Source organism: Chenopodium album, chromosome 25 (assembly GCF_948465745.1).
Source record: "Chenopodium album chromosome 25, dcCheAlbu1.1, whole genome shotgun sequence".
Lineage (NCBI taxonomy): Eukaryota > Viridiplantae > Streptophyta > Magnoliopsida > Caryophyllales > Amaranthaceae > Chenopodium > Chenopodium album.
Genome location: NC_137858.1, coordinates 36,259,359 through 36,320,306, shown reverse-complemented (window position 1 = coordinate 36,320,306; position 60,948 = coordinate 36,259,359). Strand labels below are relative to the sequence as shown.

General features: G+C 33.8%; 6 protein-coding genes and 2 pseudogenes across 7 annotated transcripts; 3 read left to right on the top strand and 5 right to left on the bottom strand.

The window, feature by feature from the left end:
* Positions 1–2,186: 2,186 nt before the first annotated feature.
* LOC145615220 (uncharacterized) lies at positions 2,187–6,136 on the bottom strand. The gene is made up of 2 exons (XM_081670287.1): positions 4,079–6,136; positions 2,187–2,604 (listed from the first exon to the last, which is right to left on the bottom strand). Exon 1 carries the CDS (start codon positions 5,796–5,798, stop codon positions 4,266–4,268), a length of 1,533 nt encoding a protein of 510 aa, XP_081526413.1. The 5' UTR covers positions 5,799–6,136; the 3' UTR covers positions 2,187–2,604; positions 4,079–4,265.
* Positions 6,137–7,448: 1,312 nt separating this feature from the next.
* Positions 7,449–10,360, top strand: LOC145613453 (protein PLASTID MOVEMENT IMPAIRED 1 pseudogene; annotated as a pseudogene).
* A 3,674-nt stretch (positions 10,361–14,034) lies between these two features.
* LOC145614074 (uncharacterized) lies at positions 14,035–14,847 on the bottom strand. The gene is made up of 2 exons (XM_081669075.1): positions 14,530–14,847; positions 14,035–14,463 (listed from the first exon to the last, which is right to left on the bottom strand). Exons 1-2 carry the CDS (start codon positions 14,845–14,847, stop codon positions 14,035–14,037), a joined length of 747 nt encoding a protein of 248 aa, XP_081525201.1.
* Positions 14,848–24,664: 9,817 nt separating this feature from the next.
* On the top strand, positions 24,665–33,050 carry LOC145613034 (monosaccharide-sensing protein 2-like). Its single transcript, XM_081668102.1, has 6 exons — positions 24,665–25,037; positions 26,254–26,370; positions 26,643–27,203; positions 29,876–30,804; positions 31,817–32,004; positions 32,399–33,050. The coding sequence occupies exons 2-6, from the start codon at positions 26,292–26,294 to the stop codon at positions 32,832–32,834; spliced, it is 2,193 nt and encodes a 730-aa protein (XP_081524228.1). The 5' UTR covers positions 24,665–25,037; positions 26,254–26,291; the 3' UTR covers positions 32,835–33,050.
* Positions 33,051–34,026: 976 nt separating this feature from the next.
* Positions 34,027–38,148, top strand: LOC145614073 (monosaccharide-sensing protein 2-like). Its single transcript, XM_081669074.1, has 6 exons — positions 34,027–34,105; positions 34,310–34,870; positions 35,925–36,370; positions 36,558–36,745; positions 36,986–37,392; positions 37,973–38,148. The coding sequence occupies exons 1-6, from the start codon at positions 34,027–34,029 to the stop codon at positions 38,146–38,148; spliced, it is 1,857 nt and encodes a 618-aa protein (XP_081525200.1).
* Positions 38,149–38,220: 72 nt separating this feature from the next.
* On the bottom strand, positions 38,221–41,874 carry LOC145614515 (protein MULTIPLE CHLOROPLAST DIVISION SITE 1-like). The gene is made up of 5 exons (XM_081669570.1): positions 41,764–41,874; positions 41,427–41,672; positions 40,126–40,292; positions 39,355–39,742; positions 38,221–38,573 (listed from the first exon to the last, which is right to left on the bottom strand). Exons 1-5 carry the CDS (start codon positions 41,851–41,853, stop codon positions 38,373–38,375), a joined length of 1,092 nt encoding a protein of 363 aa, XP_081525696.1. The 5' UTR covers positions 41,854–41,874; the 3' UTR covers positions 38,221–38,372.
* A 1,283-nt stretch (positions 41,875–43,157) lies between these two features.
* Positions 43,158–46,478, bottom strand: LOC145615199 (peptidyl-prolyl cis-trans isomerase FKBP18, chloroplastic-like). 2 transcript variants are annotated; one of them, XM_081670269.1, is made up of 6 exons: positions 46,153–46,478; positions 44,769–44,842; positions 44,606–44,692; positions 44,167–44,316; positions 43,939–43,998; positions 43,158–43,558 (listed from the first exon to the last, which is right to left on the bottom strand). In XM_081670269.1, exons 1-6 carry the CDS (start codon positions 46,403–46,405, stop codon positions 43,493–43,495), a joined length of 690 nt encoding a protein of 229 aa, XP_081526395.1. In that variant the 5' UTR covers positions 46,406–46,478; the 3' UTR covers positions 43,158–43,492. The 2 variants fall into 2 exon arrangements, with proteins under 2 accessions (XP_081526395.1, XP_081526396.1); XM_081670270.1 differs by having other exon boundaries at positions 44,769–44,839.
* A 9,739-nt stretch (positions 46,479–56,217) lies between these two features.
* LOC145614839 (RING-H2 finger protein ATL80 pseudogene) lies at positions 56,218–57,067 on the bottom strand (annotated as a pseudogene).
* Positions 57,068–60,948: the final 3,881 nt, after the last annotated feature.

The window sequence follows — 60,948 nt, the reverse complement described above, 5'->3', positions numbered from 1 at the left end:
CATTGTTTGGCTAGTATTTGTAGAGGCCAGGGAAGGGTTGGAGAGGGAATAATACTGAAGAAAAAGGAGTTAATGGGAAGCAGGAGGGAAGGAGTGAACTACCAAATTCTATTGTAGAGAAATCTGGTTCAGTACAAGAAGAATAATCTCCTACAAATCTACAATTTTCTTCCTTCCCGTTTTCTCATATTGTATCGGAGGAAAAATAGATCCCTCACTCCGCTTCCCTACAAATTTTAGCTTATGCAAACAGCGTAAATGGTCAAATCATCAACATTCTCAATATTTAGCACCGCATTGGCTCAGCCCCAAACAACGATGTATTTGTTAGGAAAATGACTCCGTATATTTAATTTAACAAATGATGTAATTACTAGGCAAACATGATCCTAGTGCACCAAAAACACAGCAGTATGTTAACTGTCAAGCATATCCTTAACCTAAAATGTACTCCTAAAACATGCTGAAAATACATGTTACCATTTACTAATAACTATCATTCACACTGCCAATAATCAAATGCAATTACAGAACAAGTCCTTCAATAATCTACTGATAGGCTATTATGACTACGTACAGCTGCTGCTGATGGATAGATCACGTACCAAACATTAATGAATAATCACTCCAAATCTCCTAACCAACCAATGTTATCAAAAGGGTTCATTACACCTTTCCATTCCTCTCCTAATTGACCTACATTGCCATTAATTATTATAGAAGGTTAATGAGTTCTCATAAAGCTTAATTAATTAATCAACACTGGTACTTATCAATCAACGAAGAAAACTAAAATCTTTTATTGAAGCCGCATCTAATGATGGTCAAAGAAACCATGGAGGGGGCTATGAAGAGGAATAAAGAAAGTTTCAGGGTATAAGAACACAAACAAAATCAAGAAAATCTTTCTCTTAGACTGAAAATCAATACAAGGAGTTGTTCAACTCATAAAACTATAATGCCATGTTCGATATATGTGTACATTAGCAGTAAATAACATATAAAGTTTTAAACTAATAAGAACGTTGCACACCTAAAGCTGTAGCATCAGAGTATTCGCCGAGAAACAAAGATATGCTTGCACCAAGAAGAAAAGGGAATCAAATCATGCCCCAGATAAGATTCAGGAATAAGAATGGACACAGTATGAGAAAAACAGCAACACACTAACAAAACACATGGTTCAAAGCATGATTTTGCCCACTAATTGCTATATGAGCCATATTCACACTTACTAATGTTAATTTGAAATAGTACATGCAAGGCTGCAATCTCTCACTAGGTAAAACAACAATGTAAGCTGTTTCCCACTTTCTAATCTCAATCCTAAGGAAACCATCAAATGTTCGGTTAAACATCCTAATTGCAAGCAAAGCCATGTTTTTATGCTGAGAAGAATTGATACAAAAGACGGCCTAGCATAAACTATCATCTTCTTCTTCTTTTATCTTCAAGAGGATTTTCTCACAGTCAGAAAATGTTAGGATAGCTAGATTGTTTGGAAAACACCCTCTAATATCTCTAAACTTAACTAACAAAATTCTTAAAAGCCTCATAAAAACAGAACATAGCACACTTCTCTTTCTTATTGTTCTTTCATAGAATAGCACAAAATACACAAAAATTAAGGCAATAACACACCAAGAACTGCTGGGATTGGTGTACCGCCATTTTTCTTGTTTCTTCTTTCTTGTTCTACACACTTGGTAGTTGGTACGGTGGCTTCCTTTCACTCAGACTCAGTTGATGTTGGTGTTCTGTTTTTGAATGAATATTTTATGCTACACACTTCAACACTTCGTCCACCTCATTGTTTACTCCACTCAATACGTGTTGCCATGCTAAAATTTACAAAAGGTTGCTCATTGCCTTTTCGAGACAAGTCTTGGTCAAAGGATCATAGCATTATTTGAAATTTGATAATTAAAAGAAAAGGTGGACGGTTCAAACCATCCGGTTAGCCTGTTAAGGTCTCGTAAGATCCATGGAAAGTATCTTACTCCCTTCCTTTCAGGATCCAAAATAGTCTAAAATTCTCCAAAAGTGAAGAATATAGTACATGAAATCAATCATTTTAAAAGAGTTTAGGACCTAGTACCAAAACCTCAAATGATGGTGGAAGATGTATCCCAAGGAGCAAGGTCATGTAATGCTTTTTGGAATAATATATGCCTATTAATTGGTCATGACACGAAAATAGATAAACTCATGATTGCATAATTTATGTAAATATATGTATTATATATTTAGTATATAATATATACAAAGTATATGTTTAAAAAAGATTAGCTCACTAAAATGTATGTTAAGTAAAGATTAGCACATGAATGCATTATTTATCTACTATTTTACAGCCCTAAAACTCTAATGCCCCAAAAGTTTGTATAGTCATCAATAAGCAGTGGTTGTACGCTTTCAGAAACTTATCAATGCACAGCCTAAGCCCCATCACACTGGAATACCATACAGGCCCTAGAATAAAGAGTGATTTTCTGAAATTCTCCAAGCAACTTTCAAAGTCTAATCATACAATAGCTTTATCATACCATCGTCATTCAAGCTTGTCCGAAAGGCTGATAGTGGTGATAATGCTCTTCTAAGAGCCTGCAGACACACATACAAGAAACAAATCAGTACCAAACACCAAAAGGCTAGTTTGACAGTATTTGACACAAAAAAACAGAGCATAAACAAGTCACTAAAGGGGGAAGAAACTACAATTAAAAAGCAAAAGCCACATGAGAAAATACAAGTTTATCTTCATGATAAACAAAAAGCCGCATATAACATGCACAGGCTGATGATATATATCAGACGGTCAGACCTAGAGGCTAGAGCTTAGTGTATCCTGAGGGAAAGTACACATTAGAACTAATCACAAAATAGCAAATTAGCCAACATCCGCACCCCGCAGGTAATTTCTCTCAAGTACAGAGATTAAATATCAATCAAGAATAGAAAGCATATATACAGAAGGCCACCTAAATCACTTCATATTTTGTTTAAACACACTACACAGAAAAGATGCGTAGAACACCAACTAATAAAATGAGTAGGCAAACATATGAATCCTCTACTAGCCATGAACACACATAGCTGAAATAAGTACATCACTAAGCACTCGAGTTAAATAATGGAAATAAGGCCACGCATGCAAGTTCATGAAGATCCACCTCAAGCATCAAAATCACACAATCACTCATCTATTTAGTAGGGGTCTTGTTTCACTCATGTTACTTCAATGACAATACACTACCAGGCTTTCTACCAAACTCAATTTCCACCAGTATAATCATCCCCAAGAACTTTTTGTTCACTAACAACAAGCAAATTTTGATGTTACCAGACTTATCACTTTATATATTCATTATTTTCAGGTTTTTTTTTTCTTATTATTTTAACAGAGGATTGACTAAAAATTGAGGAAGAATACACCTAATGCCACCAGCAGATAAATATATATATATATATATATATATATATATTGAAATTTTGAGTAAACAAGGGGGTAGGTATTTTATTGCCCATGCTTTATGGAAAGTTCAACCTCCTAAGGAATTCAAATTCACCCATTTTCACCTGTTGTTAATCAAAGCAATAGCACATTTGCAATAATAGCTTGTTTGTTTGCAATCAATTAATGCGGGCAGCGAAATTTCAAAGAAATGCTTGGCTCACTTGCTTGGTTAACATAATATTGGCCAAATGAAGGAAGACAGCTTCCTTAAAAGTTTGGGAATCAGGAATTCCCACATAACATGTAAAGTTATTTAACCAACCCCCTTGGTCATTCACAATTCCCATGGATATTCTAATGTAGACCAAACAAAGTAATTCCCATGAAACAATTCTTGATGCAACCAAGCTATCAAAGTATTAAACACTACCAAAAATCCAAATAATCACAGAACAACAAGCAATTTAAATGTGGGATGCCTCAATTTTAGCTAACACAATTCATACAAGGATTAAAATTTGAATTAATGAAAATCATCATATGACATTCATACATTACTTCCTAAATATCCTAAAGCATTAAGAAGAAGAAAGAAGTAATATAAAGCACAAACTGACAAACCTGAAAGCAAAAGTATACAGAGATTGTCATCCAAGATGAAAGTTAATGCAGGATTGAAGTACACCAAGGACAGAGCACCGTACTTCTTCCAGCACTTCAGCAGAAGACACCATACAGCAATTGCCAAAGTAATTACATGCTGTGATAAGCACTATCCTCAGTGCAGAATATAGAGAGAGTGAGATAGCTATTTCTTGGGAGGAGCGGGTGGTTGTAGATGGGGTTGTGGATAGTGTGGGTCGGGGTAGGGAAGAGTGTTGGGATTGATATGACCCTGCTGGATATGCCATCTGTATATGGGGTAAAGCATTTGATCAAACTGGTCTAGGCGTTGGTTCATGTACTGCTGAGAGGTGTGAATTTCTCGAATTCCAGAACGAATAGACTCCAAAGAAGCTTGCAGGGCAGCAAAGTCACAAGGCTGATTTGGAATGGACTGGGAGGAAGAACCACCTACATGTTCCTCATGCACGAAAACAGGAGAGGGGTTAGTTTGGTACTCCCTTTCACTCTTTTCCTCATCCTCCTCTTCCTCTCCATCACTTGCAAAGATTTCAGGAAATACCCAATTAGCTTGGTTCCTAATCGTTGTACGCTCAGGATTAGGCAAAAAGAATGCGGGTTTCTTATTAACTACCCACCGATACCTATCACCATCCTCCTGCAACCATCCCATATTTACAAGCTTAGGAATATCAAGGGTGGCAATATGGCCAACCGGTTGTATATGATCAAAGTCAAACCCTAAGGAAACCGCAATAGGAGTAACAAGTCCACCAATGACAATCGGGCTCTTCTTCTTAGACTTGCCTACAGCATGAAAATGCCGGGCAATGAAAGAGGCAGTATTCAAACGAACATCCGGGTACAACATGCTTTGTATCATTTCCATTTCCCACTCCCTAACAGTTCCTTGACTATCATGTCTCCCAAAAATAGTACTTGCCATTAACCTCTGCAAATATCGAAACACAGGGTTATGAATCCGAGAGGCTTTAGACGACTGAGGATTATATCCATTCGAGCCCGTAATTTGTCCCCAAACCAAACTCGGATCACTGTTATAATTCAATACATTACCACCTTTGGGTAACCCGTAAAATGCACCAAATTCATCTAAAGTTTTAAAGTATTCCCTGTTAAACATTCTAAACCAAACACCAGGAACATGGCCTTTAGGAACTTTAACAGTATTTTGTTGAAATGAACTCAAGAATTCTAAAGTAAGCTGTTGATAAGTATGGTATTGGTTCATCATCAAACTAGTCCACCCAACTCTATCAAATAACCATTCTAAATCAGATTTAATACCCAAAGCAGTAATACATTCATCACTAACAAACCTAGTTGCTACAATCCGACGAACTTTCAAACATTGAAAGCGATTAAAATGCTCATCATCGCGAAATTCAATAAGAGGAAAATCAGCATCTTTTAAGTTAAATTTAAAAGGGTTACCATCCATTTCAGGTTCCGAAGACGGGTAATGGTGATGATGGGATGAAGTTGGTTGTGCACGGCCCCTCTTGCTCCCCCGTGCACCGGACAATTTGTACTCAATTTCAAGATCAGAGTTAGAAGTATGGTTTTGATCGGAAATAGTGGTGGAATTTGGATGGGATGCAAGAATTACGGGTTCTTCAGGAGAAGGGTGGCCGTGCCATTGATGGGTTGAATTGGGTTGTGCACGGGCCCTCTTGTTTCTTCGTCGACCTGACATTTCTGTAGATCAGGCGATGAAAATGAGGAATTTGAAGCTTATATGGAATCTTGAGAAGGGAGAAATGGTGGAAATAGGAAGAAATTGAAGGGAGTAATAATGGCGGAAGAGGGGTTTTGAGGAGAGAGAAAGAGAGGTGTGACGGCCGTGCAATTTTAGTGGGAAAAGTGGGTTTAAGGGTCAGATACAATTACCGGTATAATTGCGGGGCCCGCGTTTTTGTTAACAGTCAGGCTACACATGCTTTAGCCCGTGCATCATGCACGGGTGTGCCGTGTCGTATACGGCCAAACGGCTTTGTTGAGTGCCATTTATGGTGTGCAAGGATAGTTCAAATTGCCAAATTGGTCTCACTCAAAGAATTACTCTTGTACATTTTGTGGCACAAACTAATAAGTATACTCCATTTTGTGGCAAAACAAGTATTTGTATCTATTTAAATGGAACCGAGGTATTCAATCTCTAACCTAAGTAAATCGTTAAATTCTAGGTTACCAAAGTGGAATTGTTGCAAAAATATAAGCAATCTGTTTAATGTTTCTTGAAAAATGCTAAACCCTATAGGTCAAGTGAATACTTGTTTTCATATAGAAAATCGAAATCTACGAGAAAAAGCATCATTGGAAACAAAATCTGTGGTATTTCCTTACTTTGAGGAGAATCCTGAGGTTACGGTAAACTCGGGAGAGCATAAATCCTAGTACGACGGTCCGACCAAGGTGTTTTTTTTGAAACCTCTTGTCTCCAAGAGTAATAAGCCGGCGTCTTCTCAGATAGTTCACCCGTTGTCCAAGTTGAGAAATATTATTCTGAAACTTTGAGGATATGTAACTTTGTCTCCGGGTGTCCGATCGAGGTGAATGTTTTTTTCAAATTGGGTGTCTCAACGAGATTTACATTTCCGAAACACTGGCTAAGTAAAATTTGAAAAACACCTCTAAAAGAGAAATTGGAACGTTGCCTTTAAATGGGTATATTTGGTAAATTCATTCATGATACCAAATGCTACTTATGTAATTTATCACAACATCTCCCTAGTATCCACTATACTAGTCCATATATAATATTTATGATTCATACAACACCACACAGGTGACACAGCCACAACCTAAGTACTACTTATATAACTAGATAAATATAAAGCCTCTATGGTGTATGTAATACAACTAATAGATTTTTCCCTAGATATCATCATAAACCAAGGTTTGCCATGGTGGTACAGCACCGTTTGCCATTTTCTGAAGTTGCAGATCAAATCTAGGTCCTTGCATTTTTATTGTTATTATTTTTTTTCCTAAGAATGTATTGCATCTTTCTGTTTCAAAATGGCAAGGTAGTTAAGAGCAGTAGAGCACAATCAGTAATGCAAAGGTATATAAGATGCAGAGCATCTTCTTTGATAAGCACCCTCCAGATTTCAGTAGAAAGAACATGCCAAAAAGCACATTCAGCAATAATCACCAAACCGAACAATAAATTTCAAATGGGACAATTAATTCAATCAACATCCTAGTCCTTTTCAGAGTATACAAGTGCACAAAAACACAAAATGTGATGACTTTCCTCCCTTATCCTTCACATAATTCCCTCTTTATCACCCACACAATTCATTGGTTTTCGACGCACCAGCTAAGATGCATCCGCATTCAAAATTCATGGCAGTTTCTCCACCTCATAATACCATCTTACCACATAATCTAACATTGTCTTATCTTGATCTTCCTGCAGGCTGCAGCATGCACCTTTCTGGAAAACCATCACCTTTCTTTCTTTAATCAAATCACTTTTAACTTTACTTTTTGGAACTACAAATTAGCCAAAAGTAATGGCAGCATCTGAGTCAAACACTAAACTCTTAGAGGAGCTAGAAGAACTCAGTCAAACCCTTTACCAGTCTCACATTACTGCAACCAGAAGAACTGCATCACTTGTCCTCCCTCGGTCTTCAGCCCCCTCGATACCTACTGCTGATGAAGCTGACACTGCTACAAATGAAGACAGCAAGCCCATTTCCAGGCCCAGGTCCAGGAGAATGTCCTTATCTCCCTGGCGTTCTCGAGCCAAGGAGGATCTTGCTCATGAAAATGAGCAACAGAAGAAAGAAAAAGAAAGTGATGTTAAGCTATTTGATCATGAGGATACATCATCAACAGACAAGAAGGGTATTTGGAAATGGAAGCCAATGCGAGCTCTGTCACATATTGGAATGCAGAAACTAAGCTGCTTGTTTTCTGTGGAAGTTGTTACAGCTCAGGGTCTTCCAGCATCCATGAATGGGCTAAGGCTCTCAGTTTGTGTGAGGAAGAAGGAGACAAAAGATGGGGCAGTGAATACTATGCCTTCAAGAGTTTCCCAAGGAGCAGCTGATTTTGAGGAGACCTTGTTTGTTAAATGCCATGTTTACTGGGCACAAGTTGGTGACAAACAACAGCTGAAATTCGAACCAAGACCCTTTCTAATTTATCTTTTTGCAATTGATGCAGCAGAGCTCGATTTTGGAAGAAGCTCGGTGGATTTGAGCCGCCTTATCCAGGATTCTCTAGAGAAAAATGCTGAAGGTTCCAGGATACGACAGTGGGACACGAGTTTTGACCTTTCAGGAAAGGCAAAAGGTGGACAACTGTTACTGAAATTAGCATTCCAGATCATGGAAAAAGATGGAGGAACTGGATTGTTCAGTCAGCTCGAGGGGGGATTGAAGCCAGGAAAAGCAAAAGCCTCTTCAACATTTGGACGGAAGCAGTCAAAATCATCATTCAGCATACCAAGTCCCAAGTTGTCGAGCCGCTCTGAAGTCTGGACTCCATCTCGCACAGGAACAACTGCTGATTTTCAAGGTATTGATGATCTTAATCTTGATGAGCCTGCTCCTGTACCTGAACCTGAACCTCAGAAGCCAAAAGAAGAAGAAGAGTCAGGTATTGAGGAAGTTGATCTTCCAGATTTTGAAGTGGTGGATAAAGGAGTGGAAATTCAGAACACTGGTGAAACCAATGAAGATGAAGAGCTTACTGAAAAAGCAGAAAATGGGTCTTCAACAAGTGAGGTTGTAAAGGAAGTGGTACATGATCACGTTCACCTGACAAGATTAACAGAGCTGGATTCAATAGCCCAGCAGATTAAAGCTCTTGAATCAATGATGGGTGAAGAAAATGCAGAACAATATAATGAAAATGAAGAAGAAATATATGATGCAGAAAAGCTTGATGCTGATGAAGAGAATGTAACAATGGAATTCCTGCAGATGCTTGAGGATGAGGAAGCAGTTAATGATTATAAACAGTTGCAGAATAAAATGCCTATGGCTTCTAAAACTAAGAAAACTGCTGATGATGCCGAGTCTATAAGTGTTTTTCTACCAGACCTTGGAAAGGGTTTGGGATGTGTAGTTCAGACTAGAAATGGAGGGTTCTTAACTGCGACAAATCCTTTTAACATCGAGGTATCAAAGACAGACCCTCCAAAGCTTGCAATGCAGATATCTAGACCTTTTGTTATAACTTCAGACAAATCAATCAATGGGTTTGAGATATTTCAGAGGATGGCTGCTAGTGGGGTTGAACAGCTTAGCTCAGAAGTGCTATCCCTGATGCCCATAGAAGAGCTGATAGGGAAAACAGCAGAACAGGTAGCTTTTGAAGGCATTGCATCCACAATTATCAGTGGTAGAAAGAAAGAGGGTGCCAGTTCAAGTGCTGCTCGTACCCTTGCTACCATTAAACAGATTGCAAGCGCTTTGGGCACTGGCAGGAAAGAACGCATCACAACAGGGCTTTGGCATGTCAATGAAGATCCACTAACAGCTGATGAAATCCTGGCGTTCTCAATGCAGAAGATTGAGGCTATGGCAATTGATGCTCTAAAAATACAGGCAGAGATAGCTGAAGAAGAGGCTCCTTTTGAGGTTTCTCCACTTGGTGGGAAGGCACTAATCAGCGGACAAAAAGACAAAAACCATCCTCTTGCTTCGGCAGTTCCACTTGATGATTGGATGAAAGATAACAAGCTAGAAGAGTCAGAGAGCATCACACTGTTGATGGTAGTTCAGCTGCGTGATCCCCTTAGGAGATATGAGGCTGTTGGTGGGCCTGCCATAGTATTAATTCATGCTACTCCTGAGGAAAAACAAGAGAAAAATGAACAGATTAAATTTAGAGTGGCTAGTTTGCATGTTGGGGGCATGAAAGTTCAAACAGGACAAAAGAAGAGTGCTTGGGATACTGAAAAGCAGAGACTCACTGCTATACAGTGGCTGATAGCATATAACATGGGAAAGGCAGCAAAAAAAGGAAAATCTCCAAGCTCAAAGGGCCAGGATCTATTATGGAGCATTTCATCAAGAATAGTTGCAGATATGTGGCTCAAGTCGATAAGAAATCCAGATGTAAAATTCACAAAGTAATAGTGGCATTTTTCCTCTTTCATGTACTTAAACCCTTGTCAAACATATTAATTTATTTTTTTTATTTAAAGTTGCATCCTACTCCACCCACAGAAACAAAAAAATGTAAGCAAGCACAACAAAATGGTGACTCTATATATAATAATGAATTAAATGTTTACTAGTCTCCAAAAGAAAATGTATCAGGTAGGTAGCCTTATTCACATTGGAGCAGGACATTCTGTGAATACATGTTCATTTTATTTTTCAAAGTAAATTACAAATAACATATGTTCATCAACATTCCACTGATTTTACCAATAACTAGTTAAATGAAGCAAAAAAAATTTGGGAAAATAAATCTTATTTGGAATAATACAATATAGCACAACAAATTTATATTCAACTCGATAAGTGTTATTCATCATTATTCAACTGATTTTACCAATACTAAGTTCAATAAAGCAAAATGTTTTTAAGATAATATATCTTATTTTGAACAATATAGCACAAAAAATTTATATTACACTCAATAAGTTTCAATTTACTTTGACTAAAGTTAAGCTCAGCATTCAATACCGAAAAGAAAATTCTGGGGTTTGAGAGGGTAATGGATTAAAGACATAATTCCACTGTTCTTTTTTACTTGACCCACTTTTACACTATTCACATCTCCTCCTTTGGTCATCTTTTGTGAGCTATATGGAAATATATATATATATATATATATATATATATATATATTCAATTAGGATCTTATTAAAATTGACTTAATTAAGAATGTACTATCATTTTATCTAGTTTTATAAAATTTACTTACTGAGAATTTCAGTTACTGAGGTTAAAGTTGTGCATTGGCAAGCATGAAATGAATTAGGTCAAGTAACAAAGAACGGAGAGAGTATTTAATTGCAGAAATTTCTTCTAGAAGCAAATCAAAGTCTCCGGCATATGATTTTCATTGGTTATTTCAGGGTTATCATACTGATGATCCTGCTCTTACAGTTGCACCCCAAAAATTGGCAACAATTCCAGGTTCAATACTCAAAATATACCATGATGGATCCAGTCCTAAGAAACTATTTAGCCTTTCATATAAAGTTCAACCCATAAGATTAATGTACGAAGTTAGAACCCTACAACATTCTCACGACATACATCCTTGCACAAAGCTAAATCAAGCTCACTGCCTTTTGGAACAGCATGCCTATACTTTTTTATACTGATCTGCAAAATGGGATACATCTATGATCTAGACCTCCCAAGAAGCAAAAATATAAACAATGGAGCCACAATTACATATTCAAGACACTATTTGAGTCCACCAAGTTATAATAAAGTGATTAGGAACTAGGGACACAACCCATGGGCCATGGCTGTGTAAGATAACAAACTTTGACAATATTGAACTCTAATCTCCGAACATATAATTCACATTGAAAGAGCCCCCATAAACTAAACTGATTCATATCCACCGAGATCGAGGTTATAACTAACCATTATCTATCATAGATTTCCCACTTCTACAAAGGCGTGCACCATTGATGTAACAGTGATTTAGAGATTGGGCATATAAGGTGAGAGGCATTCTTTGACCAAAAGAATTGATGGGTTTTACAGGTTACAATCTTACAGATAGAGGCATTCTTTGAACAATCAAATCATCAACTCCATACTACATTTAAATTAAGATTCTTTCTAAGTTAGTAAGACTTCAAATACAGCTTTTTGTTTTGTTTTGTTTGTAAGTATCTAACACATGACTTGATCAACATACCCACTTAATTGTCAAGAATGGATGCATTAATTGAAATACCATTTGAAAATCCATGCTAAAATCATGCAATTGAAAGTGCTAAACTAAGGCAGCCAAGACTAAAACAAACCTTCAATGCTAGCACAGAGGAAAAAGGACAAACTCACTCTCTCTCAAGCATTTCGTCGAACAATTAAGCTGCATCATGATTCATGAATCCAGCCTTCATCTACAATCCCACTTTAAAATGTTAGGGAAATCGAAAACCCAGCAATCATCATTTATGGGATTTGTCGAAATAAGTACAGTAGTTGCATGTCTCATGAAATGGTGGAATTGAACGATTAATAAGCAAAAGTAAGGAGAGAGAATTCACTGGAATTCATAAACATCCAAAGATGAATTCCTATAAACAACTCATCTTTACTTGAACTAGGAAATTGGGTCTTGGAGTATTGGGGTAATTCATAGGTTATCTTTTGATTAGGCTTAACAACCGCCCCTCATGTGGCGCCATAATTTGCCACCATAACTATTTTCTTTTTTTTTTTTTTTTTTTTTTTTGAGAAACCATAACTATTTTCTAGTACCTCTTAATTTTTGACATATATCCGTCGGTCCGTTCTATTATGAAAATACAAAAAAATTAAAAATAAATTTTAAAAATAAAAAAAAAAACTAAATTAAATAATAATAATAATAATACTAGAATGGTAGTCATTTCTGACAGAATTTTTCAAAAATTGAAAATTACAATTGTACATATGATAGACATAAGCCCATAACTATCATATGTACAATTGTACATATGATAGACATAAGCCCATAAGAGAAAAATTAGACGCAATTTTTAAGATGCACCATGGTGCACCTAGAAATAGGTGCACCACGCCTACATTTTTGAACATTTAGTATAAAAATCTGAACTATTGCAAATTTTGAACATGTAGTAATATAAAAACATCTGAACATCGCAAATTTTGAACATTTAGTTAAATATTTTGAACAATTGCAATAAATCACGCCTAGACTTTTGAACATTTAGTATAAAAATCTGAACAATTGCAAAATTTGAACATGTAGTAAAAACATCTGAACATCGCAAATTTTGAACATTTAGCTAAAAATTTTGAACAATTGCAATAAATCACGCCTAGACTTTTGAACATTTAGTAAAAAAATCTGAACAATCGTGAATTTTGAACATTTAGTAAAAAAATCTGAACATCGCAACTTTTGAACATTTAGAACAAAAATCTGAACAATCGCAATGCACCACGCCTATATTTTTGAACATTTAATTATAAAATATGAACAATAACAAAATTTGAACATTTAGTAAAAGCATCTGAACAATCGCAAATTTTGAATTATTACGAGTCAAACAAATTATGAAAGAAGTTTGTCTGACTCGTAATAATTTAATAATTTTGTAATATAATCTGAACATTAACTATATACAAAATGAACATTTCTTTATAAAATATGAACATAAAAATTGCATGTTTATGTTCAGTTTTTGTGACGTGTTCATATTTTTTTACTAAATGTTCATTTTTTGTAAAATGTTCAATTTTTTTTATTAAATGTTCAAAAGTATAGACATGGTGCACCTAGAACTAGGTGCACCATGGTGCACATAATACTAATTGAAAATTAGATGACTTGTTTCAAAAAAAAAAAGATTAGATGACTAAGGGCCTGTTCACATTTACTTAATTTCAGTTCAGTTCAGTTCAGTTCAGCTCTTAATTTCCCTCTCACATAAAATATTTATTTCAGTTCAGTTCAGCTCTTAATTTCCCTCTCACATAAAATATTCATTTCAGTTCAGTTCCGTTCTAATCAGTTCAGTTCAGTTCAGCTTCAATTAGTTCAATTCAGCTCAGTTAAGTAAATATGAATAGACCCTAAGTTTAAAAGTGCGTTCTTTTTACGTTTAAAAAAACAAAATAATAATAAGTTTCAATGTTAATTAATCCCTGTCATACTTCATATTAGTGAAGGGGTACGGGTACTATAAAGTTGAAGTTATATTGTAAATGACCTAAGTTTTTTTTTTTTTTTTTTTTTTGACAACCACCAAGCTTAGCATTTTATTAACTCAATAAGTTTGAAAGATCATTACAAATCGCCGCATGTAAATCCGGGGGATACTCTTCAAGCCATACACAAAACTCATTGAAACTACTACTAAGCAAAGCAAGTTCATGGGCAACACCATTCCCTAGCCTTTTAACAAAGGAGAAAGTGCAAGTTAAGCACTCCTTACTTAAATGAATAATGTCCTTAACAACACTCCCAAAAGCATTCGGTGGCGAAATGCCTTTTTCCATATGATGAAACAACTTAATGTTGTCGGTCTCCAACACAAAGTTTCCGAACCCAGCCTCAAGAGCAATCAATAAGCTTTGCCGCATAGCGATAGCTTCCCCTACGTCTACCTCAAAACTGCCTTTGAAAGACGAGCAATAAGCGAGGAGAACATCACCATCTGCGTCCCTTAAGATACCCCCAACACCGAGGCTCTACTGTACGTGAAAGGAGGCATCAGTATTCAGTTTCAACACGCCCAAATGCGGAGCTTTCCACACCGAACCCAAGTGCTGAACAGGAGACTCGAGCTTGCCCCTTTCTGCCGCTTCTGCATACTCACCCACTAAGCCAACTGCCTTGTGTATAACATCACTCTCTAGCTTACGTTTTTTCTCAAACACCCAAGCGTTACGCTTCAGCCACACACCCCATGCCAAGCTCCAGAAAATGTCCCACCATCTCGAATCTTTAATCTTTCCATAGACCTTAGCACTCCAATCACGCAAAGAATCAGCTTGGTCGCTCCTTATGTCCAGCCTCAAAACAGGATGTTCCCAAATAGGCCTCACAATAGAACAATAAAGCAGCATATGCATAGTAGACTCCTCAAACTCGCCACACATTGGACAGAGATGATCCACCATCATTCCCCAGGCCACCAAGCCGCACTCTAACAGGCAAAGCTTCCTTGATAGCTCTCCACGCAAACAGCTTGATCTTGGGAGGTATCTTAGCATGCCATATGTTCTTCCATTTAAAAGGAGTAATCTCCATGGAGGATAATGCCCTGCTTAATTCTTCATCTTCAATTAAAAAATTGTAGGCGCTTGATAGGTTGTCGTACACCTGTCAAAAATAAATTCCTAACAAAACCAACTAACAATGTAGTAGGGTAAGTAGGGTCGAATCCACAGGGAGATGGTATTAATCTAACCTCTAAGAAATTGGAGAAACTAACCTATGTCATGAAATTCAGATAGAAAAGTAGTCTAAATTAAAAAAAAGAAATAAAACAATTAATAAAAAGACCTAGGGTTATGGTTCACCATGTTTATAATTCTAAATCTATCAGAAATCAATAACAATTCAATAAACCAATTATCTAGAGTAATTGTTAAGCCTACGGTCGGGTCTTAACGCTCTCAATTCAACATATGTAGTTCGGTCGCTAACATAATCAGAATTGCTAATTGTAGGGAAGCCTCTAACAGTAAGATCTTTCGATTCAAACTCTTATTAACATGAATTAATCATACAATTGATCAGATTGCAAGATTAACAATAAAACACTATCAATTAGAGAAATCAATAATCAAAATATTAAAATTATCAATCAAGATTCATAATATAAACATGGATTCCCAAACCCTAGAAATAAAACTACTCTAGCATGAAATAAATAAATAAAACTAGATCTAAGGAATAAAACATAATAAAAAGCAAGAAAATAGAAATAAAATACCTCAATGAATTAAAATAGTAAACCCAAGAATCATCCATGGAAGAATCCATGGAGATGCCATGAGAAACTAGGGTTCAAGAGAAAACTCAAAAGAACGTAAAATAAAAAAGATGTAAAAGGCATAAGGGAAAAATAATATCCCTTGAGTATTTATATTATCCTAAAACTAATCTAAAAATAAATAAATACATAAGTATAATGCTATTGGATGACAATTGATGACATGGCACGAGGGAAGCAAGGATGCGAGTGGTTCATCATCACCACCCGACCAGACCCGCGGCCGCAGGTGGTTCCCGCGCCCTGGCAGTGGCGGCAGCAGCCTCAAGGGGGCGCGGGACAGGGGCGCAGCCACCCCTGCGGTTGGCTGGTTGCATCGACTAGATTGAAATGCTCATAACTTCTGTTCTAGGAATCTTCTCGGGGCGTGTGACCTATCATTGGAAATCTCTTTAAGTCTAGTTTTCAACGCAACTTGAATCGCATCAATCTGATCTGTATAACTCAAGATATGATCAAAAGAGTGAGCAAAGGTCATTTTTAATACCTTGCAAACCTTTGTTTTTCCTCGTTTCTAACTCAAATTCATTTCCGTAAAGTGCATAACGACCCTTGTGGATGCTATATTCATTCTTCACGCATATTTATCTCATACTAAGCTTCCACAATCACATATACTTCATTGAGCGACCTCGATTCATCGACGTTACATCCTTTTATTGTCTTATTCTTCCATAACTACTCCGAAAGCGTCCAAATAGTTATAGAAACTACCTGAAACATTAAGAAAACACAAATGAAGCGTAATAGAGCACAAAATGAACAACTTATGCATTTGCAACCTAAAAAGAAACAAAAGACTCAAAAAGCAACTAAAAAACTAGCATAAACGTGCCTATAAACTCTATATAAATATGACTCATCAGCGCTTTTAACACTGTATTGCCCATCCTTTGATAAGTGCCAACTCCATTCATCACAATCTTCAAACAAAGGGATAGGAATGCTGCTTATGTCATCCACTTCTCTCTGAGTAAAAAGTTCGGCCAGCAAGTTCAAATCTCATTTCTTATCTTCAAACAAATCCTTCACTAAAATTGGAACATTTTCCCCATCAGCTTTAGGCGATAAAATGCGATAGTTGGGTAGATTTGGGACCCATGGGTCCTCCCAAATATTTATGTTGCTTCCCCCTCCTATTATCTTCCTTGCCCCTCTTTCAATTACATTCTTTGCACTCAAGATTGACCTCCAAGTGAAGCTCATTCCCGATACAACTTTAGCACCAAAAAAATCCGAGGAGGGAAAATACTTCCCTTTGAGAACCCGAGGTATCAAAGATTCCTCATTGGTAAGAATCCTCCAAGCTTGTTTAGCTAACATAGCTTTGTTAAAAAGCTGCATATTTCGAAACCCCAAACCCCCATTATTTTTTGAACGATACAATTTGTTCTAAGCCATCCAACAAGTCTTTCGTTCCTCACCTTTTTGGCCCATAAGAAGTTTCTACACATCTTTTCTACCTCATTTAAAATGCTCACGGGTATAGAAAAGCATTGCATAGCATAAATAGGGATCGCTTGGGCCACCGATTTGAATTTCTCGACCGACTTGAGATAAAAATTTCTCTTTCCACCCCTTGAGCTTCTTCCAGACTCTATCTTGAACACTCTGAAAAACCTGCTTTTTAGACCCACCAATGTAAGTTGGTAGCCCTAAATATTTATCATGTCCCTCGACAGCCTTAAAAGATAACTTCATCTGAAGCATATTTTTCTTCTCATGATCAATGTTTCGGCTAAAAGACACCTCCGATTTTTCCATATTCAATTTCTGGCCTGACGCTAGCTTTTAGGTTGCAAGAATGTCCAGGACTCTATCAGTTTCTTCCTCATTTGCCCGAACAAACAAAAGACTATCATCTGCAAAGAAAAGGTGAGTAATGGGCTCAACATGTCTCCCAATTTTCACCCCATGAATGACTTTTCTCCTTTCAGCATCCCGAAGAAGAGCAGAAAGCCCCTCAGCACACATAATAAACAAGAAAGGAGAAAGGGGATCACCCTGTCGGAGCCCTCTACTTGGCTTGAAAACTCTAGAAGGTTGCCCATTCACAAGAACATCAAAAGAAGCAGAGGAGACACATTTCATAATATTTTTTACAAAACCTTCCGGAAAGCCAAACTTTGTCATCATATTCTCCAAAAAGATCCATTCTACTCTGTCATAAGCTTTACTCATGTCAAGCTTAAGACAAAGAAAGCCTTTTTTTCCAGTCTTTTTCTTCCGCAAATAATGAAAACATAACCTAAGTAGTCCCTAAAAGCTGATCATTTTTTTAACAAAAAAATGCAATTTTGCATCACAACACAAGTATCCCAAACAAAAATAAAATGAAAACCACACGCACCACATACATATAGAACTAGTTAGGTTTAGTTAAACTTGATCAAGTATTTTTTTTTTACGGGAACTTGATCAAGTTCAATGAGTTGTATTAGTTACTTCCTCCGTTTTCTTTTACTTGCAACACACCTTTTAAGCACGCAGTTTTAGGAGATGATTAGTGAGGGTAAACGAGAGATTTTATCAATATAATTTTTACACAAAAATTAGAATATGGTTAAGTATCATTTGTAAAAATTATAATGAAAAATTTGTCCGTTTAGATTGCATAAACCCGATCTCAAAACACGTGTCACAAGGCTATGTTGCAAGTAAAAGAAAACGGAGGAAGTATATAATAAAGTAATTAAAATTAAGGTTATAATTAGTTTAGTTTAGTAAAATTCAGGTGAAGTGAACAAACTGTTATATATATATCTTAAAATAGAGAAAAAGAATACTAAAACAGTAAAATCTAGTTTTATGAGATTGAGGACACCATTGAGGGTTTGATATGCCCTTAAATGTGGACAATATTGTGGGAATACGTTTTTAAACTGATGCAATTAGGGAATAAATTTATATTTTAGCAATTTCTAAGGAAATCGTTCCTAACTTTATACGATTTTCTAGTATGTATTTATTGCTTATACTACATCCGTCTCCTTTTGATAGTCCCTTATGGGCAAATTTTAGTCCCAAAATGTTCACCCCATTTGTTTATTCCAACAACCATTAATATTAATTTTTTACCAAAATTTTCTCCAATTTGCAATAATATTTGTGCAAATTTAACTTTCTCATGTAAATTTTGTTTTCCCATTTATTTTTATTACTTTCTCTCTCTACTTTTTTGCATATCAAATGTCAATTTACCTTTTCAATTTACCTTTTTCCGTGAAAAATGCCCATGAGGGACTATTAAAAGGGGACGGAGGAAGTACGTAGCCCTAAGCGCTATATATAACATTTTCCTTAATGTAATTCTCGTAATAAAAAAAGCATCTTAATTGGGTAAGTGATAAAGATTATTGTGGGTCTAAAGTATACTATATGATATATGTATTGGTTTTTGTAAAACTTTATATATGCATTAAATTTATTTTAAAATATAAAATAAAAGCTCCATTTAAATTTTAAAGTATCGTACAATATATATAGGGCTACGTATATCCTTATCCCGCCATTATATGAATTCGACATGGACGTCTTCCATCACTCTCTCTCCAGTTGAGAAGGCTTTTCAATGACAATGTCAAAGTCGACGTTATTAGTTGTACGTGGGCAAATGAGAAGCATGTAAAGGAATGTATTGATCACGTAGGCAAATCTATGCAGTTGCATGACTCATAGCTTACGAGGCTCCTACTAGGCATTATTAGTATTAGTCGCACGATATATATCTATTAATTAAGTACGTGGACCTTACTATTAAATTATTATAAGACGTACAAATTTTAGTCAATTTTCTTATAGATTACTCTATTAATGGCATACATGTTTTTGACACAAATGACAAACATGTTACATTGCAATATACGTATAATAATAACAATAATAAGGTTGCATGTATTGTTGCACTTGCGCATGAACATACAACTAAAAGTATTTCAAGTCGTGTTGACAAGTACTTTTTAAAATGAAATATAAAAATTAATTTATTTAAGATTTAATATTGCTATTCTATTATTTGTATGAAGAATATTATAATGTAATTGCTATTTGAAGCATATCTAAACTAGTTCATCTGATTTTGGTATTGTTATCTGGATAATCAATTTTTCCCAGCAATTTAGTTATTAGCATGCATGCCGATTTAAATAAAGTTAACAAATATCAATGCAGTATTTGGTGTGCTTTTCACCAGAAATAAGATGTTTATCTACGAAAAATTATATAAATATTGTTTGATCCAGTACTTTTTTTTTTTTTCTTTTTTTTTTTTTTGTTTTTGGTAGAATTGATCAAGTTTCTTAAAAGAATGGTTTGGTGAAATTTGATATGATGATGTATGTATGTCTTAATTGAGTCTCTATCCATACACTAATCTAAAGGAAAATATAAAGTATATCAAGGCTTGTTCACATTTATTGAACTGAGCTGATGAACTGAACTAAACTAAACTGATTAGAGTTGAATTGAACTGAATAGGGCTGAAGGAGTAGTTTATGAGATAAGGAAATTAGAAGTTAAACTGAACTGAACTAAAATTAAGCTGAAGTGGATAGACCCTAAGTGGGAGCTTAACTATTGAATTTGTCTCAATATAAAATTTTCAAATACCTCATTCTTATACATATAATTATTAAAATTATCTTATATTTTGTCATTTTTTAACAAAATGGTGGTCTCAAATATATTTTCCTTAACTCATTTTGGGTTAGTTGAGTCCACAAAATAAATATAATAATGTGTAATATTCTAATTAAATCATCATCATGTATGTGCTTACCCTAAAATATTTGTATGTTAATTTAATCACCTGTAATCAACAAAGATATTGCTACAATTTCTCTCAATATATTGTGCCAAGCCTAATGGAAAGTCTATCTGGTGAATGTGCAGTGATAATACACCAACCTATATCTTACCTTATATGGGGTAATTATTTTTAAGCCCTAGGATCTGTTCACAATTACTTAATTTCAGTTTAGTTCAGCTCCAATCAGTTCAGTTTAGTCCAACTCTCAATTTCTTTCTCTTATAAAATATTCATTTTAGCTCAATTCAGTTCAGTTCAGTTCAGCTCCAATCAGTTCAATTTAGTAAATGTGAACAAGCCCTTATTATTAGTTATTACTAACACAAATCCTTTTTGTAATTTTGAAATTTTTTTAATTTGAATTGAAACCCAAGTTATGAAAAGTTTAATAATTATTTTATGGGTAATGCTATATGTAGCCCTAAGGGCTGTATATAAGCATTAAATATACTCTTGGAAATTGTATAAAATTAGGAATTCATGACAAACACGCGTAAATCAGTGTAATTAGTGTTTATATTTTCATGATTTCCTAACTTTTTACGATTTTCTAGTGTAAATTTAATGCTTATATGTAGCCTTAAGGGCTGTGTATAGCATTTTCCTTATTTTATTATTATTTTTACATTTTTCATTGTCAATTAGAATTATTGACGGGTTTAAAAACAAGTTATTAGAGGCATGAGTGGAATATGCCCTGCCATTTAAGAACATTATTACATCTAAAGCAAAATAAAGAAGATTATTAAATGAGACATGTCGTTCAAAATTGACGATTAATTAGTTCCCCACTAATTTGTTTTATTTTTTTTCTTTTTCTTTTCTGGTGTTACCAATTTGATTAACTAAAGCTATGATTCATTTATGTCACAAGTCAAGGAAATCGAATCTATACCTAGTCTATACCTAGCCACAAATTCATACTAAGCCACATGTCACCAATCACTCATATGCCACATGCCACCTCCCTTAATCTTTCAATAGAGTAAAATAAATAATGTTTTAAGTCTTTATGCATTCCAAGACTTGCAAATTTAAGTAATAAGAAAATGAAGAGTTTCATTTCTACCATGATAAACTAAAGTTAAACTAATTACATAGACAATAAAATAAAATTTTCATCTCCTAAACTTAAAATATAACTTAAATCAATAAGTCATTTCATACCACGCAATATCTATGTATATATATACCTAACTAAAATCCAAAACAACATCGACACATATAACACAAATATATATGCAACACATTTCAACAAAAATAACCAGCCCGTGCATCGAACGGGCTAAAATACTAGTTCAAGTTAATTAGATGTCAATTTTTAAAGTTGAGGATTTGGAAGGCAATGCTTATCATTTTGTGAAAGATTGATTTTTTTTAAAAAAAAAAATTTATATGTAAATTTTTTTTTTTGACGGGTATATGTAAATTACAAATTAAGCAAGAAGTTGATATGCACTTCTGCCAGAAATTTCTTGCCAACTAAGCTAGATGTTACATTTACATTTATGAAAAGTCGTTAAAAAAACCGTTAGTACTACATGTACTTGGAAAACATAATACCAAGCAAGTACCACTTGCAAAATATCTATGGAATCAACTAGCACTTGAACAAAGAGTAAAAATTAAAAAATTACACTTTGTTTGGATGGAAGGAACCGAAAGGTAAAGAAGAAAAGAGGAAGGGAAGGAGACTAATGTTAGTGCTTTCGAGATGAGTTTACTAACTTTGTGAAACTCAACTACGTACTTAAAGTGAAATTGTCAAAAAATGAATGCATTAAAAACGTACTCTTGCATACACTCGATGTAAAATAATCTTATTACAGTATATCATTTTGTTCAAGGGTAACTTTAAAACCAAATTCGAAATATGTAATTTTTACAAAATCTTTAAATAAGACCGTCTTACCATTATAAAATCAACCTTATAAATGAAGTGAATTGGCCCGGATTAAGCTATGAGAGAGAAATTGAGATACAAAGCCTTCATTTAATAGAGTGGCTAGCTAGGAACTTTCTTTAAGTAGTGCCTCCTTCAATTCCTTTCCTTTCCATCCAATCGTATGTCTTAGGGTAGGTAGTAATAAACTGGTTTCATTACTAAAATGATTATGTTTTAAAATATTTAATATTTGTATACGTAACCAACATACTTCCATTTCAAGAAGGTATAACAAAATTGGAGTTTTGCTTTTGTTTTTCAATCTAGTCTTCTTCAATCATCAATCTTTAATTATATATTTTAATAGTTCTGATCTAATCTCTAGTCCAAATTAAATCACTTCAGTCGAGGGAACAATTGTGTTACCAATTAGAATACATAAATTTTAAGATTGAATTGCAAGTCGCTTTTAAAATGTTTGCTGAACCGAAATTATTTTTACTGAACAAATGATTTTTAAGAAGTGTCTCTATAATTTTTTCCTCTTTCACAAGATGATTTTTTTGTAGAAGTGTCTTCATAATATTTTCCTCTTCAATTTCAATGAGCATTTTTTCGATTATATATTATTGTAAGAAATTATGAAAATTATCATAAACCATTTCCTATTTTCATAAGATGATTTTTTTAGAAGTGTGTAGATTGACAAGGAAGGAAATATCAAAGGTATACATAGAAAGAAATCAACCTTTTGAAGATTTATAGGTATCTTTCCTTTTAATAATGTCAAAAAAAAAATGTCACTTTCCATATAAAATAGATATTTTTTAAACTAAAATCCTTTCTTCCCTTTCCTTCTTTTTGAAACTTATGTGAGTTGAATCTTTAATTATATATAGGTTCTATTCACTTCACCTTAAGAAAAAATATTCAGTAAAAATAATTTTAATTCAGTAAAAATAAACTCTTGACTAATAAATTTTTTTTTGGCTTTCACTAAGATTATATTGGACCTTACACTTTTGAAAACATAAAGTTTGTGGAAATAATTGGATTGAGAATTGAGATGGAAGAAAAGAAAATTATATTTAAATTTTTGGATGTATATATGATAAAAAAAAAAATGATTAATTAACACCTTATAAAATTTCCACTAATTTAATTACTAACTTGAAAAGTTGTTAATATAATAAGTGAAGTTAAAGGTTTTTAGTTATGGAACAATAAGCTCTACAATAGTAACACTACTAATAGTAGCTTAACTCATAATTATTATAAGTTTTTTCAAATAAGTATAAATTATAATTTCAATAAAGAGAAAATTGGATAAAAAAAATGTGATATTACCTACCAATCCTTACCTCAATATTAATTAGATTTTTTTTTTTAAAAAAAAGAAGAAATATTAATAACATTTTCATAAATCGCTTTCTAATAATTAACCCGCACGTGGTGAATTTTAAGTTATTAATGCGAGTTTGCTTAAATGGATAATTGATTCACCCTAGATAACTGTACGGTTGTTAGTGTTTTGTCGGTTATTTAACTAGCCGAATTCAATAAACACAACTATTTATGAGTTATAATTATTGTAATATTTTCAAATAAGTATAAATTAAAATTTCATTTAAGAGAAAATTGGATTTAAAAAAAGTGATATCACCTACCAATCCCTAGCTCAATATTTATAAGATTTTTATAAATCCGCTTTCTAATAATTTAACCTGCACGTGGTGGAGAAGTTATACATTATTAATGCGAGTTAGCTTAAATGGATAATTGATTCACCCTAGATTTTTGTATCATCCTTAGTGTTTTGTCGGTTATTTAACTAGCGGATTCAAATAAATACAACTATTTATAATTGTATTTGATGTCACTACAAGTGTCGTGTGACTATAAATCACGAACTCTATCACTCATATGAACTTTTTTTTTTTTTTTTTTTTTTTTTTTTTTTTTTTTATAGAGAATTCCCAAATATATCACTCTAATAGTCACTCCGATAGTCCAATCTAATAGTAGAAACAATACTAATCTAATGCGTAGATGATCAAATAAGAAATCTCAAGAAGTAAACATTACCTACTTTAATTTGACAATGACATAATATAAGCTTCAATGATCAATCATCATCAGTCATAAAAACTGCAATATTGGCTAAACAAATCAATCATCTTGTTCCTCAATTTGTTATATTTTCTCTCTCTTCATCTACATTTTTTTCAACAACTAAAAAGATTTCCCAGTAAAATAATTACGAAAAATTTAAATAAATAATTGCTTAATTTAACTTTTTAGTTTTTTTGAAGAATTGCTTAATTTAAAACTTGGATATTACAAGCTCCCACGATTACGTCTTCTAAATAGACGACTAGTTAAACTCTTGCTCTAAATTTCATCTATTTAATCCTTCTAAATTCTCCATTTTTCTTCCTATTTTTTCTTCAATTTTTCTGGGTTATTATTCATTTATTGAATTTTATTGTTAATTGATCCAATTGTTGGGCAAATTTATCTGGGCTCACCCCAGTTCATGTAACTGGGGGAGCTAGCATCTCAATTAACCAAGGTATGTATGCAATTAATTTTTTTGTTATTTAATCAATCAATCACATGAATTAACCTCTTATTTTTTCAATTTAATCAATGTGAACATGTTTAATTAAAATCAAACAATAATTGCATTTTGATTTGTTACCATTTCTGGGTTGATTTTGGTTTGTATTATTGCTAACATTTTTAATGGAGATGATTTCATAACGGTTGTATCTTTCTCTCTCCTACTTGGGTGGTTCATGTGTGTATAGTTGTATAAATAATCACCCTCATTATACTGCATTTCCCACAAAAAATTTAATTATTTTCTGGGTTATCAAATAGGTAAACCTCTCAAATTAACCTTTTTTCAGTAGAGTTTGAATCTTAGTTTTGCTGCTATATTTTTGCACTAAAAAAAGGCTGAATCTTTTCATCAAAAAAATTCAGAATCTGTTGATGTTGATGGTCAATTCCCAATTTCCCCCTTTTTTTCCATTAAAATTATTTGAAAAGTTTTTTGAATTTATTCTGTTGAAATGTATATTTATTTTTGTAAATAAATGATTTAAATTGTTAACTTTTAGGTTGATTGTCAATCCCCATTTTTTTTTCCTAAAATAATTATTTGAAAGTTTTTAAAAATTAATTCTGTTGAAATGTATAATTATCTAGGCAGTTCTGTATACACTATGCAGAGTTTATTTTATTATTTTCAAAACTGGATTTGATTGTCAATTCCCGTTAAAAATTTCATGAAAGTTTTTTTTTTTTTTAGAGAGAAAAGTACTGGTTGAACTTCATTTTACTGGTTCTGTAGATTGAGAAATGTTATTTTTATGTAGCTGTATTTTTACTTTGTTTTATTTATGCTGTTTGTGATTTCCCTTTTTTTTTTTTCCATTAAAAATATTTGATTTTTTAGTTCAAAATTTATTATATTGAGATGTATAATTATCTGGGTGGTTCTGTAAATAGAGAAAATTTTATCAAATTTTAATTGTTGTTTTATATTTTATGTTGATGGTCAATTTACTTTCTAATTTATTATGTTGAATTGTATATATATGAGCAATTTCAAAAAAAAAAAAAAAAAAAAAAAAAAAAGGTAAATTTTATTGTTATTGTTTATTTTAAATCTGTTTCTCTTTTAGTTTTGGGGGAATTGAGTGTGATTGATAAAATTAGAAAGATCTCTGTTATTTTTTAATTTATTTGTTTTGAGATTAATGGTTAACCATGTTTGATAGGTTGACATCAAATTGACAGAATTGTGAGCTCTTACAAAATGAAGGGTGCTGTACTTGTTGCTCTGGCTGCTACCATTGGTAATTTCCTACAGGGGTGGGATAACGCGATGATTGCTGGTAACATAGCTTGCCCTTTTGCTGTAGTCTGCAGTTAAAGTTCTTTTATTTTATTTTTTATTTTATTTTTTATTATTATTTTTATTGTCTACATTATAAAGTATGTTTTAGTTGAAGTTGGTTGAATTATCTGTTCATTATTAGTTTTCTTAAGCATTGTTATTTATTTGGTTTTCAAAAAAACATTGTTATTTATTTTATTTTATCTATGACCATCTATCTAGTCTTTTGAATTTTGTGAAACATGATTTTCTTACGTGATATTAATATAGGGGCTATTCTTTACATCAAGAAAGAACTTGAACTATCTACGTCTATGGAAGGACTTGTCGTGGCAATGTCTCTCATTGGAGCCACTGTTATAACAACATGCTCAGGGGCCATATCAGATAGTATTGGTCGGCGTCCTTTGCTCATACTGTCTGCATTATTTTACTTTGTGGGAAGTTTGGTGATGTTGTGGTCACCTAATGTCTATATTTTGCTTTTAGCAAGGTTGTTGGATGGTTTTGGAATAGGGTTGGCTGTGACCCAAGTTCCTGTCTATATTTCTGAGACTGCACCGCCAGAGATTAGAGGATCTTTAAACACACTTCCTCAGTTTACTGGCTCTGGTGGAATGTTCTTATCATATTGCTTAATCTTTGGGATGTCACTCATGGCATCGCCTAGCTGGAGAATAATGCTTAGTTTTCTTGGGATCCCTTCGATTTTTTATCTTCTGTTTGCGTTCTTCTACTTGCCTGAATCTCCAAGGTGGCTTGTCAGCAAAGGAAGGATGTCTGAAGCGAAGAAGGTTCTAATGAGATTACGTGGCAAAAAAGATGTCTCAGGTGAATCTCTTACTTAATTTTTCGTTTATATGTTGTATATATTTTAACATAGTTTTGTCCTTGTTTTTAGATTCAAGTAGTGTCTAAAGAATCTAGTTATACCATTCAAGACGACCTGTGTGATATTTATTTTCAAATGTGAGGCTTTATATGAATCCAACAGTCAGTATGCATACTAAGTGCTGATTATGTGGTATTGATGTATTATGCTTTCGTAAAGTCTTAGCTCAAAGTTCGAATATGATTTTGGAAATGAATCTGTTACTTGATGTTTGCTTAGTATTTAATGTGAAGGCATAAATTGATAAATGCGCGTTTCTTGTAGATTCAAATAATATTTCATTTCATCCACAGGGATTTACCATGAATTGACTCTTACTTTGTAACCTAGTGTGGTTTCATCTTGGTGTGCATGAATTTGCTTAGTTCCTGGTCTTTTGAGTACTATTTTTTGTGTATTGTGTATCTAGATATTTGCTATGTTTCTGGTTAGGTTTATAATTTTCCTTTGAAGAAATGGCAGCTAAATTAGTGTTTGATAGCATCTATGTTCACCAACTATCATATTTTGAAAAGAAAATCGATGGCAATGCATGTTACTACATCATACTTTAAGTTTTCACCTTAGTTTTTATGTAATTTGTCATTGACTTTTGATAGAGAAAATGGAATAGCTTTATATTATTTTCTGAAGTTGCTACACGCCTCTCTCAGGGGATGTTCCACCTAACAACAAGATGAGCTATATTATTCCCCTCCCTCATCACATAGACTCTGATATTTATATTATAGTTTTAGGTTCGACATGCAGGATTCCCCTAGCGAGTAATAGTATATTTATTTTTTAAGAGTAGAGTTGTTGGCGATGCAGAACAAGTGATGGTAGTCCTAGATGAATAGTTGACCTTCTGGTTGTTTGTTAGCAATATCATCCTTGCAGCCTGTCTTGAGTGTTATTTTTTATACACTGAGTTGCTCTCCTGCTGTATTTATTATACTATATCTTTTGCAATTGTTCTAATATGCCATCTTTTACATTTATGTACACATGGTAGACTAAACTTTAAAATGTCATGCCCCTTGATTAATATTGTTAAGAACTACCCACTGAATATGTCATTTTGTCAACAAGTACTCGCTTAAAATTTGTATCAAAAACACTACCCTTAAATTTTAAAAGTTTGAGTAGTACTACTCATTTGTGAATTGCGGCAAGAATCTCCGACGAATGGCGCTCATTTTAAAATTTTTTTAACTCTTAAAATTGGTTCTAACCATAATATATAGCTTCCCATCCTCTTTCTCATCTTCTCTTCACAAAAACACATCTCAAAATCCAAAGTTTTTAGATTTTGACAAGTTAAAGAAGAAGAAAGTTAGTGGGTTTTTGTGAAGAGAAGATAAAAAGGAGGTGATATAGTTATATATATGAGGGTTAGAACCTATTCTAGGAGTAAAAAATAAAAATTGAGCTCACTCACTCACCGGATATTCTTGCTTGAATTCACAAATAAATAGTGCTACTCAAAGTTTAAATTTAAGGGTAGTTTTATTTGATAAAAATTTTAAGCAGGTACTTGTTGACCAAATGACATATTTAGTGGGTAGTTCTTGATGATACTTCCCCTTGATTATACAATTGGGTTGATATCCCACCAAGATGGTAACTGTTTATTCTCATAGTGTCTGTTATTTCCTTAGACATGCACTCGTTCAGTTAGCTCTTAGATTTCCAATATTATCCTGCTTTAATTTTCTAGCCTAACATGCTTAAGGTTTCTGATAGTAGTTGAAAGAAACAGAACACAGCAAGAATCTGGCATGTAGTAAATGGACTTATCCAAGGACTTTAAACAATTTAATTGATAAGATTGAGTTTTATGGGAGGATTTACTTACAATTTAGGTTTCCATTCATCAAAATCACCTGTTCTAATGATGCTTCTTTGACCGTCTATCCAAGTCACTTGTATTTAATATGCTGGTTCCTCCAAGGTTTTTAGTGTTGATCTCCTGAGTAATTCATGTCTTGGAGTTTTGAGAGCATTTGAGTCTGTTAACACTAGATAGGAATTGTTTGTACATAACATATCTAGCATTAATACTTTCCAAAGAGGGTATGTGTTCACTATTTCTACTGTTATAATTAGAGTTTACTTTTCTAGGATTATATTTTTTCCAATTTTCGTCACATATATCTTATTATGTCATGCTTTCAGTTGGAGTCACTTTGGAGGCATTGTCTTTGGTAAAAGTCTAAATGATGGATATGATCGTCTTTAAAATGCTTCTCAACAATAGCTTTCTTTACCCAAAATTACAGTGACCTGATAAGTTGTGTTGATTTGCTCTGGATGCAGGTGTAGTACATGGAATTTTTTTATTTATTATGTCCATTTCCAATGGAGTCAATTATTTGCTCTTCTTTGGTTTTGTATAACGATGGACTAATCAACATTGCTCATTAAAATGCCTGAAAATATTTTTCATTGTAGGGTAGCAGAAAGTTGTTAACCTTTCGATAAAGAAATGGGTTTCTGTTATCGTAATGATAATGAAGAAAGCTGTTAAGAGGCATCAGGGTAACCTTGATGCCGATAGCTTAAATGCATGACTTAATTAAGCAGCTGTTGCTGGTGACACTGTTTTTAATGCAATCGGTCTTTTTCACAGGTGAATTGGCTTTGCTCGTTGAAGGCCTTGGTGTTGGGAATGAAACTTCTGTAGAAGAGTACACTTTAGAACCATCAGAGGAGACAGATATAGCTACCGAGAAAGACAAGAAAAAGTTATATGGAGCAACAGAAGGCCTTTCTTGGATTGCAAAACCTGCCACTGGACAGAGTACTCTTGGCCTTAGGTCCCGTCATGGAAGCATGGTGAACCAAAGTTTTGTTGACCCTCTTGTGACTCTCTTTGGAAGTGTCCATGAAAAGTTCCCTGAACAAGGAAGTATGAAAAGTATCCATAATTTTGGCAGCGTGGTTAGCACTGCAGATGTTGATGCTCACAGAGATCAGTGGGACGAAGAAAACCAAGATGGGGAAGATGATTACGAACCAACAGCTGAGCCAGCAGAAGGGGAGGATTTTGATGATGATGATTTGCATGCTCCATTGATTACACAACAAACAAGCATTTATAAGGAGGATGACGGTATTCCTCCAGTCTCTCATGGTACTGTTATTGACTTGGTTGGAAACATCTGGCAAGGTGCAGGGGAAGATGTATCATCTACAGATATTGGAGGGGGTTGGCAGTTGGCATGGACATTAGAGGGTAGAGAAGGCGAAGACGGACAGAAAGAGAAAGAGTTTAAAAGGGTTTATCTGCATCAGGATGGAGGGATTGCTTCTATGCGTGGGTCTCTTCTTTCACTTCCTGGTGGTATTTTCGAGGGAGAGGAAGACTGTGTCCAGGCATCAGGGCTTGTAAATAATCCTGCACTGAATTCCAAGGAGCTTTTGGATCAATTTCCTGTAGGTCCTGCAATGGTCCATCCAACTGAAATTTCTTCTCAAGGACCTAGCTGGAAGGCTCTACTTGAACCAGGAGTCAAGAGGGCATTAGTTGTTGGAATTGGTATTCAAATGCTTCAGCAGGTAAGATATCTTATACTCTCCTATCTGACTATGAACATCACTGTTTCTATATTGGCTTGCTTGAAAAGGTTTTCACATTTGGTCCCTTAATATAGTGTCACTTGTCAGTGGTTACTGGTTAGTGCCATACCCCTCAAGTCCTCAACCATTAAAATAGGTAACAATACGGACATTACCCCAAGACTGCTAGAGGAATCCGACAGAACGGGGTTAGGGGGTTCAAAAATGTATGCTGCCTTACCCCTCTGATACAGATAAATTGGCTCCATTGAACTTATATTCATTAATCAACGATCTTTTTATTCACATTTTCAAAAAAGTACGTGATGGATTCTCCCGCCTTAGCAGGATATTTCAGATTACCCCTATGATCATAAAGAAGCTGTTTCTGATGACCTGATATAACAAGAAACAATATTTTGCGACTTCACAGTAAATAAAAACCATGAACAATTTGATGAGCTTTTATATTGTATCCTATTATAATCATAATGTGAAATAGTGTTATATATTTTGTGGGAAAAATAAACTAAATATGTTCAGGTTGCAAATCTTCAAAATAATTAGTAGTAATTGTGGTGAATATTACTCAGGGTAGATCAAAAGAGTATTTATTATAAAAATAATTTTCAACAGTGTCCGTCAGATTGGGAAATAATTGTAACTATTGGCTTTGTTGATCTTGGATTTTGTATACATATAAGAAGCAACTCTAGAGAATTATAGACAATTATATCTCTTAGCATTGCTTTCATCGACAATTCTGGAAAGAGTTTTATGGAGACAATGCACTAATTATGCTGTTGATAGCAGATGGTTTGTTTCCACTGTATGTGAATAACTACATAAAAAGCTACATTTGATAAAAATTAAAAACTTATTTTATTTGTTGGTCTTTTTCTGCAACTCAAATGGAGCATTCTCTTTTGTGCTGTTAGCCACTCCAGATCCTGTCTACTTTGAATAATCATGCATTCATACAGAATTTTCTAACTGTTCTTCGACTGTGCAGTTTGCTGGTATAAATGGTGTACTATATTACACCCCACAAATTCTCGAGGAGGCAGGAGTGGGAGTTCTTCTATCTGATCTAGGGATCAGCTCTACATCTGCCTCATTCCTTATCAGTGCACTGACGACCTTCTTGATGCTTCCTTGCATCGCCGTTGCTATGAGGCTTATGGATATCTCTGGTAGAAGGTATGCAACTTTTTGTCACCTAATCATACATCCTGTGACTAACTTCAGTTATCTATCCTATTACTATTATACTACCTCCTTCCCAGATTTATGTTTAGTATTAACCTAAAACGGATATCCCAGATCAAAGATAATGATTTACTTTATCCATGATTTGCCCTAGATTCCCCCCCCCCCCCTCTCTTGGGCCCAAAATTGCCCTACCCACAAGGGAGTACTAATTTGGCACTTGATTTTCACTTAGGATGCTTTTTATATACTGATCAATGATAAGTAACATAAATCAGTTCAGGCTTTATGTGCCTTTGTATATATTAATCTAGATAGCATTAGTATATCCTCCCATTTTGCCTATCTTGACTGTAAATTTGTAATGTCTTGTTTTTTTTTTCAGGTCACTGCTGCTTGCTACAATTCCCGTGTTGATAGCATCATTGGTAATCCTAGTAATTAGCTGTTTTGTTAGCATGGGCAACGTGATTCATGCTGTTATCTCAACCATTTGCGTCATTGTATACTTCTGCACATTCGTCATGGGTTATGGACCCATACCGAACATATTATGTTCTGAGATCTTCCCAACTCGTGTACGTGGTGTTTGTATTGCAATCTGTGCCTTAGTTTTCTGGATATGTGATATTATTGTCACCTACAGCTTGCCCGTGATGCTTACTTCTATCGGCTTGGGCGGCATCTTCGCTTTGTATGCTGTCGTTTGTGCCATCTCTTTGGTGTTTGTCTACCTGAAAGTCCCAGAAACAAAGGGTATGCCTCTAGAAGTTATCACAGAGTTCTTTACAGTTGCATCTCAATTGAAAGCTGCTGACTGAGTAGAAAGAACTGATCATAAGTGAGCAAACAATTGACCAGAGAAGTCATTTTCTTGTAGAGATTAGTGATTGTCCTGATGGAACTAATTTTGATTCAAATACAGTTAATATAGAAAATGAAAGCTTTTCTGTTTATCAATTTTGTATTCTCCTTCAAAATTTTACATAATGATCATAATAATATCATCCTTTCCCATATATTTGCATCATATTGTAGCACCTTATATTGTATTTGTGGTAGTAATTGTGGTTGTATGAGGTATTAGGGAACGACAATCCTTCCGTATGGTCGTACTTATATTATTAACAATCAGATTTTATCACACTAAGGTTAAGTTATGATTTATGAACATGTAAATATTATGTAGCCACTGATAATTAAAGACATAACCCTGTTGGGTCAACCAGTAACCATGGGTCACGATCGTGCTTTGACATTCCTCAGAATTTTTTAGATTGTCTGAAATACTTAAACTGTAAAAAATCTAATATGTTAAGAACTTTAGAAGTTATAACTACTGTCATACTGTTTTTCTAAGGTGAAGCAGACTATCCAAGGTTCAGGGTTTTTTTCACAATTCACCAATTGCTAGAATACTGAGCACTTCAAGTTGATAGCTTGAAACAAGGGATGGTATAAAAAAAACCCTGTTTGGAATGAATGGTCAAAACTCAACATGATGACGGTGTGGCCAAAGGCAGCAATCTTGTGAGCAGATTTAGAGGTAATCAAGTTCAGTTGTCATGTTGATGTTAAGTTGGGGTTCATTCATCCCTCTTTGCTGCTGGATGTCTTGCAGTCCTGCATCCATTGCCTTACACGGCTTACAGTGGTGAAGTATATCAAGTGTGATCGCGACAACTGTAGACATTGCTACTTCAAGGAGGGAGATTGGGGGAAGATTTAAGAGTATTGATTTTGAATGATGGTCACTAAAATAATTACAAAATTTAAATAAATAATTGGTCAATTTAAACTTGGATATTACAAGTTCCCACGATTACATCTTCTAAGCGGACGACTAGTTTGCTCTAATTTTCATCTATTTGATCCTTAACAAATTTTCTTCCAAATCATTCCACAAATTTTCTGGGTTTTGATTCTTTTTTTTTTACTCATTATCTTTATTATTAATTGAATCAATTGTTGGATAGGTTGATATCATAGTAGACAATAGTGAGCTCTTACAAAATGAAGGGTGCTGTACTTGTTGCACTGGCTGCTACCATTGGTAATTTCCTACAGGGGTGGGATAACGCGATGATTGCTGGTAACATAGCTTGTCCTTTTGCTGTAGTCTGCAGTTAAAGATTCATTCTTTAATGTCAACATTTTTAAAGCATGTTTTGGTTGAATTATCTGGTCACTATTACTAGTAGTTTTCTTAAGCATTGTTATTTATTTATTGTTTAATACTATCTAATCTTTTGAATTCTATGAAACATGATGATAACCTTACATGATTTTCATATAGGGGCTATTCTTTACATCAAGAAAGAATTTGAACTATCGACTTCCATGGAGGGACTTGTCGTGGCAATGTCTCTCATTGGAGCCACAGTTATCACAACTTGCTCGGGGGCCATATCAGATAGTATTGGTCGGCGTCCTTTGCTCATACTGTCTGCATTATTTTACTTTGTGGGAAGTTTGGTGATGTTGTGGTCACCTAATGTTTATATTTTGCTTTTAGCAAGGTTGTTGGATGGTTTTGGAATAGGGTTGGCCGTGACCCAAATTCCTGTCTATATTTCCGAGACTGCACCACCAGAGATTAGAGGATCTTTAAATACACTTCCTCAGCTTACCGGTTCTGGTGGAATGTTCTTATCGTATTGCTTAGTTTTTGGGATGTCACTCATGGCATCACCTAGCTGGAGAATAATGCTTAGTTTTCTTGGGATCCCTTCGGTTATTTATCTTCTGTTTGCATTCTACTACTTGCCTGAATCACCAAGGTGGCTTGTCAGCAAGGGAAGGTTTTCTGAAGCCAAGAAGGAATTAATGAGATTACATGGCACTTACGATGTCTCAGGTGAATCTCTTACTTAATTTTTTGCTTTATAGTATATGGCTTACTTTAGGTTTGTCCTTGTTTTTGGATTCAAGTAGTCTAATGAATCCTGCAGGTTACTTATTTGTCAAATGTGGGATGAATCCAACAGTCAGATATGTATAGTGTATACTACGTGCTGATTAAGTGGTATTGATGTATTATGCTTTCGCGAAGTCTTAGCTCAAAGTTTGAATATGATTTTGGAAATGAATCTGTAACCTGATGTTTACTTAGCATTAAATGTGAAGACTTAAGTAGATGAATGTGCATTACTTGTCGACTCAAATAATAGTTCAATTCATTCACAGTGATTTTAGCTTAAATAGACTCTTACTTTGTAACCTAGTGTGGTTTCAAATTTTGCATCTCGGTGTGTATGAATTTTCTTAGTTCTTGGTCTTTTTCTGTGTAATATTCGCTATCTTAATATAGAAGTTAAACTTTGAAATGCATTTAGCAATCGGGTTGATATCCGACCAGGATGGTCACTGTTTATTCTCATAGTGTTGTTACTTTCCTTGGATATGCACTAGTTTAGTTGGCTGATTTAATTTCTGGTAGTAGTTGATAGAAACAGAACACAGCAAGAACCTGGCATGTAACAAATGGACTTACACAAGAACATTTAACAATTTGATTGATAAGATTGAGTTTAATGGGAGGATTTACTTACAATTTAGGTTTCCAACCATCAAAATCACCTGTTCTAATTCAAGATAATACAAAATGTCCTTAGATTATTCTTTGATTTTTTATTTAAGTCACTCATTAAATATGCTGGTTTTAAATGTTGAGCTCCTGATAAATTCATGTCTTGGAGTTTCAAGAGTATTTAAATTTGCTGGTTTAAAATGATAGGAATTGTTTGTACATGACGTATCTAGCATTAATACTCTCCAGAGAGCGTATGTGTTCAGTCACTATTTCTACCGAGGCATTGGGATAACCTTGATGCCGATAGCTTAAATGTATGACTTGATTAAGCAGCTGTTGCTGGCGAATCTGCTTTTAATTCAATAGGTTGCTTTCACAGGTGAATTGGCTTTGCTAATTGAAGGCCTTCGTGTTGGGTATGAAACTACAATAGCAGATTACATGATAGAACCATCAGAAGAGTACAGTATTTGCTACCCTCAGCCTGCAGATTATAATTTTGAACCATCAGAAGAGTACAACATTCGATACCCTCAGCCTGCAGATTTCTTTATAGAACCATCAATAGAGTACAACATTCGCTACCCTCAGCCTGCAAATTACAATTTAGAACCATCAGAAGAGGATTTCGATGATGATTTGTATGCTCGATTGACTAAATCTATGCTTTGGTCTCCTCTTTCACATCATGGTGGTGTTTTCGAGGGAGGGAAAGACTGTGTTCAGGGGTCAGGGCTTGTAAATAATTCTAGCTGGAAGGCTCTACTTGAACCAGGAGTCAAGAGGGCATTTGTTGTTGGAATTGGTATTCAGATGTTTCAGCAGGTAAGAAGTCCTACACACTCCTACTACCTGACAATGAACATCACAGTTGATACAAGTCTACATTTGATTAAATTAAAGAAACTCAAATTGAGCATTAGCTTTTGTTCTATTAGTTACTTCAGATCCTGTCTACTTTGAATCATCATGCATTTATACATAAGTTTCTTACTGTTCTTTGATTGTGCAGTTTGCTGGTATAAACGGTGTTCTATATTACACCCCACAAATTCTCGAGGAGGCAGGAGTGGGAGTTCTTCTATCTGATGTAGGGATAAGTTCTACCTCTGCCTCATTCCTTATCTGTGCACTGATGACCTTCTTGACGCTTCCTTGCATTGCTATTGCTATGAGGCTTATTGATACCTCTGGTAGAAGGTATGAAACTTCTTGTCATCTAATTGTATATCCTGTGACTAACCTCATTTATCTATTCTATTACTTTTATGCTACCTCCGTCCCAGTTTAAAGTATTATATTTACCTAAAACGGATATCCCAGATCAAATATAACATTTTACTTTACGCATGATTTGTAAAATCTAGATAGCAGTAGATATTTGATCCCATATTTTCTATATTGACTGTAAATTCGTAATATCTGGGTTTTGTTTTTCAGGTCACTGCTGCTTGCTACAATTCCCGTGTTGATAACATCATTGGTCATCCTAGTAATTAGCTGCTATGTTAGCATGGGCAACATGATTCATGCTGTTATCTCAACCACTTGTGTCATTGTATACTTCTGCACATTCGTCATGGGTTATGGACCCATACCAAACATATTATGTTCTGAGATCTTCCCAATTGGAGTCCGTGGTGTTTGTGTCTCAATCTGTGCCTTAGTTTTCTGGATATGCAATATTATTGTCAACTACACCTTTCCCGTGATGCATACTACTATCGGCTTGGGGGGCATCTTCGCTTTGTATGCTGTCGTTTGTGCCATCTCTTTGGTGTTTGTCTACCTGAAGGTCCCAGAAACAAAGGGTATGCCTCTAGAAGTTATATCAGAGTTTTACAATTGTGTTTTAAATTAAAGCTGCTGATTGAGTAGAAAGAATTGATCATAAATGAGCAAACATTTGACCAGAGAAGTCATGTTCTTGTAGAGATTAGTGATTGTCGTGATGGAACTAATTTCGATTCATATACAGTTAAGTTTGATTCAATCAGTAACCAAAACATGGGTCACGATCCTGCGTCTTTGACCTTCCTCAGAGATTTTTAGTTTGTCTGAAATACTAAAGCATCTACGGAATAAAATGTTAGAAACTTTAGAAGTTAAAACTAGTCTACTGTCATACTGTTTTCTACGGTGAAGCAGATTTCCAAGGTTCATGGGTTTTTATTTACCATGCACTATGCACTCACCAATCGCTAGAATACTGAACACCTCAAGTCCTCAAGTTGATAAGGGAGGCTTCATGGCACATAAAAATCCGGTTTGGAGACATTGGTCGAAACTCAATATGATGGTGTGGCAAGGACAATCTTGTGAGCAGACCCAGAGTTAATCAAGTTCAGTTGTCATATTGATGTTAAGTTTGTTTGGGTTCGTTCATCCCTCTTAGCTGCTGGATATCCTGCATCCATTGACTTACAGTGGTGAAGGAGGTGATAGGTGCTAACAAAGAGAACCAGCCTAGAAGTCCTCACTATTATCTTGTTGCTCAACGTCAGGTTCTTACTCGTCAAATTAAGTTGAAGTATAAACTTCAACATGATTACAGGAAATCACGTGTGACAGTGACACTGTGGTCTGTGGACATTGTTACTTAGAGCACAGAAGACATAAATACCATTTCTCATTCTTAAAGGAGGGGGAATTGGGGGAGATCTTAAGAGAATCAATTTGAATAAAGGCCCCTAATTTTTTTAACTTAAAAGAGTATTTATGTACACTGCTGTATGAACTATAATATGCTTCAACTCTGACATGCAAAATTTTTGCAATTGAATAAAACATTTGGTCGGATAGAACTGGAGCTGCTTAGAGCGCCTGTTCAGACTTCATCTTCAGGAGAAGTTGCATTGCTGTCTGAATTCTCGGGAAGAGGATCTGACTTGGGAGTTTTAGAATCATTCAGTTTGCCATTTTGAGTCCCTCTCTCTGCACGATCATGTGATTTTGACTGAGTCCTGAAGGCCCTTTCAAAATCTTTGGCATTCACAGGATCAATAGCTAACTTGTTGAATTTTTGCTCCTGCAAAATGTGTCATACCTTATTTAGAATTCTGAACAAACAGAAAATGAGTATTTTGGCTACCATTAGCAAAAGAATGAGAAATTGAAGTGGGCGGTTTGATACACCAGACTACCAGATTATCAGCATTAATATACATAAAGTTTAAGATAACTGAGTAGAGGCAAAATAATTGTGCACGTATACATCGAGTGGCTTGTATTGTCTATTGGAATCAATTCAACCATTCGACAGCAAATTTCTACTGCAAAACATCCAAGTAAACAGACTAGACTACAGAAATCAACTATGAGGTTATAATATAATAATAACAGAACATGAACAATCCCTCTCTTGACAACTGACAAGTTTACTTTCGAAATAATTTAAGAGGTAAAAGTATTCTTAATCCAAAAGAAGCAGAAGAAATATATTAATTACACTAACAATAGCCTTGTACTTCGTCAGATGTTTGGGCATTAGATCACATAGTCTAAGCTTTTAAAAAGGTATAGTTTCACATATTAGTTAGCTGTCTTAGGTAATCTTTACAAATGGGAATGCTATTCAGATTCTTCATCCACATCAAGGTACCTGTATCCAGAATCCAACTCTTGGATACACCCTGATACATCTATGACGTATCAAGCAAGTCACAAAAACCAACATAAGAAGTGGGACACTGACACAGGCATAATTGCTAGATGAGTAACAAAGAGCTCAATTATATTCAAACAAAAGAATTTACGACCGCTACAAATTTAGTTTTCTACTCTGCCAAATAAATGTGACAAGAACTTACACCCTGCAAGGCCTCCAGCTTCTTCTGCAGCGCCTCGTGCTCAGCCTGAATGCGAAATGGAACTCCATGCTTTTGATACACATTGTTTTGTGCAAGGTCTTCATCAATATCGCTAACAGTAGTTGCAAAAGGATGATTTGCTGGAATCCACCTAACTGTATCAGGGTCAACATCAGGTGGAATTGCATCCCCTTCCTTAAGAAACACCTTAGGGCGCTTCCATTGATATGCTCTTGATCTCCTTTTCTGATGGATTGCTCGCTGTTCTTCTGTCAGAGTTACTGGGGCCAACCGATAAACCGTTCCACACATCTCTACTGAAGTATTACTGTTGCTTACTTTGACCATAGGATTATTGAATGGGTCTTCATATTTGAGAGGTTTGGAGCTGTAAGAATACATTGCAAGGAAATAGACATCAATTACATGCATCACTTGCACTCTTAAGTCATTGCAACAATCCCTTCATTCAAATATAATAATGACTTCTAGCATCAAACCTAATCCTAAGAAATTGATAACAAGTAGATATTTAAGTTGCATGTAACAAGGGTTATTTATTTATTTATAAATCACAGGTATTTTCCTTCATGGAAATTAATTGTCAAAAAAAAAAAAAAAAAAAAAAAAAAAAAAAAAAAAAGATATTAAGCTTTACAAAGAGTAGGCACAGTGTTTCAAAAAAGAATAGGCACAGAAAGCATGAAAACACATTCAGTGCTAGCTTATGTAGAGGTAACAAAGGCTAAATAGTAGAGATCAGACTCATACATGCCTCTTCTATCAGATCTTAGCTGGCCACGTCTAACAAGATCAGCCACAGAGCCAGGACTAGAGTCCCTCAACTGTCTTGCTACATAAATTCTCACAGCAATAACAAGGCATGTAGTTGCAATAAAGAATCCAAGTATTAAATTTGCTCCAGAATGTTTATTGATCTGATAAGCACCAAAACAAAGAATCATCAGGTTAAATGCTGAAAGATCAAATTTTAGTGCAGCAATGCAAATATCTTATGTCACCATAATGTCCTTATGAAGAGCATATCGTCGTACGCGGATAGGATATCACCAACGGAATTTGACAAGTTCAATTCAAAATGGCAATTATAGGTGATTACACATCCACTCACATTAAAAGCTAAGGCAAGCACCATAACTCATATAATATACATTACGAGCTAGGAGTACAAAAGTTTGACACATCTAAATCTACATAATGATTGCTAGATAATTCGAAAGAAATGACCGGACTTGTAAAATTTTCATTTCCTTTTCCCTTCACATCTTAGTTTCTTGCCCTAAATCAACCTCATAGGGCTCCTATAATGTAAAATGGGGGAATTAATGTGCCCGGAATCAAGAGATACACTTTCCAAAAACAAAAAGATGTATAACAGACTATGTTATTGCATCACACACAATCATTCCAACATCTCTTTCCCTGTAAAATCTAAAAGTATTTCTCAAAAATTGAGAATCAATATCGGCGTTTCCATGGAATGACACAACCTCGAATCCCCAATCGACATTTAGCGGGAAGCATGATAGTTTAGGTAGAAATAATTTTTTTTAGACAAGATTAAGAAGAACATCCAACCTCGCCACGAATTTAAACTTTCCAAGAGAAATTCAAGCAGAGATTCAACAAGTTCCAAAGTAGCCACCCACTAGCATTGCAATTAAAACACCATTTACCATTTCCAAATCCTTGCCACAACAAGAAACAATCGCTCCCCACCCCAAGCAGGCTGCATTCTTCCAACAAATAAACGATCTTCTTCGACGCTAATAAGTTCAAGCTATCAACTCATCAAGTATCCAATTACTAGTTAATACCTAGATTTTGAGGTTAAAACTACACAACAGAAAGTGCAAAACTCCTCCTTTCCTAAACTATTAGTAACAATTTTCATACTATTAACTATCCTCATTCCAATTACCATACCAAAACATATACTTGTAATAGATAACAAAATTCTCCAATTCAATTCTTACAAATTCTCATCAACATTTTAGCACAAATTTAATAAAAATATTAAATGCAAAAATGAAATAATAACAGAAACTGACCACGACAACAACAGGAGGAAGAGAAGCAACAGCTTGTTGAAGTTTCTGGAAAGATTTCCCCAAATTGAAAGCACTTGGCTGATTTCGAGCAGAATCGGACTGAGTCGAAACGGTGGAATCGGTGGTACAAGCAGTTAATACAAGTTTTCCGGCATAATTTCTGGGACGATTGAACTTGAAATTGGCATAATCAAATCCAAATTCAGTTCTGAGCTCAATTCCAACGCCATTGCTACAAATTCGATGCTAATTCACAAATTGCAGGCAATTCAATTTCAATTAGTATTATGAAATTCGACATTTTTTTAAATCAAAGAGTAGAAGGAGTGAGGGGTACCTGAGAAGAGAGAAAGGAGAATCGGAGTGAGCACAAAGACGCCATTTTTGGCAGGGGAGAAGCCAAAACATTCACATTCACAAACAACATTGAAATTTTGGAATTAGATTTTTAGGTTTTTTTTAATTTTATTTTATATCTGTAAAATTAAAAGGACCAGCAAATTTTACTCAACAACAATTTACACTTGTAAAATTTTTACAGTAAATTTATTTATTTATTTATTTTGGTAAAGAATTTTTAGAGTGGATTTAAATGGTGATAAACTAAGGATTCCATATGTTTTTTAAAAGATCCCATAAATACGAGGTCGTACAGATTATGGAGTATAAGCTTATTTGCATTTTTTATTTATTTATCATAACAGTGAATTAGTGATACACTTGTACCTTAATCCTAAATAGCACACATTCCACCCTCAAAAAAAAAAAAAAAAATAAATAAATAAAAAATAGCACACCAAGTCACCAATATAAGTACGGAGTAATTTACATCCTCCGTACATAAATGATACGAGTAGGAGTTACTGCATATTAAACAATTATCATACAAAGGTAATCACATATTCTTAAAATTAGTTGGCTAATACTACTACGTACGTTTATTCAAAATATCTACAATCCTATAAAAGGCAAGCGATCAGCACACCACGACACCAACATCGATAATGATATTGATGCATACACGCATTATTGCTATACTAGTTCGTGGAAAGCAATCAGTGTAGCATAGACTAAAGTTTAAGATGTTGAAATAACACAACCCTTTACCCCAAAAACAATCAGCTTTGCTTATTTTGTGTAATGGATCCTGAAGATACCCTCAAATGGTGCATTTTAGATCCTTCAGAATCTCTTGTTTGTGCTCACTTTGGGAGGAAACCTTTACAAAAGATAATATGGGGGAAAAAGATCCTTTACAACCATGGTTCCCACATCAAGTCACAATTACAAATGAGCTAGTTAAACCCATTACAACGTGTTATTTGGTAAATGGGCGTGCACACATGGTAAATTATTTTGAGATACTCATGAGTCCATGCACAATATGATATCCCACCTGGGCCACCTCGATTATCGTTGGCACATAGTTTAAGGAAGGGATGCGAGAAGGTAAACCTTAATAACCCAACTCGTCCCTTTACCAGAGTTCAAGTCATTTTAACTAAATCGCCTGTATATTTTCTTTCCATAAACTACGTAGGGTTATTAGTAATTTTTGTAGCTATAGGGATCCAAATCCTGCTACTAATGATATGTATTTACTTTCTAATTCCATCTACACTTCTTCAATTTAGGAAATCAAATACTTGTATTAACTTCCTTACAGTTGTAATTGCAATCCTCTCGATAAGACTAAGCTTTGCACTAGCCTTTCTACATTGAAGGTTTCCCTTCTCTGAATCTTCGAAGATATGATATTCCAAATCAGCCAAAATTCAATCGTAACCAATACATGTATTAACATTACTTTCTCTTAGTTAGGAAAGCGCCTCTACATAAGGAAAAATGAGATAGAGGAGTTGAAAAAATAAAGAAGAATGTGAAGAGTGACATGTTACAATAAGAGTATAAAGTATTTGTACACAGGTATCACAGTGTTGTGCTTTCAGGGGCAGCAGGCTATACAGTCATTCGCTTCATATAATGGCTTGCTGTTGGCAAACAGATCAGCATATTGCAAAATTGTTAATCCTCCTTGGGATTGATTAGGAAGGGACTAACATCTGTTAACTGCTTTTCTCTGGTGGAATTACTTGCAAGAGCTCGACGTTTAGATTAAATGTTGCTCCAGGCTGCATTCATATAAGGAATAAAGGATGAACATAGTCCACATTGAAAATAAATGTTAGAATTTCAAAACACCGGACCAAGAAATGCAGTTCATGCTATATTGTCTTTTAATAAATCTTTTAAATGACGAACAGACTGATGTTTCTTTTGTTCATTATGTAAGTTCATTATGGAGATTGAATCATAGCTGCTTTCTATGTTTCCAACCATAGATTAACATTCTCCCAATTGCAAAAAAGGCAAAGAAAGATAAATCTAAGTGAGATGAAAATTTGACATGCTTTTAGTAATAAACTCTAATGTCAGCTTTTGTTTTCAAATGAACCATGCAATAAAATTGAACAATTCTTATCAAATAATGCAAGTACTTATCAGAAATTACCGGAATCTCGTTTGATCCTTTCTTCCCATATCCGAGTTCTGGGGGAACTATCACAGTCCTCTATTGCATTTGAAGCCAAACACCCAAAAGAGAGGGGGAGAGAGATCAGAGAGATAGAGCAGAATGTGAGAACTTAGCTTGTGAATAATATCCGAAGATTATCAACATTAAAGAAATTAAGACTTAAAAGAAATATGCGGTTTAGAAGATGAGGGAATCACACTGCACCTTGCCTCCCAGTTTCATTCCTTCAACAATACTGTACAAAGCTGGAGGAGGTTTAGGAGCTGCCTGGGCAGAAAATAATCCGTTTGGGTTATCAACAAACTCGCGCTTCCGTTCTCTTCCAGGAGTAGAGCCGACTTGGAATACATATGGCTGCAAAATGTGAAGGAAGAAATGCAGAAGCTGAGTATTGCACTGCAGACAACACACTATATACTGAAACTTGGAAGTTGTAAAAGGGCAGAGGCAAACATTTGAGTGAATTGACAATAAAGCATAAGCTTCTATAAAAGATAGAACAAACAAGAAAACATAAACAAACCTATGTCTGCAGAAAGCTGGGCAATAGTCCAATATTACTATCATCAAAATGCTAATTATAAAACACTAATTACTAAAGTGACAATAAAAAGGAAAGAGATGGGCAAAAAAACATAATAACCTGTGCAATGATCCGGTTTCCAGCCAAAAGCTTAGATTCGCGACTTGAGACAGCTGTTATTCCACGATATACACAATCAAAATGAACCTGTAAACCATAACCCCAGAGTAAGTTATTTGAAATAATTCAATAAGAGGCACAAAAAATCAACAGTAAAGCACACCTGAACTATTGATCCCTTTACAGCTACTGGTCCCCTCCCTTCATCAATATCGTAGTACTTCAATCCATCAGCTGCTTCCAAATTCAGACAAAGTTATGTTTGGGTTAGCTTACAGAAATGCTAGGAAGAGGAACAAGAGGGAGGAGAGGATAGGGTGAGGGGAAAACTATATCCCGACCACAACTATATAATCTGGCTGTCCTTACAGAATTGTTTGGATTAGATTATACTCCGTCCGTTATACATCTCCATTATTGTCTCACTCTGACAATCCAATTTAACATTCTGCATGTATAAAGTATAACAGCTAGACACCTAAAGTAAAATGTACTTTGCACACGATTCTCCATATATGGTGAAATTACAGCACCTTTGTTGAACTATCAGAATTCAGAAGCAAATCCAACTTTCATCAACAGGTCAAAATAGCATACATAGCCTTGCACAAGGATAAATTTATGGATAAAGAAAGATCATCATTCCTTGTATTCATTTTCAGAATGCAGAGGCAAGAGGCTATTAAATAACTTTATCTAAGGGTTATGGTGCAATTTCCTGACTTGTTCAAATTATGCCAACCACAGTCCAGCATCACTGGATTGCTGCTGTGGAAATAGTTTATAACAGCAAGCCAGCAATCTATAATCTATTATACATTATAGATTTCGGCGTGATTCTATCCAAATGCTCTCTTGCTCACTATGACTCAGACCCTAATAGAAAACCTCTGATAGAGGCAAATAGGTGGTCAATTGAGCAAGGACTTTGTACTTTTTTTTTTTTTTTTTTTTTGGTTGTATTGACAAACAAAGGTTTTGCAATGAACTATATGGCTCATGATGTTAATAGTAATTGATTCAACTGGAGTCTAACAGCTCTCTTACCAGCATCAGCAGCAGAAATAAAGCTAACAACGAATCAACAAACAAGTATATATCCTGCAAATGGAGGTTTCAATGTTTCAAGGAGGTCCAATTTCATGGAACAGAAACCCAATATCATAACTAACAATCTTATGAACCATTAAAAAAAATTATTTGAAATACATATAAAGTTTCAAACTCCAACCTCAAAAGTCCAATAAACAACATCAATTATCAGGATAACCTAACTTGACACAAAATTACAGACAATAACCCACCAAGAAAGCAAAAGTTTGCAACTTTATCAGAACCACATGTGCAAAATCAACAAAAGAACAAATTGACATTGCATTAGATACATCAAATTCAATCAATTATTCATTCCCACTTAAAACTCAATCATACCCACATGAGAAAATCATCAAAATAGTGCCAAAAACAACTAAAAACATCATTATGCAGTATTATAATAGAAAGAAATTAAGTAAGAAATTAATCAAGAATTAAAGAAGTAAACTAACAGCTAGTAAGATAATCTTCAAGAGGAATGATTTTTCTGCTCCTTCTCTCTCTTGCAAAGGAAGGAGGAGGCAATGAAATGAGGGTAATTGACAACAATGGAGTTAGAATTGCAGATCTTCTGCTGGAAAATGGTGTGGAAAGAGGGAGAATAACTGCTTGTTCATCCTTATTATTAGGCTTTGTTTGGGTTTCTCTGCATTTTGAGATGATTTGATGCTGGGAAATTGCCCATTTGCCTAATGCGTGTGTCATTTTTTGGAGTCAATCTTTAACCAAATTTCATGCCTATCTTTAGTTATCCAAACAGTTTGTGCAATGTGTAGTGTCCCCCACATAACTAAACTCAAGGGTAGCCTTTCTAGTTTATGATTGTGATCCAATTCTGAGGTTTATACAGGGGTTGGTGGTTTAGGCTATATTCGGTTCATCTTATCCAATTTGCTTAGTTTCCTTTTTTTTTTTTCTAAATTAATTATGACTTGGTTGAATGTGATTTTTTCACTTATGGCTCTATGAAGATAGGTCGAGCATATTACTAAATTTAATCGATTTTCAACAAAGCACTGAGGCCCCGTTCTTTAGAGCTGCTTTGCTCTGCTGAAATCTGTTCTGCTCGGTTATGCTCTGTTTCAATCTGCTCTGCTCTACCCTGCTTAAAAATAGTACTTAAAATAGCTGTCTGCTCTGCCCTGCTCTGCTCTGCCCTGCACTGCTTCAATTTGCTCTGCTGAAACCTGCTTTGCTCTGCTCTGCTCTGCCCAGAAGCTCAAAAGAACAGGGCCTGAGACTATGTGGAAACGAACTTATACGAATATACTTTGAAATTAGAATTACTATCAGTATTATAATAATTAGGGTTCCCTCTAGGTTTTCTCCTTGGGAGGGTTTTTTGGTTCCCTCCAGGATTTATCTCTTGGGAGGGTTTTTCTTAGCCTTGAAGCTTTCCTTCAATCTTCTCCTTCTCTCTCTTTCCCTTTCATCTTTTTTCTTCTAGTCTCAATTGTAAATTTTGTAGGAAAAAACTTTTTAATTGCTTTCAATAAAGGATCACATCTTTATGGTGGTATTTATTCTATTAGGTTTAATTAATTTGTTTGTTCGTCTTCCAAAGATTAAAGATTTAGGGTAGAGCTGCTCATTTGCGGGTTGGGGTCGGACACGGGCCGGTCCAAATCTTATAATTTTGTCCAACGGGCTTGATTTGCAAGTCCAAGCCCTTTTAAGCAGGCTTAATATGTTGTCCATACCCGCCTTCTTAAACGGACCCGGCTTGCCACGGGCTGACGGGCCTAATGACTTTTGTTATTTTCGGTGGATTTACAAAACGGGTCGGATGGGCCGGCCCGAAATATAGTTACCATTGTCCATGCCCGCCCATTTCAACAAACGGTACGGGCTTAGCCTGTCCATTAATTTATTTGTTTTTAATAAAGGTGTCCAAGCCCAAATTTTTAACGGGTCGGACGGGTCGGGCCTAGCGGGTCGGATTGTCCGTGAACAGCTCTAATTTAGGGTTTCACAATCTCCAAAAGCATCTAGAAGGCCATATGAGTTTTTTCACCAAACAACTATTCATCCGTGGATCTCAAGCCGATTTAGTGCTAACTCACATATTGTATTGCTTCGGATGAAGATTTTATAAAGGCGCTTGTTGATCGAATCTGCGATGTGACTAAATCTAAGGTGAATTGTATTTGTGTTGGAATTTTAGATTTCCTTGAAATTGTTTGTAAGTGTCGTTTGGCTCACAGATTGTATTGCTTCGGATGAAGATTTTTATAAAGGCGATCGTTGATCGAATCTGCGATGTAGTTCTAAGGTGAATTGTATTTGGTTGGAATTTAGATTTCCTTGAAGTAGTATATAACCAATCTTGGATTTATTTAATTATCAACTTAAGATTTTGATTATGTTGATCTACTAACATGGTACGAAAAATCAATGTGATTGTGTAAATGTCAAATCTCATCCACCCCTTCATTTCAAGTGAAATATACAAATAAATCAATACAAACAACTACAAGGGGATCAACATTACTAGAAGGATTAACTTAAACTATTAATTAGGTTTATCCTCGTTAAATATAAATATTTTTAAAATGTGAACTTGGACAAATGTAAAACTTTCACTGTTACAATTGAAAACGAACTAAGTAGTCAGTTACTTAATTTTATGAAAGTGAAAACATTTAAAATTATAAATTCCACCACTCCAACAAAGAATGATGGATTATGACATCATTGGAGAAACAAGTCAATTCCATATTTCCAATATAATTGAATTTGAATTTGAAGGTATTTAGTTTAGAAGGGAAGGTAGGATAGTGTAACTAGGAATGTTTAAACTTTAAGCTTAATAATTTCAATATGTTTTGCCCCTTTTTGGAAGAAAAATTGATTTGCACACCAAATTGCTTGATAGAGACAAAATTGGCGGGCCTTGTGAGCATTAACAAATAACAAATTGGATGGTTCCTAAGAATGAGGAATAAATGGCAACGATTTGCTTTTACAATTTTTATAAATAAAGAGGAACAAATGCTTATTCCATTACTAATTAATTCAATTGTTGTTTTATGATCGCAACATGAGGAATGCACAAGTTTCTAAGGAGATTAAAGTGATAAATAAGGAGTATGTATAGAATTCAATATTATGAGATGATTGAGAATTTGAGATCAAGTAAATCTATAATTTCTTCAAATAAATTATGTTGTAAATATTTTGCTAATTTTCAAAAACTTACATTATGTTCATCACACAATATAGGAACTACTAACGTCTCGTGCTGTATATTTTCATGATCTTTGTGCTTAACTTGCTTGAATTCAAGAGATAAATGCAATGCATATATATAATGTAAATTGAAATGATCAATATCACAAGTGTTTCTACCCTTTTTTGTATTGGTACACCTCCACGACTCCACTATACCAATGTAAGGTTTTTTTAAATTCTTAAGGGGTATCAAAAGATTCATATACACATTTATTGAAAAACAATTTTAGAAAATATTATTTGTGATAAACTTAAACCGAAAGAGAATGTATATAAGATCAAAATATTACAATTTTTTGCCACATATTTAACCGCTCTTTATTTGTTGTTTCTACTTTCTATTTAGGCGTGTGATAGATGTTATCTCATTAATTACTCTTTTATTTGTATCACTATTTTTTACCCTACCATGTGTGTACTTGTACATTTTTTTTTTCCTTTTTTTTTTGTTGCTACATTTAATTAGGAAGTGCTCTATATAGAGGTAGTTGATTGTTCACCAAAAGATAAATAAACCCCGTTTTAGAGATATATTCCAATTACATAACTAATTATTTCTTTTTTTTTGTCTTTTTTGGTAGATGGATGCATTTTGTTTGTTCAATTAAATAATTTTTTTTTATTTTATTATCCCCCCGTTATATATAGTACTTTGTACTCGTAGTATAATAACATTATTATTGGTTAATTTTTGATTTAATTTGCATAATGGGTTTCGTGTGGGGTTTAGTTAGCACCTTTTAAGTAGTATAGCTCCTCTTATAAAAAAAAAAAAAAATAGCTTTATATATACACTATTTAACCACCATAGATTTACATGAGCCACAAGTGTATTAATTAACAAGTAATTAACGGGGTACGTGGACCTTGTTTAGGCCATTAATTGTGTCATGTTAGGTCATAGGAATTAGAAGTTACGGGCAAATTAATTTATCAAATATAAAAGATGATTGCTGTCTGCAATTGCATTTACTTACAATTTTCCAACTTGTGGTCAAAAATAATATAAAATGTTATCTTTATTAACCAAATTTGTAGTAAAGAGTTTTAAATTGGTATTAATCATTGCATTGTCTTACCACTATAATTAGTAGGCTAACAACCCCCGTCTTTCTTTTTGTTTCTACTCAACGGAAATTTCTATTGTCAACTTCCAAGATATTGATTTCACGATCATGTTATGCTCTAATAATGCTCATTATTAAACCGGAGATATCTGAATACTTAGCCTATTCAGTGGATAATTTACCCATATTTTTTATTATCGACATCTAAAATACTACTCAGTGGAGTAATAGAATATCTAGTTATTATAATGCTCATTATTAAACCGGGAATATCTGAATACTTGGCCTATTCAGTGGATAATTTACCCATATTTTTTTATTATCGACATCTAAAATACTACTCAGTGGAGTAATAGAATATCTATTCCCTAGTTAAGAAAGACACAAGTGAGCAAAGACTACTACTGTACTACATATATACTCAAATGACATGGAGAAAGGTCGATAAACTATACAATCTCGTGACAATCTTTATCATGATATTGGCGATGACATGAATTATTAAATGTTATTAAGCACTAGTATTTACTAACTTTCAAGCTTTGTTTGACTAAAAGGGTCAATAGATCATCTATTAAATTGATTTTTGAAGAGTGACAAACTGACAAGTATCAAAAACAATTATATACTCGCAACCTCTATAAACAATGCCAACTAATTGACTTTTATAGTATTATTATTATTATTGATGTAGTGATACAAAGTCATCAACTCCATTGATTGGTAACTCATGTCAGCTAACCCGTTCTTTAATAATCACAACACTTAAACTGGCGAACAATGATATATATATTTTTTAACAATGATATATGTAATTTTTACTAATATATATATATATATATATATATATATATATATGTATATATATATATATATATGTATATATTCGATTTGTAGTGTGTAAATTATTACAGGGCCGTCTTTGGACATGTTTTTTCTCACACATAGAACAGGGCCTCCAAAAATCAGGGGCCCATAATTTTGTAAAAAAAAAAAATCATAACCTTACATATTAACCTTCTTCCCCGTAAAAGACCACCATTTCAAACTAAAACCTAAAAATTCATCCTAAATCGACTTTGCCTTTTAATTTCCAAAACAAAATTAAATTGATTTTGAAGTTATAATTGAGGATTTTGCTTCAAAAAATATTAAAAGGATGACACTTTTTAAATAAAAAGTTTTTGTTTGTTGTTTTATTGAATTACTATTAAACTTAGTAATATGAATATTTTACCTCTATAATAATTGGTATTACTAACTGGAAAAAAAATAAAAAATAAAAAAAACCATTTTATAATAAAAATATTTTTAACCTTTTAAAATAGTCCTCTAAAAATTAAAAGACCCAATTTTAATAGTTAGAACAGGGCCATTAAATTGTCGGAGACGGCCTGGTGTAAAATACATATGATTGAATTATTTTAACTTTTGCTGTAGAATATTATCACTAATCAAATTTATGCGTTTACAAGCGTATAATATATCAATCGTCACATCATTTGCCCATCCACCTATCCTTGATCCTTTGCCTGTATGAAGTTGGTGGAGCTTGGTTTGTTGGTATTGGGAAAAAAAAGTGGTGTAGTTCATGTTATATTCTAAAATGCATAATAGTACATACTCCTATTAAACAACGGGACATAGTTATGAGGGGACATGTAGTTCTTTATTCACCATTACACTACATTTTTAAAATTTCTAGGGCACATGACTTTGTTTGTTCTCTAAATGCTATATATAGTATTTATTGGAGGGTTTTCAAGATTACTCTTATTATAATTATTAAGGCACATTCGCATCGAGGTTTAGTGGATGCTCTAGGCGTAATCACGCATTTTGTAAAGGGTTCCAAAAACCCATTAATATCTAATTTGGAGATTATTCTCTATATAATAATGCTAATTTAATGAAGATCAAATTTTTATATTTATAGGTGATATGGAGCCTATCGATACTAGTACGTGAAAAATTATATCATTAATTGAGCATTTGTACTAGTATACATATTATATAAAGGACAAATCAATGTGTTGCGTATTTGATTAGTTAGGTTTTGCTTGTAACATGTACTAATTCTATACAGAGTGACCGTATTTAAAACTCCCTAATTAAGAAAGAACTTTACCATATATTTAATTTACCTATATACTCGTACAATTTGCATGGATACATTTCAAAAATAAAAAGATTAATCATATATACTAAAAAAGGAATTTATGTACAAAATACAAATATATATTCCATTAGTTAACCTAAACTAGAGAAGATGGTGGAAATACCGTCACGGCATTAAGAATAGAATTAATCAATTCAATGGTGTAAATAATAAACAGCTAGCAAAAATACAAGAAAAGATGCATAATATATCTATGAATCGATACTTTACTTGAGAAGGAAGTTTGATTAGCCAGAACGTAAACATGAAGACTAATTGAGTGGTAGATACTAGTTAGTAGTTAGCTGCTACTCCCACTAATGTCTATCTTTGCCTTCAATATCAATCCTCTCTAATCCATACAACATATATACTCGTGTATAAATATAACGTGCTTCTCCTATTTCCTAAATCCTAATGCATGTCATAAACCAACTACATTTCATTAAGCAAGACATTCTTAAATGCGAGTTGTTGGAATTTATATATATATAATACGAAGTAATACGGAGTACATTAAAGTGCATATATTTTGAGTATAAACTGTTGTGTTTGGAGAATTTTTTTTGGATAAAAGGTATATAAAACTAACCAACATGCAAAATTAAGTCATGCGTGAGTAAGTTATACTCCCTTCGTTTTAGAATGAATGACACAACTAGCTGAGATCTCGGGATTGGAATAATTGCATGATTCTTTTTAATTAGGTGTTACTATAAATAAAGTTTCATATAATATCAACTCTTTAATTTTATTTTATTAGGGGGCTAACGCGCATAGACGATGTGCACACATGTTGGAGTAGGTCTTTTGATTTGGTCTTATACCACAAATTTAGTTGTTGGTAATTAACATTAAAAAGAGGGCAAATACGTGAATAAATATTTTTAGTGTCCGCGCACATATTAATAAGAAATTAAGAATTCAAAAAAAGAGACAGCTGACATTAATGAGGATGAATGTGTAAGCAAATATTTTAAAGGAGTATAAATATCCTCAAACTATTCATAATAGTTTGCTTGAACTTTCTAAATATTATTGTAGTGGTAGTGGTTGTTGTTGTTATTAAGGATATACGGAGTATAAATTTTACATATAGTTTATTTTATATATTTATGATCTAATGTATTATCCAGTGTGTTTAATTTAACCATATCAATTATTGAACAAATGATATGATCAAATGAAATTGAGACCTAAGAAAATATATTATTCTGTACATCTACTTAAAATTGTCAATTTTTGCAAAAATAGTCTAATTTAGAAGTTAATACTCCATACTTCTATATTAAAAAAAAAAAAAAAAAAAAAAGGTTAATAAAATTCTAAATATATTGATAATTCAATAATCCTCCATCACCATATTTTCTTCTCAAAGAGAATGTATTATGCATGCATGTGTATAGCTCTGATTATTGAGTCTTAACTTTGAGATATACTACTCTTTCATCATCAAATTAGGGAACCTACGGTTTTGTAAGAAGAAGCTTCTAATCCACAATACGTTTTATCATTATTTTTTTAAAAAAAAAAGAAGAACTTTGAGTAATACTTTGTGGTCCATAATATATTGAGTCTTAACCCCTCTAGTAACCTCGGCCCTCAAGTAACTTCTTTAGTTACCCCACTTAAGTAACCTCCCAATTAACCCCTCTGGTAACCCCACTTAAGAAATCCCTCAAAGTAACTCATCTAGTAACTTCTTAAGTAACCCCCGACCTAGTAACCCTTGATCGAATCTAGTAACCCCTGACCTACCACCAACAAAAATCTACCACCCACCCAGAACCACCAGCAACGGACCAAACTAATCAGCAACGAAACCAGATCTAGAACCCAGAACCACCAAACCACCACTACCCACCCACGAAACCATGTACCACCAAACCACATCTACCCAGAAACGAAACCACTACGTTACCAAACCCACCCACGAACCTAGATCTTGAACCCAAAACCACCAAACCACCAATACCCACCCACGAAACCACCAAATCATCACCAACGAACCACTAATGGTTAGAGAGAAGACGACGAACACGACGACGAAAATGAGGAGATCTGGGTTGGAGCTTCGAGGAGATGTAGACGAAGACGACAACAGCGGAAGTCGGTGCTCGGCCAATGATGGATAAAAAGAGAAAGTTAGCCAGAGAATGGAGGAAAGGAGAGAGAGAAAATTTTAAAAAAATTGTGGCTGGCCGTATGGTGTGATCAGCCGCATATAAAACTTTGTTAATCATACTTACGGATTACGCTACCCAATTCTCTAAATTGATACGAGCATATATGAAAAAAGATATTGGAACATCGATCTATACTATGCATTATATTAATGTAGTTATTATCCAATGACACTCATGCTTATAACTCCAATGCAAGCATTTCTTTAATCTAGCTCCCCTAAAAACAACTTACATACTCTACTATGTGTTTTAGAGGGAAATCTGATTTAACGGATCTTGTTGGTATATGTACTTTCATAATATCCATTTTTCACAATTTTATTAAAATTTCATAGTCAAAGACATTAAGAGTCATAGCAAAGGCAAAGTGTTCATCATAGTTTGTAAAATAAAAGTAAGCAAGAAACTACAATACTTAGATAACAATCTAATATATTCCTAAAATGATAGTATAGGTTTGGAAATAGATGTTAAAATCACATATCGATGGATGTAATTAATATTCATTTCAAATTAATATTTCTACTGATAGTTTTCTTATCCAACACCCTTAAGGCCGTTAGCTTTTGCCTAATACTCGTATAAATTATTCTTTATACAGTATTATATAGAAATTGTAAAAGATCGTTGGAGGTATTTAGGGCCCTGTTCTCTTCATATTATTTTCAGTTTCGTTTCAATAAGTTCAGTTTAGTTTAGTTCAATTTAGCTCAATTTTATCAATCAGAAGTCAGACATGCCCTTAGTGTCGAGCCCTTAGTGTCGAAATTAATTAATATGATTCTCCGTATTATTTACATTGAATATTTTAAATTTTCATGCATTATTATTGAAAAATATTTAAATAGCCAACAATTGACCATAAAAATTAGAAAAGTCAATAAAGATAATCAATTCATACACGACTTAAATAATTAGATATATAAATATAAAAAAAAAATTGATCTTTTCAGAAATGTTTTATTCAAAGAGACAACTAACTTGGCCAACTAATCTTTTTCCCATGCAATTTGCACTCCACCTAGTTCACTCAATATGCGACCAAACAAAAAGAAACAAAAAATTAGCATACTAATACTAATCACACGATTTGTGCTCCTAATTTCTTTCCCCTTGGGATTGGGAACTTTCATTGTTCAATTCTCACCAATTTTCTTTCTTGCCCTATTGACTATTTTACTTTGACTAAATTATTATCTAAAACACTTGGAAAGAGAGACTTTGACACGTCACAATATAAATGAGATTTAATCACATATCTGATATCTCGGATAGCCGTTTTTAAGATTTTGTAATCTATTACAGAGTAAGTTAGTTGACATCTACTCAAACATAGAAAATACCATTTACGAATAAGCCAAAGTACTAATCCTCAACCTCAAAAGAAAATCTTAATGACTAGAAATAGATCATCACTAATCATGAAATTAACGAGTAAAATTAACCCACATTTGGGACAATAATAGGACCCAATTACTACTTTTTTTCATGTCATAGCATTAGGAAATTGGGACCCTTAATTAAGCAAAGTGCTAAGAGAACATGAAAAGATACTCCTAAAGATTAAAGGGAAATAAAGCTCAAAAAAAAAAAAAAAAAAAAATCTCCAATTGTCTTCTTCCATTTAAGGGACATTTAGATGGAACGAGAAATTTTGATAATTGATTGAGATTCCTCGCCATAACTTTTACTGTTCCAATCACTTTTACTTCCATCCTCTTCACTGCAAATATCAAATCAATTTCGAACTCGTGTATTCCGTTAAGACACGAGTACGACAAAATGAAGAGTCCGAATAACATAATTTAAATTACAAACCTTAGCTCGAATTGTGCCTTCTTTAAGGCAACTAGGGGTAAATTAATTTAATTAAAACACAAAATCAATCTTACATAATTCGATTTCATTAAATTAAAATTCTATCTATATATACTACACTAATTGAAAATTTACTAGTAAAAAAAAAAAAAACACAAATATGTACTGTACTCCATTAGCAAGAGGATTGATAGAAAAAGGGGTAATTTCTTAAGCTAAAAACCTAACCCCTAAAAAAAATTTAAAAATGCTAAGGTAAGAAAGTATTATTATGAATGTGATTATGATTATGATTATGATTATTATCTGTCGAAGTCGGAGCTCCAGCGGCGGAATTCTCCGGCAAACCGCCGCCACATTTCTGACATCTAACGGCGAGGATCTGACGGCAGGAAGGACACGAAGAGTGAGATCCAAGCCACGTGTCAATACACGACACGTGGAATCCATGGCCGCACTGAGGAAGAATCCGGATCTCTTCGCCGGCGGAGAAGTCCGACAAGCAGATAGCGCAGTCATCGGAGAGTTTACCGGCGTGATGTTCGGCGGAGTAAGCAACCTTGGGTAACGCCTTGAGAACCTTCTTTTTCAAGCCTTTGTTCGCCGGAGCTGAAGCCGCACCACCGGCGAAGCGGCGGAGCCAAGCGCAGCGTGCGACGGCGACGAGGCCGAGGACGCAGATGAGCGCGCAGAGGAGAGCGGCGAGGATGACGACGAAGTCGGAGTCGACGGTTTCGGTGTCGTCGGAGGACGGCGGCGAAGTGGTGGTGGTGCTGTTTAAGCTTCGTAGGAATCTCATTTTGAGGGTGGTTGTTGTTGTTGTTGTTGTTGAGAGAGGTTTTGGTTTTGGTTTTTGGAGGAGAGAGAAAATTTGTATGAGAGAAAGAGGTCAGAGGAAAGGAAAGAATATGGGAGTGAGATTGGGAGATGTGTTTATATAAAAAATATAAATAAAAATGGTATGGGTGTATATTGTGTAATGTGAATGCAACATTTATCTACTGTTCGTCTGTAGTCTGTATTTCTGTAAACCCTTTTTTGTAATTCTACTCTATATAGTCTATACAATTATACAGGAACAGGATTTTACTCTATCCATTTTATCCGATTGTGTATGTATGGATAATGTCTTTGCAAATCGAGCAGTGGATTGGATAATTGTGATTTGTAATATCGAGTAGTTCTATTTATTTTTTATTTTTAATTATGATTCAGTATGTGTTCGTATTTCACTGGATAACGTTAAGTTTTCTTTACATTTTAAAAAACCTAAACAGAATACAAAATAGATGATACACAACTAGTCATGTATAGAGTAGTAAGGGTCTGTTCACTACAACTTGATTTCAGTTCAGTTCAACTCCGATTTTTCTTTTCTCATAAAATATTCATTTCAATTCAGTAAATCAGAACATGCCCTAAGAGTACTAATGTACTGCATACACTTGTATTACTTGAGGATGTTCGAGCGCAATTAACATAATTTTGTAGTAAAGTACTTTGTATTCATGTACTAATCTGATTATCTGAATTTATTTATTTACTTCGTATTTATTTAATCACAAACTTTTAAATAAAACGGATGTTCATTACTGAGCATCCGTTATAAAGTGACAATAAATGCGCAAAAGTTACACTAAAACGCACAAAAGTTACTCTGACATATATAAGAGTTATTTATCCTTCATTGATAAATTTGACAAAAGCGACCCTAAATTTAACAAAAGTGAACCCAATGTGCAGTAAATTACTGAAAACCGGATGTATACAAAATTGATTGTTATTTAATTAAGAATTTAAGATACACATACTCCATATAAATGTTACTCTTAGAACTTGTTCTCTTCAACTTAATTTTAGTTCAGTTCAATTCAATTCAATTTAGTTCCGTTCAGCTCCAATAAGTTCAGTTCAGTTCAGTTCCATTCCTAATTTCCTTTAAATACAATTCATTTCAGCTCTATTCAATTTAGTTCAACTCCAATCTCTTCATTTCAACTCACTTCAGTAAATTAGAACAGACCCTTAGTATAGATATGCAATTTCAAACTATTATTTTTTTTTTAAAATAAATTGAGAGATGGAGTATTTGTATATTGGGAGATGGTGTTATGCACTTATGCATATATGAAGTATGTAATAAATGTTTAAAACTGTGCATTGACATGGTCAATCTTTTTTTTTTTTTTTTTAGTAAGTACGTATTAGTGTTTTGTGACTTTACCAGCTAAAACAAGCGGCATTGTTGACTTGTTGTGGGTAAGTTAAACGAATAATCGCTAACCTAAAATTAAATAGTTGATAATGATGAGATTATAGATCCTAATTGTCCGATTAAAGAGGAGATTTGATTTAAAATTAAGAATAGAAAAGTCAAGAGCTCTAATCATTTTAGGGGTTAAAGGGATAAGATTCTGCAATGTACTAATATCTTTTTCACTAAAGAAGTAAAAGTGTTTTCCTTTTTTATTTCTTTTTAAGTTTTTTTTTATTTGCCATTTTTGGGTAATGAGGATTAGGGGCGGCCTTAAGTTAGGGGTGAAAGACAAATAATATCTGCAAATCTACTTGCAGCACACTGATTTTAATTCTTTATTTGTTTGGTTTCGTATGGAAGTGTATTGTCTATATTTAGGCACCTAATTGCATGTTTAGGTGTGTGTCTTAGACATTAATTACTCGTATGATGATCTAATACGTGAAATGTACAGTGATATCAATAGAAGGAAGGGTGAAAGATATTAAAAATTAGACAATTGACGAAATTATAGAGAGGAAACTAGTTAAATGAACATAGATTAATGGTCTAACGAATGAAGTTAGTATGATGATATGATTCATGAAATGTGATTGTGTAGTAGAAGAAAGGGTTAAAGTCCATAAAAATTAAATCACCGATGAAATTAAAGATAAAAATTAACTAAATGAATATATATTAATGACGCCATCGTTATAAGTTTTGCTAATCCAACTCAATTATTCAATGATTTGGTAGCAAGAAAACCCAATTATTAATACTAGACAAAATATAAGAGTACATTAATTAGAATTATTGGAACAATTATACTAAAAAAAAAAAAATGATTGACCTCATCCAATTTTATAGTCGACTCCTTGATGATGTTAGAAGACTAAATTTAGTTTGTTTTTGATGTAACATGTATAACAACCACCTTTTCTTTGATGCTCATAGCCATTAAAATATCACCAAATAGCTTATTAGGTTGGACCACACACTCATATCTTTAACTCTTCTCATATTTAAAGAGCCCAATAGTATGAAACTTTTAAGAAAAATATTTTTTTGTTACTTCTACACTTCACTAATTATTTTGCTATTTCTTCACTTAACTTAAATACTTGTAATAGCCTTTCAAAAAAAAAAAAATACTTGTAATAGAAATTATAACAATAAAAGTAAGTAAAGTAGTGATCTCTTTAATCTCACACACACACACACACACGCCCCCCCCCCCCCCCCCTAATTTTTTTTTTTTAATGTCGATTGGTTTAATTTGTCCAAATTAGTTTCAAATTTAAAGATTAAAAAATTTGGTACAAATTATTGAAAGAATTGAGTTCTCAAAATTAATAAAATTAAATAACTCTGTACAAATCAATATTAATCATCCTAAAACAATTGAGCTCTCAAATTATTGAAAGAATTAAAGTCCAAATCTAATCAAATATTTGGTATTTATGACTTTTTTTTTTTTCTCCTTTATGTTTGATGAATAATTGATAATATATATATATATATATATATATATATATATATATATATATATATATATATATATATATATATATATATACTACCTCTGTTAATTTTTATGTGCAACTTTGGGGTATTATTTGTGAGATATAAAATATTCCAAAGTTGCACATAAAAATTAACGGAGGTAGATATATATATATATATATATATATATAGGGGGAGGCTCTCGTGAGAATTTATCTTTTGTGAGAATTTTTCTTATGTGAGAACACTCTTTATGTTCTAAATTTTAACTCTTATGTTCTAAATTTTAAATATGATGTTCTAAACTTTTCCTTAGGTGTTCTAAATTAAATCAAATGTTCTAATTTAGTACTCACATGTTCTAAACCATAAATTAGTTAATTTTGATGTTATAAATTTTAAAAAACTTGTTCCAAAATTTTAACTTGTATGTTTTAAATTTTAAAACGTGTGTTCTAAGATTTTTAATTATATGTTCCAGATTTTAAAGCGTATGTTCTATTTTTTACTCGTATGTTCTAAATTTTTTACTCACATGTTCTATATTCTATATCAATTTATTCTAAATTTTTATTCACATGTTCAAAATCTTAAATCAGATGATCTAAATTTTACTCATGTTTAAAATTTCATAAAGCAAATTTATTAAATATTTAGTCACTTATTCTAATTCTTAAATAAGATGTTCTAAACATATTACTCACCTTGATGTTCTAAATTATTACTCATATGTTCTTAATTTTAATTTGAGTCACATGTTCTAAATTTTTACTCTTATGTTCTAAATTTGTACTCACATGTTCTAAATTTAAGATCAGTTCTCATATAAATACAAATTCTCACATATGGGCCTATTATATATATAAAGTTGGTTTAAAAAAAAACGATAAAAAAAAAAGTTGTTAGTATGAGCAAATTCGGAACAAAATTATGCCGCTATTAAAAATGAAGTGGAAAGGGTGAAAAAGATATAAGAGTGGGATATTTATCTATCTATTTAAAAAATGATCCAATTTTTGCATCCCAAATATAGGTACACTCGTAGG

Bases quoted from the DNA above. Each gene is read 5' to 3' on its own strand.
- LOC145615220 (XM_081670287.1), bottom strand. From the start codon at position 5,798: ATGTCAGGTCGACGAAGAAACAAGAGGGCCCGTGCACAACCCAATTCA.
- LOC145614074 (XM_081669075.1), bottom strand. From the start codon at position 14,847: ATGCATATGCTGCTTTATTGTTCTATTGTGAGGCCTATTTGGGAACAT. The intron at 14,464-14,529 runs GTGTGGAAAGCT...CACGTACAGTAG, and splicing joins CTGTTCAGCACTTGGGTTCG to AGCCTCGGTGTTGGGGGTAT.
- LOC145613034 (XM_081668102.1), top strand. From the start codon at position 26,292: ATGAAGGGTGCTGTACTTGTTGCTCTGGCTGCTACCATTGGTAATTTC. The intron at 26,371-26,642 runs GTAACATAGCTT...ATATTAATATAG, and splicing joins GGATAACGCGATGATTGCTG to GGGCTATTCTTTACATCAAG. The intron at 32,005-32,398 runs GTATGCAACTTT...TTTTTTTTTCAG, and splicing joins ATGGATATCTCTGGTAGAAG to GTCACTGCTGCTTGCTACAA.
- LOC145614073 (XM_081669074.1), top strand. From the start codon at position 34,027: ATGAAGGGTGCTGTACTTGTTGCACTGGCTGCTACCATTGGTAATTTC. The intron at 34,871-35,924 runs GTGAATCTCTTA...TTGCTTTCACAG, and splicing joins TGGCACTTACGATGTCTCAG to GTGAATTGGCTTTGCTAATT. The intron at 36,746-36,985 runs GTATGAAACTTC...TTTGTTTTTCAG, and splicing joins ATTGATACCTCTGGTAGAAG to GTCACTGCTGCTTGCTACAA.
- LOC145614515 (XM_081669570.1), bottom strand. From the start codon at position 41,853: ATGTTGTTTGTGAATGTGAATGTTTTGGCTTCTCCCCTGCCAAAAATG. The intron at 41,673-41,763 runs GTACCCCTCACT...TTTGTGAATTAG, and splicing joins TCTCCTTTCTCTCTTCTCAG to CATCGAATTTGTAGCAATGG. The intron at 38,574-39,354 runs GTAAGTTCTTGT...CACATTTTGCAG, and splicing joins AGCTGGAGGCCTTGCAGGGT to GAGCAAAAATTCAACAAGTT.
- LOC145615199 (XM_081670269.1), bottom strand. From the start codon at position 46,405: ATGACACACGCATTAGGCAAATGGGCAATTTCCCAGCATCAAATCATC. The intron at 44,693-44,768 runs GTGTGCTTTACT...TATGGTTTACAG, and splicing joins TAAAGGGATCAATAGTTCAG to GTTCATTTTGATTGTGTATA. The intron at 43,559-43,938 runs GTAATTTCTGAT...ATATGAATGCAG, and splicing joins AAGGATCAAACGAGATTCCG to CCTGGAGCAACATTTAATCT.